This window comes from Phoenix dactylifera, chromosome 8, assembly GCF_051530095.1.
Source record: "Phoenix dactylifera cultivar Ajwa chromosome 8, Ajwa_hap1_PhDact_Kaust_v1.1, whole genome shotgun sequence".
Classification (NCBI taxonomy): domain Eukaryota; kingdom Viridiplantae; phylum Streptophyta; class Magnoliopsida; order Arecales; family Arecaceae; genus Phoenix; species Phoenix dactylifera.
In genome coordinates, this window is record NC_143197.1 from 18,882,501 (window position 1) to 18,941,989 (window position 59,489).

Sequence of the window (59,489 nt, forward strand, 5' to 3'; positions counted from 1 at the left end):
TTATAATAATAACAAAATATAAAAAATAATATGATCATCTTTTTTTTTGGGGTCAAAATATGATCATCTTTTAGGGTGATTGGTAAATAATGAAGAATATCATCATGGCAAATTGGGTAGTTTTCGAATTTAGTTGCAACATAAAGTTTCATTTTGTTCGCTCACTACAAAATGGTAATAAAGTTGTTTTTAAATCAATGTAAGGAATAAAATGAAGATATTCTTAGTTTTTTCCACTTTTTCTAGATTTTTTTCTTATGATTTTATGAACTTCATATACTTACCTATGATAAAATCGAGGGATCGAAATTTCTTAGTATTCAAAATTCTTAAGTAATTAGAAGAATCAGAGAGAGATATTCAAACCCTTGGTATGAATAACTCATATAACGGATTAGCAATCCGCCTAATCGACTTAGCCATCTCTCCACATCCCTATTTAAAAATAAATTCTTATATATAATGTGACATATGAAGTAAAGATTGATAACCTTCATTTTTCCTTTTTATTTATCTTTTAACCTAGTGATTCACACTTTTCTAAGATTTTTTACTTTCTATTACGAATTTGAGAAATTTTCTATTGATCTATTGAATAACATATAGTTACGAATAGACAAGGAACAAAAAAAGATAAAAAGAATTATATTGTATTTTGGAACCTATCAATGCATGCTCCACTTGGCTTAGGAGGATATAACTCAATTGGTAGAGCTCCACTCTTGCAATTGGGTTGTTGTGATTATGGGTTGGATGTCTAATTGTCCAAAAAGTAATAATAATATCTTGTACCTAAATTGGTGGCTCACTTTTTTCTGAGTAATGGGAAAGAGGATGGAAATATGCTACTGAAAAACGCTGCAAAGACAAAAAAGATGGTTAAGAATGTAGAGGAGGTAGGATAGATGGTTGGTTAGATCTAGTAAGGATCATACATGCTGTTTTCTCATCGGCAATGACCTTCTCATCACCCTAAATTACATATGCCTGAAACAAAACGTCTGGAATACACCACCACCATCCATCCACATGATAAGATGATGGGTCAATGTGCATGAAGACCTAGAACCAAGAAAACAAAGAGGTTTACCGGTGTTGAAACAAACTTTAGGGCCTAAACAACTTGAAGTGAACACGTTAGTGGGTTGTTATTAATTTTTATACATTTTTTGCATTGGCATATCGAATTCGGTCAATTTATGAAATGAGAATCATGACATGATTTTGTCTAAAAACTTCAACGGTCATATAGATCTAGGACCTATTCTTTAATAAGTGCTACAAAATCTCATGAGAAAGGTTAAGGCAAAATGGAAGATAGAAGATATATGAAGAAGACTAGAAATATTATACTTTAAACCTTTTTATGTATATAAAGTACACCTAGTCTAGCATATGAGAAAGATAAGACAAAGTGAAATAAAATGGTTAGAAGAAAATGATAGAAAGGAAAGAGTAGCTACTTCATGCAAGATCCTTCCGAACCGAGTAGAAGCGAATTGTGCAAAGGCTTCTAACTCTGCAAATTGTACTAGATTCAATTTTGATTTGCCAGCTATTTATTTCATAGCTTTAATTTGAGCTACGGATCCTACTCTAAAAATAAAAATATCCATATTAATAGTCGATCGGATTCCAGCATTGAATAGATAAGCAGATAAGAATATTTGTAATCATATTAGGAACATAAATGATCACCAATATTTCTCAATGTCAAAGTTACAAGCATAAAAGGGGCCGAAATACAATCACGCAAAACATTTATTTCACGAGCATCAATGTTTGAATTTGTTTCGTACTCATTTCTTCCTATGATCCATCAATTTTTAAACAATTAGGAGGAAGTAGATCTCCATCATTATCATAAAGTTGGAACTCCAAATTGTTAATTGCACAATAAAAGAAGACTACCTTAAATGATTATTGTAATAAAAAAAAATTGAATCAATTTTTTAGAAACAAATTCATTACTAGAACTCGAACATTGATATATCAAAGGAGATTTACACCTCTTCCAAAAAAAAGAAAAAAAAAAAGAAAAGAAAGAGGGAAAGGCTTTCCACATCTATTAAGTTGAGCTTTGTCTAAAAGCTCTAAATTAGACATTTAGAAACTTTTTATTTTTTAAAAAAATATATATAAATATTGAAAAATTATATAAAAAAGTTTTTAGCCGTCGAGGAATGTTTTTTTTGGGGCCTCTCCTAATAGGGTAAATTCAACACTCAATCCAGCTTTGGAACGTTGACCAGCAAAATCGACCTTCAACCCATCCATTCCTCCCTTGTAACGAGTCCATGCGACGTCAAACTTTGTAAGTTAATTAAACGATTAAAAATAAAATTATTCCTTCCCTTCCGTTTACAAAAAGCCAACCGTAAGCCCCTTCAATCACTTTGACATCCGTCCCAATCGCCGCTACCATCCCCGCTTATAAGATCCCGTTACCGCCCATGTCCGACCCCCCACACTTCCCCCAGCCATGTCCTCCTTACGCCCGTCACCGCCCCAGCCCAGCCACCACCACCTACGAACCTGGCGGGTCCGGGAAAGCCTGACGACCCGGACCGCCAAGCTCCTCTGCTCCTTCTTCCTCTTCCTCCTCCTTGCCGCGGGCGTCATCCTCTTCGTCCTCTGGCTCAGCGTCCATCCCCACCGCCCCCGCTTCCACGTCTCTTCCTTCTCCGCCCCCGGCCTCTCCCCCGCCGCCGGCACGGCGTTCTCCTTCAACGTCTCCGACCGGAACCCGAACCGAAACATCGGCATCTTCTACGACGCCGTCGCCGGTTCGGTCTTCTACCGGGGCAACCGGGTCGGATTCGAACCCGAGCTGGTGGGCCCGTTCTACCAGCCGCCGAAGAACACGACGGCGATCCTCGGGGAGGTGAGCGGGGCGTCGCTGTCGCCGGAGGAGCTGGCGGTGGACCTGCAATCCGGCCGGGTTGGCTTCCGGCTCGAGCTGCGCTCGACCATCCGGTTCAGGGTGTCGACCTGGGACACCCACCGGCACCGGTTGCACGTCGCTTGCGACGTGGAGGTGGGACCCGACGGCGCGCTTTTGGAGGTGTCCAGGAGCAGGAGATGCTCCATTTATTTCTTTTAGGGCAAACGGGGTATTTTAGCAGCAATTCTTTTTGGAAAAAATTGTTTGGAAAGGCTTGTAAATCTAGAGGCGTGATTCTTGATGTAATCCGTACGCCTAGGGTGGATGTTGAACAACAAAGAATAATGCAGAGATGAAGCCAACTTGAGGTCTGAGAAGGCGAAGAAAACTTTCAAGTTGGGTTAAGAGTAGCAGCATATCTCCTAAATCCAAGTTATACCGGCAAAGAATCTAGTTAACATCTCCTTTCCAGTTATATAACTTGGAAGCTGACGTACATTGGAAGCTAACCTAACATGTTCTTTGTTGAGGGTCCAAGGAACGTATTCTAGCTATGTAACTATAAAGATTGAAGGCTCAAGCTCAAGTGTGTGATTGTAGATGGTGAAGAAAAAGTTGAGATTCTGTTCATTTAAGAAAGAAATAATTCCCAGGCCCCACCTCCTGATTACCTTACTTGATGACATGGATACTTCTGATGATTCTATGAGATCTAATAAATTGCTCAAGCATGTTTATTATGGACATGATTACAATGTTTTGCTAAAAAAATCATCAAAAATAAGTTTCTAACAATATTTCTCAAGAACAGGTGATATTCTAGTACAAGCCTTTTCACATAATTAGTGATACAAATACACACATCATGTGTATTTGCATTAAATGGAAACCTCATACATGTTTACAATGTCTAAGAAAAATTCTTGCATTGTTTTATATCCTAGTTGTCTTCTTTTTTTTTTTTGGTACACCGATTCCTCACACCAAACGTAGATGAGTACAGCCAAGAAAATCAGAAAAAAAAGCTGACTAAGCGAGTAAGGAACATTCGCCTAGTTCATCAAAAAAAAATCTTCCAAGTGCTGTGCCGCGTAGGTGGCCACCCAGTCAGCAGTTGTGTTGGCCTTCCGAAACACATGCGTGGCCCTAAAGGAGCCACAGCCTCCTGCCATCCACCATATGTCACAAAACAAGGACTGCACATCCGACTTGAAGAGTCACTCGTAGATCCCGTTAATCACCGCAACCAAGTCACCCTCCATATGGATGTACTCCGCATCTAGAGTACGCCTCGCGAAGGAGAGCCCCTCCACGCCGCCCGCAGTTTCGCTCCAACAATAGAGATGTCGAAGATCCGTCGACCGCCAACCGCCACAAATCTGGAGTGGTGGTTTCTAATAAAAAAGCCCACCCCCCCCCTCCTCTTGCCTCGCTCAGCAGTATTGCCATCAAAATTCACCTTGAGAAAGTAAAGGGATGGGGGCTCCCATAAAATATAGACAAACCTGGTTGCTGACTCAGCTGGATGAGAGATCCAGATGTCTCTAGTCGTCTCAGAGGAATAGGATAGTCAATTGCTGATGAACTCCGACGCATGAAGCAAGGCTCTAGCCGCCACCACCCTTAGATGTAGCCACCTATCCTCGAAGATCCGGAAGTTTCTATCCAGCCAAGTATGGTAAGCTAAATAAGCGCACCGGACCCCCCACTCCACTGTGTTCGGCCTCCTCGCAGATGCCCACTGCCGCAAAAGAAAAACCTCCATTGGGGACCTGCCCCACCCGACGTCGAGGACAAGCCCCATGCACTACCAAACCTGGGCTGCATGCGGACAGCAGAAAAGGGCACGGCTAATGGTCTCCGCCGTGGTTGGGCAAGCTCCATAGGTGGGAGAAACCCTCAACCCTCTACTCACTAACACACCTGCGGCCGGTAGGCACCCCCAGGCCATATTCCAAATGAACAAGTCAACTTGAGGGTAGATACGCAGCCGCTAGATCGAAGCTCCCTCTATCTTCCGCGTCGGGGCCCTCGCCATTAGCCCACAGAGGTCCTGGGTGCTCACCCTTGGTCTATCGGAACTCCTCCAGACCCTCCTGTCTGCCCTTCCTCTGAGGTGATCGGCATAGCCAGAACTCACTTAGCCAGTGCCTCCCTAAAAAGCTCCCAAACAAGGTCTGCACTGCTGAGATACGCCCCGTTCAATGCGACGTTCGCAGCGGAATTTGAACGGGATGTCGTTCATCATATGAACGCGCCTCGGATTGTAGAATTCAAAAATTTTTCTGGATCCAAATCCAGAAAATCTTTGAACTCATTTGGAAGAAAAGATTAGAATCTAAGGAGGGCTGATTAAGATTCATAAAACTGAAACAAAAATCAGAAGTTAATAATTTAAAGATCTCATATTCAAAAATTCTGCAGGTGTAGAACATCGCAGCCTGATGATCTTCTAGGTTCCTGGTTAAGCCGCACATGTGTCCGGCCTCTAAAGGTATCCACACGAGGATCTAATCATCTAAGATAGGGTCTTACCAGAGTGCTAGCTCCTTACAAAGACCTCTCATGACTATCAAATAGATTGGAAGAAATCTGTAACATACCTCTTTGAAGAATAACCCTTTCTTCTTTGATTTTACTCGCAATGGAGGAAGAGGAAGGAGGAACCTTGCACGTGGATCTTCCTTGCCTTGCTATCGTGGAAGAAGAGGAGGATGAAGACTTCTTGCTGCCGTGGAGAAGGAGGAAGAAAGAAGAGGAGGCGTGGAGAGGAAGAGGAGAGAATTGATTCATAATGTCTCCCTTGCTACCCTTTTATAGCTTGGGTTTAGGGCCTCTTCTAATCTTATTAGGAGTATGGGACTATAACCCACCCTTGGATTAATGCCAAGTGTCCAATCCTTGTGCTCATAGATGTATGACATGTGTCCACTTAATCAATTGATTAATTTTCTAATCACATTAGGATTCCTAATCTCATTAGAAGAATTAATTGATTTGGGAGCATGCATCCTATGACGCCATGTAGACTTTAAAGTCCGCATAGTGTGAACATGACTTAAGTCATATTCATCCTACGACGACATGTGGTTTTTAGAATCCGCACAAACCTTGGTTTAATCAAATTGACCCAATCATGAACCCAAATCAATTTGGGTCGAACCCAATTTGATTTGGCTCATTAAATCAGCCTAATTGCAATCCAATTGCAATCAATTCCACTTAATTCTTCTTTCATTAACTTACTAACACTTAGTGGGTTAATTCAATCACCAATCATATTGATGATTGATTTCTATTGTGACTCCAAATCACAATTATGATAGTCTGACTAATTAAATCCTCTATGTGTGTGACCCCGTAGGTTCTATTATGACTGGTAGTGAGACATATTGAGATCTCTATCTCAATATCACTGAAACTCCTTTCAGTGGATTGAAACGATTTCAGTTCTACTCTCAGGATTCACTGATCACCAAGTGAATGCCTTCAAGTCTCACAATCCACTAGTGACACCTAGCAGTATATGGTGGCAACCCAGTAAAATGTAATGTCTGAACCTCTAGGTGCAGTTAGCGTATGATACAGTCCCTCTATCATAGATCCCGACATGACGGAGGTTATGGATATCTCGTCAAACTCCATCGTCCGTCATATGTCAAATTTATACGACTTACAGCTCGAGATATGGAAAACTCTTTTTCCAAAATATCTGGCCAGAAATTTATCGAACTCAGTCTCATAAATCACATAGGATCACTCCTAATCTATCAAGGTTGATAGATCCTATCTAGATGCAACCCTATTTTAAAATGAACCTACTGTAGCCAATCCGCACTAGAAGGATCCGAATGGCTAGGGCCCAAGTTCACATATTTGTCAAACTACAGCAACCTCATAGTGAATAGCTGAGGCATCGCAGGTCAAAGGACCAGTCATACAACTGCAGCATAAGTAATCACTGACGAGTGGATAGACATCCATGTGACTACTATCTTTGGTCATGCTCAGTACTTTGTTCTCTAACAAATACTTGCATAATTACTCCAGTGTCTCTACACCGTGGACTCGAGACTCGTCCATCTGACTAAGTGATCTGTGCACTAATCTCAGCGGATCGATCACCGTCCCTCGTGATGGATCCATCGATCAGGAGCATTTAGAAATTAATCTCTAATGATATATGCCTCAAATTCTCAACTCCTTGAGAATATGTGTCATCATCTATTAATTTCTTGGACGATTCATGGACACATACAAACATGAATGAAAAATAATTTGCCCAATCTTATTTATTAATAAGAGTCAAATTACAAATTTATACCCTAGATTACAAATATGCGTCAGCCACGTTGGCTTCTAGGGCATACTTCTAACAATCTTCCACTTGCACTAAAGCCAATCAGACATGTATTTAAGTCCCATTTTTTCAAGATGGACTTCTAATTTCTTCTGACTCAGCTGCTTAGTGAATGGATCCGCCACGTTATCAGTGGAGTCAACTCTCTGCACATCTACATATTTTTTTTCGAGGTAGTCGCGAATTAGATGAAATCGCCGCTCTATGTGCTTGGACTTCTGGTGAGACATCGGCTCCTTAGCCAGTGCTATGGCGCCGTTGTTATCGCAGAAAAGAGTTATGGCATCTGATGACATGACTCCTAGCTCTTCGACAAACTTCTTGTACCAGAATGCTTCCCGCAGCATGTGATGCAGCAATGTACTCTGCTTCCATGGTAGAATCTGCAATAATCGGTTGCTTGGAACTCTTCCAATTTACTGATCCTCCATTGCATAAGAATACATATCTTGATGTAGACTTTCTATCATCAGGATCAGTCATGAAGTCTGAATCAGTATATCTTTCTACCTTTAACTCTGTGCCTCCCCCAAAGACCAAAAATATATCCTTAGTCCTTCTCAAGTACTTAAGGATATTTTTCACAGCTATCTAGTGCTCCTCGTCTGGATTCGATTGATATCTGCTCGTGACACTCATAGCATGTGCTATATCAGGTCGAGTATATAGCATGGCATACATGAGGCTCCCTATTGCCGATGCATAAGGGATCCTACTCATGCGCTGAATCTCTTCAGATGTTTTGGGACACATCTTTTTGGAGATTTATCCCATGCCTTAGGGGTAACAATCCCCTTTTAGAGTTTTCCATGCTGAACCTCTTCAGCACTTTCTCTATGTATATTTTCTGTGATAGGCCAAGCATCCTCTTAGATCTATCTCTATAGACCTTAATTTCTAAAATATAAGATGCTTCACCTAGGTCTTTCATGGAAAACTTCTTAGACAGCCATAACTTGACTGATGTGAGCATGGAAATATCATTCCCAATTAGGAGTATATCATCCACGTACAATACGAGGAATACTATAGCCCTCCCACTGACCTTTTTGTACACACATGATTCCTCTTCGTTTTTGATGAAATCAAACGATTTGATCACATCATCGAAACAAGTGTTCCAACTCTGAGATGCTTGCTTTAGTCCATAAATGGATCTTTGCAGCTTGCAGACCTTGTGATCACTATCACTGGAAGTGAAACCCTAAGGCTGTTTCATATAGATATCTTTCTCAAGATATCCATTAAGGAATGCAGTTTTCACATCCATCTGCTATATCTCATAATCATGATAAGCTGCAATGGCAAGTAACGTTCGAATAGACTTCAGCATGGCTACCGGTGAAAAGGTATCCCGATAGCCAATGCCTTCGCGCTGACTATAATCTTTTGCCACCAAGCATGCCTTATAGATCTCTACCTTGCCATCCGAACCTATTTTTCTTTTGTAGATCCATTTACACCCAATAGGTACAATACCTTCAGGTGGATCTACTAAGGTCCATACTTGGTTGAAATGCATGGAGTCTATTTCTGACTTCATTGCATCCATCCATTTTTCGGAGTCGATGTCTAACATCGCTTCGTTGTAGGTCTTGAGATCATTACTATGATTTTTTTCTCCTATGAGGAACTCTTTCTTTATGTCCTCTGTAAGCATACCTAAGTATCTTTTAGGAGGATAGGAGATCCTACTGGATCTACAAAGTGGACGAGGCTCTTCATGCATTGGCTCAATGTGAATAGGTTCACTAGGCTCAATTGCTCGTTGCTCTTGAGAGACTTTCTCTTCGAGCTCAATTTTCCTTCCATTGCCTCTATCAAGAATAAACTGTTTTTCCAAGAAGATGGCATGTCGGCTCACAAATACTTTGTGGTCTTCTGGGATGTAAAAACTATATCCTAATGACTCTTTAGGATATCCAATGAAACGAGCACCAATTATCCTAGCCTCTAACTTGTCTGCCTGTTGTCGTTTGACTTGGGCCAGACATCCCCAAATCTTGAGATAACCAAGACTTGGTTTCTTACCATGCCATATCTCATAAGATGTGGTAGGAACGAACTTAGAGAAAACTCTATTCAATATGTAGATAGCTGTAAGTAGGGCATCTCCCCACAAGAATAAGGGTAAGTCAGTGAAGCTCATCATGGACCTGACCATATCCAATAGGGTCCGATTCCTTCTTTCTGACACTCCGTTGAGTTGAGGTGTTTCAGAAGGTGTCCATTGTGAAATTATACCATTTTGTTTGAGATAATCATGAAACTCTCTAGTAAGGTATTCTCCTCCTCGATCTGATCGAAAAACCTTAATGAGTTTTTCTGTCTGTTTTTCTACTTCAAATCTAAATTCTTTGAACCTTTCAAATGCTTCAGATTTATGTCTCATAAGATAGACATAACCATACCGTGAGAAATCATCGGTAGAAGTAATAAAGTAGAAAAATTGATCCCTAGCCTGCACATCGAATGGGCCACATACATCAGTGTGTACTAGTGCAAGTATTTCAGCAGACCTCTCCTTGTGCCCTACAAAGGGTAATTTGGTTATTTTTTCTTGAAGGCATGATTCACAAATCGGATATAACTCAGAAGTCAATGAACTCAAAAGCCCATATTTTTCCAATTCGTTAATTTTGTCTTCTCCTATATGACCAAGTCTGAGGTGCCACAAATACTTTTGATTTATCTCATCTCTAGATCTTTTAGATCCTATGGTACTCACTGTATGCTCAGATACGTTCACAGATACATCCATATGTAAGTGATAGAGACCGTCAATCATAAAACCACGTTCGAATAATTTATTTCGCAAATAAATGGAAACGTAGTCTTTATTGAAATTGAATTCATAATGTTTCTATGCTAACAATACAGAAATTAGATTTCTGCTAGCACTAGGTACAAAATAACAATCTCTAAGTATCAAACTAAATTCTGACGGTAAATGCAAAGGAAATGTGCCCACAGCAACAGCAGCAACTCTTGCTCTATTGCCAACTCGTAGGGTTACCGCACCTTCCGTAAGCCTTTTACTTTCCTTTAGATCCTGCATGGTAGTGCACAAGTGAACACTAGAACCAGAGTCTATAACCCAACTGGAAATAGAAGAAACTATTAGATTAGTTTCAATAATGAGCATATTAGACATACCTTCAGAAGGCGTGTCACCCTTCTTGCTCTTTATGTTTTCCATGTAGATAGGACAGTTCTTCTTCCAATGGCCGTCTTCATTGCAATGGAAACATTTTCCTTTGGGTTCGGCCTTCTTCTTAGAAACTTCCTTCTTCGGTTTTTTCTCGGTCTTCTGTTTCTTCGCAGGCTTCTTCTTCTTTCCAATAGACTTTCTCTTCGAAGTAGAAGCTAGCTCAACAGCGAGAACTGTACCCCTTGAACCTTTCAAGGCTCCCTCAGTTGTCACCAACATATTCAACAATTCAAGTTTGGTGTATTCAATTTTATTCATATGGTAGTTTACAATAAACTAGCCATATGAACATGGCAACGATTGTAGGATCAAATCCGTTTGCAAATCCTTATGCATGGTTATGCCAAGCTTCTCAAGCTCCTCAAGATTCTTGATCATGGTCAAACCATGTTCATGGACGGACTAGCCATCACGCATCTTGGCTTTGAAGAGCCGCTTGGACACTTCAAACCTCGCTGCGCGACTCTGTTCACCATACAACTCTTGTAGGTGATCAAGTATGTCCTTAGCAGTCTTCATGCGCTCATGCTGGCATTGCAATTCGTTGGATATGGATGCCAAAATGTAGCACCTAACCTTATTGTCGTCATCCAACCATTTTGCATGCATCTCATGATGAGAGCACAAAAGTGCGATCTAAGTACCAATTAACTTAGCTTAATGCTAGCAAAATAACGATAAATAATAGATGTTAACATTTGCATGATTAATATTTTATCCTTAACACTTATTATAATTTTTAACATTATTTTATATAAATTCATCTAAAAAAGGATGCATCCTTCCTACTGCAGAACAGAGTCCATGACTCTTCTTCCGCGCATCCCAAGCGACTTCCCACATTCCGCAATGCAACTCAAGCTTCCAGCCGTCCGTGAGCCAGGATCTGTGATCTTGTTCCGCGCACCCAATCCTAGCATCCTGATTCCATCCGCACCAATGATCTTCCACCTTCCTGTGATCATCCCGTGATCACCTCCCATGCATCCGCTTGCCTCCTCCACTGATTCCTCACATCCCAGCTCCTCCGCATCATTTCACTTCCCCGTTTCAAAGCCTCCACAGTCAACGTCTTCCATGATCCCAGCCTTCGTGATTCACCCGTCCATGCGTCCGTCTGCGATCACCGCCCAGCCAAGATCAGCTCCTCAACCTCTTGAATCAGTCGGGATTAGCTATGATTCTGGATCGAGTCAACCTTCTTCCCGATCGTGTCAGATGTTCATCTTTGTCGCATGGAGGACCCCTAATTTCGCACAGCATTCAATCTCCCAGCATCCCGCTCTTCTCCGACGCCTCTCACGCATTCGATCTCGCCTGCAGCCATCCGTGAGCCAGTGATCATCGCCATCCAGCCATTCACCTCCTCCACAGCGTTCGCCCAAGCCCGTGACCCAGCATCCCATGAAGCGTCGCACCGATCAGCGCCGGATCTGCCCGCGATCAACGTTCGAGATCCCCCTCCATCCGCCCATCTCCACCGCGTGCGCTCAAGGGGGATCAAACGCCATCTATATAGCTCTCATTCGGGAGGAAGAAATGAGGTCTCTGTGATTGAAATAAAAAAAGGGAGAAGAGAGGAGCCGGGGCGGCAGTGGTTTCAAACAAAAAAAAAGAGAAAGGGAAACAGGGGATGCCCTGTTTCCGAAAAGAAAAAGAAAAAAAAAAGAGTGAGAAAGGGAGTGATGTTGGTGTTTGTAATGGCTTGCTAAATCCTTTGGTTTAGGGTGATGGGAGGACCCTTGACTTGTTACTCTCTTGAAGTAAACTCTGAACCTTGGTTTTAATTGAGTTATATCTTTTCATATGTTCTGATTCTCTCTTATTTATTTATTAGATAGATTTATATTTATTGATGCATGGGTTACTCTGATATTTGATTTGTCGTAGACATAATTGACACGATGAATGCTTAAACATTGAGTTCATGTAGTCAAACGATATATTTCATGATTAGAACTATTTTATTTAATTGATCCTTGATCGAGAATCGTCGAGTTTATTTGTTGAGAGTAATATTATCAAGGGGGATTCCGGATCCCTAACCATCTTTATCTTATTGAACTTTGTTTAATTCACCTATTATTCGCTGCTTTTAATTCCAAAAAAAAAAATCAACTAAAAACTACATCTGAAGTTACACTAATAATACATATACCGTTCCCTAAGGATTCGACCTCAGACTCCCGAGTTTTACTGCTTGTGCGATTCTCCTGCACTTGGGAGAGCAGTTTTATTTTTGCATCAAGTTTTTGGCGCCGTTGCCGGGAAACGGCTGAGTTATTAGTATAATTTTAGATTTAATTTTTACCTTAGTAGTTAGTATTTTTCTTTTGAAAAAAAAATTAAATCTTTACTACTATTTTTAATTCTCTACACAGTTTGCATCAAACTCTGATATCATAGAAATTAGCCGTCTGATTTGACTCATATTTGGTCGGCTAGTGCAGACACATTGTTCAATAATCTGAACAGTCTGATTGACATTCTGAGACTTTTAAGACCATTAGATTAATACGAAACTTTGCTGCTTTCTGTTTTGAATTTTCTGCATTTATTTTTTTTAGAATCAGAATTTTGTTGTTATTATATCTCATTAACCCTTGTTGCTAATTAAAAATCAATAAATAGTAATAATAAAAAAAAACTTTAAGAGAAGAACAAGGGTGATTATTCAAAAAAAAAAAGAAAAGAGGAAAACCTAAAATTTTAAATTTCAAATTTCAAATTTTAGAATTCAAATTTCAAACTTTAAATTTTTTTTTTAAAAAAAAATAATTTACTTGATCACCTATTCAATGAAATTTAATGCCATGTCATAAAACATTTAAAAAAAAATCTCTTGATTGTTGCATATAGTATAAGGCATCAGCATAAAATATTCTAAGGGCTGAACCCATTTAAAAAGATAAGGTCGGGATTTCATCACTCGTCCTTAGCCCAAAAATCACCCCAATGCATAAATATCCTAAGCTTAACTAAAATCAACTAGACGTTGGCCCCTAAGGACATTCGAGCTCAATAGGATGAAGACCACCGAAAGTTGCACCAATTTCGCTCTGTGGCTTAGTTGATGTCTAAGCAAGCTTTGTCCCTATAAGGGAGACAGTTCATCTGTTCGAGGCAAGTGGGTTTTAAGTGGGACCTTTGCGAACGCATCGTGACCCCTTCACTTACCTGGGAGCTTACCTGGTCAACTCGGTTTACTAGACCGGATTGGAGGCTTAGGTGTCCTCTTCAAACCAGTTAGAAGCTGTCTAGAAATTTAAGAAAAACATTAGGAATTGAGGTATAATGTTTTGTTGCATGTTTGATTGTGAATAGATTTTTGTATTAGGATGTCGTTTTAGGGTATCTTTAGTTGGTACTTATATTTTTTAAAAAAAATTAAAAAAAAGAGAGGAAAATATTTTGCATGCTAAAGTGGAATAGGGACGACACCGGTCGATTAAATCGTACAACTTTAGATCATCCCTTAGGACACATCCCTGAAATTCCTTCGCAGTATCTCACACCTTATGAGATGGCTGATTTAAATGAAGATGCGGGGAGTCACCACAATCGAGAACGAGAACCCCATGTTATGACTCTAAGACAATACCTACAACCGGCTAGGACTAGTCAGCCTTCATGCATAATTTTTCCTGATAATGTAGGACATTTTGACATCAAACCAGGGGTAATCCAATTGCTGCCCAAGTTTCATGGGTTAGAGTCCGAAAGTCCGTGTCTTCATTTAAAGGATTTTGAAGAATTGAGCATTACATTTAGAGTGCCAAACGTCACCGAGGATGTCCTCAAGTTGACATTGTTTCCTTTCTTTCTAAAGGATAAGGCCAAAACATGGCTAAACTCTTTGCGACCTAGATCAATAAGAACTTGGCAAGATATGCAGAGAGAATTTTTAAAGAAGTTCTTCCCCACACAAAGGACCAACTTTTTGAAAAGACATATCAGCAATTTCCAACAAAAAGATAATGAAACATTTTATGAATGTTGGGAAGGATTTAAAGACCTTCTTCTCTCATGCCCTCATCACGGATTCGAAACTTGGAGAACCATTAGCTTCTTTTATGAAGGTTTATCTCCACAGTTGAAACAATTTGTAGAGACCATGTGCAATGGTAGATTTTTAGAAAAACACCCTGATGAAGCGTGGGAGTATTTGGATTCCCTTACTGAGACTGCCCAACTTTGGGATAACGAGGATAGAAACACCAAGTCTTTACCTAAGCCTACTAGCTCTGTACAGGGAGGCCTTTACAACCTCAAAACTGAGGATGATCTTCATGCTAAAATGGCAGCCCTCACTAGAAAAGTAGAAGAAATTGAGCTTAGGAAGGTTGAGCCTGTCAAGACTATAGAGCTTAGAAACGAGTGTTGTGGTATCTGCGATATGTCGGGTCATACCACTACAGATTGCCCCACCATACCGGCATTCAAAGAAGTCTTGCACGATCAAGCAAATACTATGAACTCCTACCAAAAGCCTTATAACGATCCATACTCGAATACCTATAACCCTGGTTGGAAGAATCATCCAAATTTTAGGTGGAGAAACGATCATCCTCAACAGTCACACCATTCAGCTCCTCCACCTGTACATCCTACTTTTGCACCACCCTCCCAAAAGCCGAATATCGAGGACACGTTGCAATCTATACAAACTTTTCTACAAGGTCAAGCTAATATCAATGCTCAAAATACTCGAAATTTTGAAGATATAAGGAACCAATTGTCAATGTTGACTACCGTCCTAAGTACCCAAGAGAAGGATAAGCTTCCAGCTCAACCCCAACCTAAACCACAAATGCACGGTAGTAATAATACGGCTCCTTCTAGTTCGCATACAGAACATGCAAAGAGCATCATGACTTTGCGTAATGGGAAAGTCATTGATCAGACCGCCCCATTGAGACCGCAGGTCACTTCTAATTCTGATGCTCCCAAAGTCGATGAAAGGGACAAAGAAGAAGTTGAGGTCCCAACTTCTACCGAGAAAGTTGAATGTCCTTTTCCTCCACCTTTTCCACAACGGTTAAATCCATTGCAAAAGCTCGAACCTAATTCTGAAATTCTTGAGCTTTTTAAGCAAGTAAAGATCAACATACCTCTTCTTGATGCAATTAAACAAGTACCCTCATATGCCAAATTTTTGAGAGACTTGTGTACTGTCAAGCGCCGATTAAATGTTAAGAAGAAGGCATTCTTAACTGAAAATGTGAGTGCTATTTTGCAGCACAATATTCTTCCTAAATTTAAGGATCCAGGTTGCCCAACCATCTTATGCATCATAGGCGACTTTAGGATAGAGCGAGCATTGTTAGATTTAGGGGCAAGTGTGAATTTGTTGTCATATTCTGTATATGAGCAACTTGGTTTAGGTGAGTTGAAGCCAACCTCCGTCACTTTGCAATTAGCTGACAGATCAGTTAAAATTCCAAGGGGGATTATCGAGGATGTATTAGTCCAAGTAGACAAGTTCTACTTTCCTGTCGATTTTATCGTATTGGACACACATCCGGCTTCGAATTCACAATCTCAAATTCCAGTCATTTTAGGACGTCCATTCCTTGCAACTTCTAATGCATTGATTAATTGTAGGAATGGCATCATGAAGCTTTCTTTTGGTAACATGACCTTAGAACTGAACATTTTTAATATGTGCAAACAACCTAATAATCCCGAAGAGAGTAAGGAGGTTGATTGGGTTGAAACCATTGCAAAAGAATATTTGTTAGCTAAAGCAATTAACGACCCATCTGATGATAGCTTAATTGATTGGTGTCCTAATGGAACCAATGATGGTGATTTGTCAGTCACACATATTGTGGATAATCTGGATATTAAGATGGTCACTGGGTGGAGACCAAAAGTAGGGGAATTTGAGAAGTTGCCACCTCGAGAAGCAAAGATAGTACCATCCCATGAGCAAGTGCCTAAGCTCGAGTTAAAACCTTTACCGAAGGAACTCAAGTATGCCTTTCTTGGACCCGAGGACACTTACCCTATAATCATCTCGTCTGATCTTAATCATGACCAAGAAAGAAAATTACTTGGTGTTCTAAAAAATCATAAAGGAGCCTTAGGGTGGTCTATTGCCGACTTGAAGGGAATTAGCCCCTTAATTTGCACGCACCGGATATATTTGGAGGACAATGCCAAAACCACAAGGCAAATGCAACGAAGGTTAAATCCTACGATGAGAGATGTGGTTAAGGCAGAAGTCCTCAAGTTGCTTGACGTGGGTATTATTTACCCAATTTTCGACAGCAAGTAGGTAAGCCCTACTCAAGTCGTTCCTAAGAAATCAGGTTTGACAGTAGTAGAAAATGAACAAGGTGAACTAGTTCCAACTCGTGTCCCAACAAGTTGGCGCATGTGTGTTGACTACCGAAAGCTGAATTTGGTCACGCGAAAGGATCACTTTCCTCTACCCTTCCTAGACCAAGTATTGGAGAGGGTTGCAGGGCATGATTTCTATTGTTTTCTCGATGGCTATTCGGGATATTATTAGATTGAAATTTCATCAGAAGATCAAGAGAAGACTACCTTCACTTATCCTTTTGGCACATTTGCTTTCCGACGAATGCCATTTGGGTTGTGTAATGCACCTGCAACATTCCAAAGATGCATGCTCAGCATCTTTGAAGACATGAACGAGAAATTTTTGGAAGTATTCATGGACGACTTCTCCGTTTTTGGCGACACATTTGATGATTGCCTGACACATTTACAAGCCGTCTTAACTCGATGTATGGAAAAGAATTTGATATTGAATTGGGAGAAATGCCACTTCATGGTGCCAAAGAAAATTGTCTTAGGACATATTGTTTCATCGAAGGGCATGGAAGTAGATAGAGCTAAGATTGATTTAATTGCTAAGCTACCTGCACCCAAGATGGTTAGAGATGTTAGATCATTTTTGGGTCACGCCGGATTTTATAGGAGGTTCATCAAGGACTTTAGTGTCATAGCTCGACCATTATGTAACCTCCTATCCCTTGATACACCGTTTAATTGGACTGAAACCTGTCAGGAGGCATTCGAAAAGTTGAAGTCTATGCTTAGCACTGCACCAATCGTGCGACCACCTGATTGGTCATTACCTTTTGAGATTATGTGCGACGCTAGCGACTATGCGATAGGAGCTGTCCTAGGACAACGCAAGGATAATAAACCATATGTCATTTACTACGCAAGCAAAACCTTAAACGATGCTCAAATGAATTACACTACCACCGAGAAGGAATTGCTTGCAGTAGTATTTGCCTTAGATAAATTTCACTCTTATATTCTTGGTGCTCCTATTGTTATCTTCACGGACCATGCGGCACTAAAATATTTGTTGGATAAGAAAGAGGTCAAACCACACTTAATACGATGGATACTTCTACTCCAAGAATTTGATATCACTATCAAAGATAAAAAGGGAGTAGAAAATGTGGTTGCTGACCATTTATCACGATTAGTTTTTAATGATTCGGTATCACAGTTCCCCATCAAGGATTCATTCCCCGAAGAGCAGTTGTTTGCACTTTCTACTATGTCATGGTATGCTGATATTGTAAACTTTCTTGTCACGAACCGGATTCCGGAGCATTGGGGGTCGACAGATAGAAAAATTTTCTTACGCGAAGTAAAGAATTATTACTATATCGAACCCTATTTATTTAAATATTGCAATGACCAAATTTTTAGACGATGCATACCGGATCATGATATACAAAGCGTACTTTCTTTCTGTCACACTGATGCTTGTGGTGGACACTTTGCTTCTAAGAAAACCGCCACAAAGGTCTTGCAATGTGGTTTCTATTGGCCTACTATGTTCAAAGATGCCCACGAGTTCTGCAGGACATGTGATCCATGTCAACGTATTGGAAGTCTAACTCATAGACAAATGATGCCTCTTCAACCCATTACTATTATCGAAATTTTCGATTGTTGGGGCATCGATTTTATGGGCCCATTCCCACCATCTTTTGGATATGAGTACATTTTAGTCGGTGTCGAGTATGTGTCCAAATGGGTAGAAGCTGTTGCTTGTAGGACCAATGATCACAAACCTGTCCTGAAGTTTTTAAAAGAAAATATTTTTTCACGATTTGGGATGCCTAAGGTTATAATTAGTGACGGTTGAAAACACTTTTGTAATAAGCCTTTCGAGACCTTATTGAAAAAGTATGGTGTCACCCACAGAGTTGCTACCCCATATCACCCGCAAACTAGTGGCCAAGTAGAATTAGCCAATAGGGAGATCAAGCGTATTTTAGAAAAAACGGTAAATCCATCAAGAAAAGATTGGTCCTTAAAACTATCAGATGCATTATGGGCCTATCGAACTGCATACAAAACCATTCTTGGCATGTCTTCCTACCGGCTAGTCTACGAAAAAGCGTGTCATCTGCCTGTAGAAATAGAACATAAATCGTATTGGGCAATTAGAAAATTAAATTTTGATTTACAAGATGCCGGTCTAACTAGAAAATTGCAATTGAACGAGCTTAATGAGATTCGCAGAGATGCTTATGACAATGCTAAAATTTGCAAAGAACGAATGAAGATCTTACATGATAAATCAATTTTAAAAAAATCTTTTGAACCTTTGCAAAAAGTTCTTTTATATGATTCCCGCTTACATCTGTTTCTTGGTAAGTTGCGATCGAGATGGACAAGTCCTTATATTATAAAAACTGTTTTTCCACATGGAGCGGTTGAGATTGAGAATCCACGAGATAGTAAAATTTTTAAGGTAAATGGACACAAGTTAAAACCTTTTCTTGAGAATTTTGCAGATGAAGAGGACTCCTTTTTCTTGGGGGAGCCTTCTTATGACTGAATATAAAGGCAAAGGTATGTGTATATTGGTTAGAATTATATTTTTTCTAGTTTTGTAGGTCTTATTTTCTGGATATCAACAGCTCTAGGTATTTCCCTTCTCTCCAATATTATTTTCTCTACTGTCTCTCATATAAATATTTCTTGTATCTATTACATTGAGGACAATGCAATATTTAAGTTGGGGGGAGGAAAGTATTTTGCAAAAAACAAAAATATATATTTTTGCATTTGATTTATTACCAATGCACATGTATTTTCATATTAAGTTTGTGCAACTATTAAGGCAAGGAACACATGCATATTATGACTGATCAGAGATCTATTATTAGATCCCCGCACATGTACTTAATGATTATAGGAAGGCCTCAGGATTTCACATTTGTTTAATGCATTTTTATTAAGCCATATCTGTAAAAGAAGTACGAGTATCCTTGTCCGTACTATAAGGTTCATGATTTGGTTTTCATATAAAGATAGAGGTTGAATACCCCGGCTAGATCATCTAAGTGTCTTATGTTCTATAGTCACGATACAGTCACATTATATGGTTCAGTTTACCTTCTCTATTTTGCAAAAAATAAAATAAAAAAAATAAAATAAAAAAATAATAAAAAAATTAAAAAAATGAGGAGATGACAAGTCTAACCTCGTGGCGTAGTCTGGTTCGAGTAATTAAGCCCGAGGGGTGTTTCACCTAATGCTTTGAGCCAACTGGATCAGGAGTCATTGGTCGAAAACTCGCTACATGGACCTTGCTAGAACCTAAGGGGGTTGGACTATTGTAATCATCATATGTGTTCAAAAATAAAAATAAGCATGAATAGGGTTGGTCGGGCTAAACCCAGTGACATGTGGTAATGGCTGGTTTGACTCCATTGTATTGAACCTTTGTGTACTTTGGATATTTAGTTGGGATTGATAGCTCCTTCTTTTTATGCGAACCATTTTTGACAATTTTAGACAACATGAGATATTCCGAAAATTTGATGGATCAGGCTCTAATAAACTGTAGTAAACACTTGTGAACTTGAGTAGTACACCTAAAATTCAAGCGGTACCATGTTGTGGTGGAGGTATTAGTACTCTGAGAAAGTCATACTATTTTATGCACACTACACTTTCATATTTCCCCTTGCTTTGATAGTTGCCATGCCTGAAAATATATATTAATTACATGGGTATTAGCTTAGAATTGAGGACCTCATGTCATATCATTCATAATGTTTGTGGGTAACATCTCTGAAAATCCTTACGAGACAACACTCGTCCACTAGGTAACCTAGGGGTTTAACGGCTTGTTGCACGTGCTAAGTGTAATCGTGATGCCCTACGAAAGTGGGTACATATCTTAGTTTTATATCTTTAGCTTTAATAAAAAGTCAAAGGATTGACCAACACTTTTTGTACTCTCATGTTATTATTTACTCTGAATTGCTAGAGATTGGGGGGTATGATGAGAGCACAAAAGTGCGATCTAAGTACCAATTAACTTAGCTTAATGCTAGCAAAATAACGATAAATAATAGATGTTAACATTTGCATGATTAATATTTTATCCTTAGCACTTATTATAATTTTTAACATTATTTTATATAAATTCATCTAAAAAAGGATGCATCCTCCCTACTGCAGAACAGAGTCCATGACTCTTCTTCCGCGCACCCCAAGCGACTTCCCACATTCCGCAATGCAACTCAAGCTTCCAGCCGTCCGTGAGCCAGGATCTGTGATCTTGTTCCGCGCACCCAATCCTAGCATCCTGATTCCATCCGCACCAATGATCTTCCACCTTCCCGTGATCATCCCGCGATCACCTCCCACGCATCCGCTTGCCTCCTCCACTGATTCCTTACATCCCAGCTCCTCCACATCATTTCATTTCCCCGTTTCAAAGCCTCCGCAGTCAACGTCTTCCATGATCCCAGCCTCCGTGATTCACCCATCCATGCGTTCGTCCGCGATCACCGCCCAGCCAAGATCAGCTCCTCAACCCCCTGAATCAGTCGGGATTGGCTATGATTCTGGATCGAGCCAACCTTCTTCCCGATCGCGTTCAGATGTTCATCTTCGTCGCATGGAGGACCCCTAATTTCGCACAGCATTCAATCTCCCAGCATCCCGCTCTTCTCCGACGCCTCTCACGCATTCGATCTCGCCTGCAGCCATCCGTGAGCCAGTGATCATCACCATCCAGCCATTCACCTCCTCCACAGCGTTCGCCCAAGCCCGTGACCCAGCATCCCATGAAGCGTCGCACCGATCAGCGCCGGATCTGCCCGCGATCAACGTTCGAGATCCCCCTCCATCCGCCCATCTCCACCGCGTGCGCTCAGGGGGGATCAAACGCCATCTATATAGCCCTCATTCGGGAGGAAGAAATGAGGTCTCTGCGATTGAAATAAAAAAAGGGAGAAGAGAGGAGCCGGGGCGGCAGTGGTTTCAAACAAAAAAAAAGGAGAAAGGGAAACAGGGGATGCCCTGTTTCCGAAAAGAAAAAGAAAAAAAAAAGAGTGAGAAAGGGAGAGATGTTGGTGTTTGTAATGGCTTGCTAAATCCTTTGGTTTAGGGTGATAGGAGGACCCTTGACTTGTTACTCTCTTGAAGTAAACTCTGAACCTTGGTTTTAATTGAGTTATATCTTTTCATATGTTCTGATTCTCTCTTATTTATTTATTAGATAGATTCATCATGTTTTATATTTATTGATGCATGGGTTGCTCTGATATTTGATTTGTCGTAGACATAATTGACACGATGAATGCTTAAACATTGAGTTCATGTAGTCAAACGATATATTTCATGATTAGAACTATTTTATTTAATTGATCCTTGATCGATAATCGCCGAGTTTATTTGTTGAGAGTAATATTATCAAGGGGGATTCTGGATCCCTAACCATCTCTATCTTATTGAACTTTGTTTAATTCACCTATTATTCGCTGCTTTTAATTTCAAAAAAAAAATCAACTAAAAACTACATCTGAAGTTACACTAATAATACATATACCGTTCCCTGAGGATTCGACCTCGGACTCCCGAGTTTTACTGCTTGTGCGATTCTTCTGCACTTGGGAGAGCAGTTTTATTTTCGCATCATCTCATGCTGCTCATTGGTTGCACGGGTTGGTAACACCGGGAGTTCATGGTCAAGAACATAAGCTATCTTTTCACAACTCAAGACAATCTTCAAGTTGCGGAGCCAATCTTTATAGTTTGGTCCGGTCAACCTATTATTATCTAGAATTCGAATTATCGGGTTGGAAGCTATTGATATCTGCAGAGAGTAAAGATTCTAATTAGAAATTTGTATTTGACATTAATTTATTTTAGGAACTTTTAAAACAAAATTGGATCAAATCCTTTCACTATTTCTCGGATCTCTCATACTCCCCTGATAAAGATATGGAAACCTGCGACTTAGGGTTTCGAGTGGGGTGCTTCGGTCCCACCAATCTAAATGTTACCTCACCTAATAGTTATCGGAGACACATAGACGATGAGTGTACAACTCTTGTACAATGTTTCATAAGCATATTGAGCTAACCTAGTCTCCAAGTCATAAGGACCTCACTTAATAGTTATTGGACCCGTTCCTTGGTTAAGTCAGACCCACCGTATATCCTGCGAAAATAAAGCTATGATTGGGTCCTCACCTAACAGTTATTGGAGCCCAAACCCACCTTTACCCCACAATATCTCATGTTAATAGAGAGGTCCAATCCCCCGATGCAACTAGCCCACTGTATCCAGCCGAGACTAATCAACGCCGGAAAGTTCTTAGCAACTCTACTACGGTGGAAGACCAATCGACTTAATATTGGTAATCAGATCTTAGTGATTCCAACTTTGAGCTTTTCATAGGAGGTAATCGATCAATTGGCCAGATAAGCAGATGGAAGACTTTCCTTACTCAGAGAGTAAGGTCCTAATTAAGTAACCACCTTTGAGCTTGCCTAGACACCAATTAGATCAATTAATCAAATATGGCTAGCTCAATGTATCGTTCACTCTCAATTGATTTAGGAAAGTTTTAGGTCTCTTGGGATTTACATCTAATGTAGCCATCTACCCCATACCATATGTCATTCGATTTACATCTTATGTAAATGTCACATTAGTTCAGGTTTACATCCTATGTAATTATGAAACCCTTTTCATATATTATGTGATTACATCTTATGTAAATGACATAATTGTTTCAGTTTACATCTTATGTAAATGTCCTATTGTTTAAAAATTTTATTTACATCTAATGCAAATAAATTTTGTTTAACTAATACATACATCTCATGCATACATTATTTTAAACATAACCTTAAACAAGTATGAACATTATGATTACCACATGCATCTCATGTATATTTTTTCAGATCTGAAACTTTTAATCTATTATGCTTTCTTTGAATTTCAGATCATGCATTACTTGATTTCAAACATTGTAATCTAATTGCAATTCTAAAATAATTTGCAAGATCAAAGCAAATAAAAATCTGCATGCTGAAAATTTCAGCAACCTGAAATTTCAGCATGCAGAAAATTCAGCAAGCATAATTTTTTAAAAATCAGATTAAAAACGTGGTAATCAATTCTTAAGTCCTAAGCATGCTTCCTAGAACCATGGCTCTGATACCACTGCTGAGATACGCCCCGTTCGATGCGACGTTCGCAGCGAAGTTCGAACGGGATGTCGTTCATCGTATGAACGTGCCTCGGATCGTAGAATTTAAAAAAATTTCTGGATCCAAATCCAGAAGATCTTTAAACTCATTTGGAAGGGAAGATTAGGATCTGAGGAGGTTGATTAAGATTCATAAAATTGAAACAAAAATCAAAAGTTAATAATTTGAATATCTCATCTTCAAAAATTCTGCAAGTATAGAACAACGCAGCCTGATGATCTTTCTAGGTGCCTGGTTAAGCCGCACATGTGTCCGGCCTCTAAAGGTATCCACACGAGGATCTAATCATCTCAGATAGAGTCTTACCGAAGTGCTAGCTTCTTGCAAAAACCTCTCATGACTATCAAATAGATTGGAAGAAATCTGCAAAATACCTCTTTGAAGAAGAACCCTTTCTTCTTTGATCTTACTCGCAATGGAGGAAGAGGAAGGAGGAACCTTGCACGTGGATCTTCCTTGCCTTGCTACCGTGGAAGAAGAGGAGGATGAAGACCCCTTGCTGCCGTGGAGAAGGAGGATGAAAGAAGAGGAGGCGTGGAGAGGAAGAGGAGAGAATTGATTCATAATGTCTTCCTTGCTACCCTTTTATAGATTGGATTTAGGGCCTCTTCTAATCTTATTAGGAGTATGGGACTATAACCCACCCTTGCATTAATGCCAAGTGTCCAATCCTTGTGCTCATAGATGTATAATATGTGTCTACTTAATCAATTGATTAATTTTATAATCACATTAGGATTTCTAATCTCATTAGAAGAATTAATTGATTTGGGAGCATGCATCCTACGACGTCATGTGGACTTTAAAGTCCGCATAGTGTGAACATGACTTAAGTCATATTCATCCTACGACGACATGTGGTCTTTAAAATCCGCACAAACCTTGCTTTAATCAAATTGACCCAATCATGAACCTAATTTGATTTGGCTCATTAAATCAGCCTAATTGCAATCCAATTGCAATCAATTCCACTTAATTTTTTTTTCATTAACTTACTAACACTTAGTGGGTTAATTCAATCACCAATCATATTGATGATTGATTTCTATTGTGATTCCAAATCATAATTATGATAGTCTGACTAATTAAATTCTCTATGTGTGTGACCCCGTAGGTTCTATTCTGACTAGTAGTGAGAGATATTGAGATCTCCATCTCAATATCACTGAAACTCCTTTCAGTGGACTGAAACGATTTCAGTTCTACTCTTAGGGTTCACTGATCACCAAGTGAATACCTTCGAGTCTCACAATCCACTAGTGACACCTAGCAGTATATGGTGGCAACCCAACAGAATGGAATGTCTAAATCTCTAGGTGCAGTTAGCGTATGATACAATCCCTCTACCATGGATCCCGATGTGATGGAGGTTATGGATATCTCGTCAAACCCCATCGTCTGTCATATGTCAAATTTATACAACTTCCAGTTCGAGATATGGAAAACTCTTTTTCCAAAATACCTGACCAGAAATTTATCGAACTGTCTCATAAATCATATAGGATCACTCCTAATCTATCAAGATCGATAGATCCTATCTAGATGCAACCCTATTCTAAAATGAACCTACTGTAGCCAATCCGTACTAGAAGAACCCGAATGGCTAGGGCCCAAGTTCACATGCTCGTCAAACTACAGCAACCTCATAGTGAATAGCTGAGGCATCGCAGGTCAAAGGACCAGTCATACAACTGCAGCATAAGTAGTCACTGACAAGTGGATAGACATCCATGTGACTACTATCTTTGGTCATGCTCAGTACTTGTATAATCACTCCAGTGTCTCTACACCGTGGACTCGAGACTCATCCATCTGACTAAGTAATCTGTGCACTAATCTCAGCGGATCGATCACCGTCCCTCGTGATGGATCCATCGATCAGGAGCATTTAGAAATTAATCCCTAATGACATATGCCTCAAATTCTCAACTTCTTGAGAATATGTGTCATCATCTATTAATTTCTTGGACGATTCGTGGACACATACAAACATAAATAAAAAATAAATTGCCCAATCTTATTTATTAATAAGAGTCAAATTAGAAATTTATGCCTCAGATTACAAATATGCATCAGCCACGTTGGCTTCTAGGGCATACTTCTAACATGCACCCCACCTTCGCTCCTCTAGAACAAGAAGATTACTGACTCTGCATCCCGCCAACCACACTAGATCAAGAAAGGTAGACCACCCACTCAGGAGCATCGCTATTAACCACCTATCCTCAAGGATATCAACTGCCTGCCCATCACCAACCTCCCACCTGATCGCCTCTAGAACCCCCGGGCCACGAGTGTGGCTCTCTCTCCAAATGAAGGAACTGCAGCGGCTCGCGTGGAAGACGGGAGTCCCTGTCGACTCCTCGTACTTGGCCCTCATTAAGGAGCCCCACAAAATGCCCAGCTCAAGGAGAAACCTGGCTGCATGTTTGGTAGCAAGTACCTTGCGCTGCTCAAGCAAGGAGTAGATCTCGAGACTACCATCACTCATCGGCTAATAGATCACATCCCAGGCAAGCAGGTGCACACCTCTCCCTCCCCCTCGCTGACTCTAATGGAAGCACTGAATAAGACGCTCCATCGTCCTTAGCGGAACCATGGGCACGATGGTATTGGAGAGGAGATATATTGGGATGGAGCTAAAAACAGACCGCACTAGAATAACCCTATCTATCATGGAAAGAGAGCTCGCGTGCCAACCCTCCAATCTGCCTCTAATACTCTGCTCCCAAGACACACACACTCCCTCCTACATAGTAGTCGCCCAGTGACCGACAACCCTAGGTACATCAGGGCACCCTCCTGCTCCCCAATACCCAAAATCTCCATAATGGAAGTCTTCACCCATGGCTTGATCTTCGGGCTGAAACGGACGGCTGACCTTGTCAGGTTGACCCACTGCCCCAAGGCCTCATAATCTCCCCTAGGACCCTTTGGATCACCTATGCTAAGTGCCTCGTCGCCCAGGCCAATAGTAGACAGTCGTCAGCAAAAAGTAAGTGGGAGATTCGAGTCGCACCTGGTGCAGGGCAGTATGCCTCCAACTTCTGGGTCTCTATGGCATGCCAAAAGCGCTCTCGATAAAGCATCCACACAGATGATAAGAAGTAGTGGCGACAATCGACACCTCTGTCGTGCCTCACTAAGGACTTGAAGAAGCGGGTGGGAGAGCTGTTCATGAGGATGGCAAAGGCCGGTGACTGGATGCAGCCCAAGATCCATCTGATCTATACCTGGTGGAAGCCGAAGGACTCAAGAGAGTGCGCCACAAAACTCTGCCTCATTTGGTCATACACTCCCTCCATGTCCAGCTTTACCCCCATCAGACTCCTCCCTTCGGGTGCTCGCTGGAGGTCTGCCATGAACTCATAAGCAATCAAAACGTTGTCGAAGATGGACCGACAACCAACAAAAGCTTTCTGCTCCATGCTGATAAGTCTAAGCAATATGCCTCTCAGTCTATGAACTACAATCTTGCCAACTACTTTATACAGAGTATTGCAAAGGCTAATTGGCCGAAAATGACCTGGCTCTTTGGAAGTAATGTGATGAAGGCCAACTGTTTTCCCAGTTTACAGGTCATACATGGAGACAACTCCGACATAGGGACACTACCTATGACACCACTACGAACTAAAGTACTCAAATGATCACAAGACAGATGACCAAGCGGATGATGTCATAGATCAACCAAAGAAAAAGAGGAAGACACACCCACGCAAGCAAATCTAGTAGCAGAAGAAGGCAGATGGAGACATAATGAAGGTGGAGAATAATGCAGAACCGCTGCCATCACATCCTCTCTAACAATGTGCCAGTACCTCCTAAAGAAAAGGAGAACCATCCGGCCCCAGGGCCTTGTCCTCTTCCAAGAACCATAAGGCCTCCCAAACCTCCATCATTGATACCGGGCTGATCAGTGATGCATTCTTCTCCCTGGAGGACAGTCACCCCAGGGGCTGGCCCAAACCCTCCTCCTGTCGTAACTCCCTGCTCCATCCACCTGAAGCAGAAGAATTGCTCCAACACCCTCCTGATGTCATTCAGCTCCTCAGTCATCTGGCCACCCTCATCCCCTATTCTGCTGATCTTGTATCTCTACCTCAGGATGATGGTCGACTGGTGAAAGAATCTCGTGTTCCGATCTCCGTCAGCAGTCCACTAGACCCTGAATTTCTGCCTCCACAAGACCTCTATCTAAGAAGAGAGTAGTGTTTGGCCAACTGCCTCCTAAGCTCCCCCTGCTCCTCCTCAATCAGCCCCCCTATTATTCCTCAAGGGTCTGCAGCTGTGCCATCACGGCCTCAGACTCCTCCACTCTCCTGAAGATATTACCCACCTCCTCCTGGTTCCACTTGCTCAGACTACGCCTTAGAAAGAAGAAAGATGAATGTTCCAACAAAGATATTTGTTGTCGCCCAAAACCAGACTTATCGAAGTTGGTGAATTGATGGATACCGGCTAGTCTATTCAAAGTTAAAGTCCAACCTATGAGCAAAGAAAGGATCAAAGGTTACCGGACCTAATCCAACATGGGATTCTCCAATACTTATCAAGCAGAGTTTTGATGGAATAGAATAGAGAAGGAGATTTCAAAGTACAAGCTATGAAGAGTAAGAGTAGATTAAAGATGAGATGTTTGCCAAGGTCCCTAGGCCCTATTTATATAGAGGCGAGACTGTGGTTTCATTACACTTTGGCTCTGAGATCAGTTGATGGGCTATAACCATCCGCTCTTAATTACACCCCTTAAGTACGTAGGTCTGTAACTACTTCTGCTAATCTACTTGGGCTTTGATTGTGCTTGCCACATGTTGCACCACTACTGGGTGATAGATCTTAGTGGTAACGGCTAATGGGCATCGAATTCAAGCCATATCACTTGCCTCCAGCTTTCGAGTCCGAGTTAATATCTTAGCTCAAGCGAAGGAAGTAGCCGAGTCATCCAAATGTTAGCTAATTGAGTTAGGTCACCTTAATTTGACTCAAAGTTTGCTTGGTCTAACCAAGAAGCTTCTAGATGAGGCATTAAATTTTGGGCGAAAAATTTCCAAATGGCGCATTGCAGAATTTTGCCTTCTTGAGACACCTCATGAATGACTGACGATCAATATTGGCACAACGCATAGCAGCTCGCTGGGCTATGAAGTGAATTGAGTGTGTAGATCTGAGCAATTCAAGATCCTATATAAGGTGTCTCATTTGGAGACTTCTAGAGTTTTTGCTAAGGTCATTCCATTGCTCGGTTGCTGTGTAGCTTGATGTCCCTGATTTGTTCAGTGCAGTCCCTTCCTCTCATACTTTTAGGTCAATAGATTCTTTTCTTTTCTCGTTCCCTTCTTCTTTCCTCTTTCTGTTGCCATTGCCTTAAGCGAGTCATGATTAGTGGCTTGTGGGTGAGCTAGTCTTCCAGCTCCAATTCATCATTGAGCTCGGGTTTTGCTAGCTTGAGGGCAACTTCATTGAAGTCAGAGGTTTTCTATGGTCCATGTGCCAAAAGAATGAATTTGGACCAGAGAAACTTAGATAAGTTTAAGAGTCATTACTTCGTTCTTGATAGTTTTAGCTTTAGATTGCTCGGGCTCGAGGAAAGGGCCACTAGCTGCCTTCCAGATCAGCTCTGCCTTTTTGAGGACACTCTAAAGGCAAGCCTGAGATTCCCCCTTCACTTTTCTATCATCCAACTACTAGATTGATTTCATTTGGTTTCCACCCAATTGGTCCCCAATTCTTGATAGATCATTGTTATCTTTCTTAGATCTACACAATGTTCAGCCCACCATGGAGCTTTTCTAAGCTCTCTTCATTCTGAAGGAGCATCCTTTTGAGCACGGATGGTGGTATTTTTCTACTTGAAAAAGCCATCAATTATTTAGGGTTCGTCCTTCTTCAATCCATGATTGGAAGGCCTTCTTTTTTGCATTGTCCAAGCAATCCTAGGGTTTCAACACATTCTGAGGGCCACCTAGGAAAGCTTTGACAAAGGCGCTCAGCCTTTCAAATGGGGAGCAAAAGACCTTGGAGGCGCTAGGTCACGTCGAGGTTCCTCCTTTAAAAAGTTTTAATTTGAGTCAATTCCACCTTTTCCATCCATCTCTATCAACCAGCTAGTAGCTTAAATCAACACATCCACTATCTTGCGCCCATATTGATAAGATTTTCTTCCAAAATTAACCTTTATTATAATGTTTCTTTGTTGCTTCTTCTCCTTCCCTAACTCCATGTCCCGTCACCACCCCAGCGACTACTCCTCCATCCATGACTTTATTAGGGAAGAGGAGCAAGATGAATGACGATCATCAACGGTGATGGCAGGAACAATGATGCCCTCCGACCATAGGGAGAGGAGGCGGAGCATGGTGGCGGCCTTGGAGGCTATGTACATGACAATGTTCATAAAGTTGAAGCACTTGATAGTATGGGCAGGATGTCCTGGACGATAAACTTGAAGGACACAACTAATGGTAGAGCCAACACAGATGAGAAATCCGAAGAGGTAGAAGACAAGCTCGCTATTGTTGGTGAGGATAATGCCAAGGATGGTAGGAAAGGACGGTGATGTAGATAACAGTGAAATAGCAGCAGGAGGTGAAAAGCAGGAAGAAGATGGTGGTGAAAAAGGGGATGATGGCACCTCTTCTCTTTATGCAAAGATATGAAGAGTACCAACAATATGAAGCTATGTTTCCTTCAATCCACATCTCACAAGCTAACACTCTCCTTGTCGGGATCTTGTCATTGCCTTTGCCTCATATCCGCTTTTCTTTTTTTCTTAACCTTTGCCTCCCTCCTCTTCCTCCTCTTATCCACCACCACCTCACCACCAAACCTCTGCACCTTTGCCTCCCATCCTCTTCCCCTCCTATCCCCCATTTTAACATGCTTCTCTTTGACGACACCTCATCCTCCATCCCCTAGTGCATGGCCGACCCTAACTTGCGCACCGCCACTATTATCCTCCTATGCTACACTCTTTGCTACCTCCTCATCTTTGGCCTTAGCCACGAGTCTTCCCTTTGGCTCGTCCTCAACCATGATGGTCGTACCATCTTTCTCAACTACAACAACCTTCATGCTTTCCTATTCAAGGATGAGCAACCGAGGCACTTGGGCCTCGAGGCCTACGCTACCACTTTCCCTATCTATGTTGCCAAACTCCACCCCCTCTCATTGCTACTCATGCTGAGAAGGAACACTATCTTGCTGTTTAAGACCTCCTCGACTCCAATGATCCCTTCGCACTCACAAACTTTTCTAGCCACCTCAGTTAACTAGCCTAAAGTATTACCCTCATTAGCAAGCCCCTAAGGCACCACCCAGACACATTAGGGAGGGCTGCTACCATCTTCTTGGTAGCAGTGTCGGTGAGGTCAATTGGTGGGAAGGAAATGATGGAAGTTCTAGTCCACAATCATAATAGGGAGGTGGAGACAGTGTTCAACCAAGAGTTCTATTTTTTGGACAATATGACGGACTCCACTTGGCAACTGGATTATTTCGCCATCATGGTAGGATGCAAATTATGGTAAAGACTTTTATTAGAACCACACTTCGACCTCCTAGGCAATCTTGAAGAGCTAGTGGAAGAAGGAGATGGACTAAAGGTGGACGACCAAATGGTGAAGGAGATGGATGCCGAACAACTATTTATTGAACAAGTGTTGCAGGACAATGACCTCACTAGAGAAGGATGCGAGAGTGGATGACGGATGGCATAGAGGAGGCAGGTGGGCTAAGGGAGTTAGGGATTTTGCCATCTCTATCGGTCCTCATAATCCGAAGAGAAATTTTGTCATTCTACATCCCCAATTAACAGCGTTAAGGATCAATAAATGAAAGGGCTACATTGATTAAAAAATTGAAAGGTAAAGTGCTTAATTAAAATTTTTCAAACGGGAGAAGGTGTATGTGAAAAATGGTGCAAGGAAGGGGCATAAGTGTAATTTTGTCTAAAAATAAAAAAAATAAAAATAAAAAAGCTTTCTTTAGTTTCCATCGTCAACCTTCCACTTTTCGTATCTTTCTTCGGCGGACATAGTCGACGTGGGCCTCTCCAGGCTGTCGTCAGAAGCCTCGCCGTGATTCTGGCCAGACGGTAGCGGTCCTTTTCTTGAATTTTTCAGTTTTTTGTTTTCCGGTTTAGTGCTGTCACGTTTTTTCTCCGATTTCTCCGACCGTTCCTGACGGTAATTCCTTCCCTGCCTGCGTTCACTCGTCTCCTCACCAGCACATCATCTCGCTTTTGTTTTTGCTCTATCTCAGCGCTGGTCAATCGAACGTTGCATTATCATTACCATCTTTTTACAATATGCATCATCACCGTTCGAAGAAATGCCTAACTCTATTTGTTATTACTAGCTTGTCCTAAAATAGTTACGAAGCTGTTCTCCCGACTTTTTTCAGATTCCATTATTATTCTAATGCTCCTCAGAAATTCTTTCACCTGCTTAAATAAAATCGGTGGAATCCATTGACCGACTTGGCTAGCATTGTAAAATAGGAGGACTGGTCTGTAACCTGTCAATTTTTCAAGAGCATAACGTTCATTCAACCTGTTCTACTGACTTTGTTCATATAAATATTTAGTTTTAGTGGTCAATGACTGGCATCACTATTTGTATATTTGCTACCTCATGTCCAGATTCACTACCAATTTGCTCCACTCTCATAGATTTTATGTCCTTGTTTAAAAAAAGGCATACTTATTCTCCTATTTTGAATTTCAACATCCAAGACGTTCAAACATTAGCATATCCTTGTGATTTAAAGTGTAGTTTAGTCTTAAAGCTAATCAGATTTTCTTACAATCAATCTTTGGGCATTTAAACAAAATGAACAAGACATTTATATGGTTAAACTCCTTGCTATTTTATAAAGAACTTTTCTTGTGCATAACTATGTTTAATGTTTCCTTAAGATTTTAGCTATCCATTTGTTATAGTACATTCAAACATAGCTGAACAGACATTTTGTGCTTACCTCTGAAGTTAGTTCCTTAAACCAGTTTTTTAGTAGTTTTTTCTCGTCGGGTGGTCTATTTTTCTTTGATTTGATTCATAGGTTTGATTTGGTTTAGCAGTTATGCAAGTTGCGGCAAGAAGAGCTTTGAAGGCCTTCCAATTGCTATCTGAAAGAGGCTGCACTTTAGGTCAGCTCGTGGTCTCTCGTTCTATTCATCGGCTCTTGGCCACAAGTTCTGGTATGTTTTGCCATGGGCCCCTTTGATAGCTTAGGGAGTTAATATTATGCTATGGCTATTGCTCCAGATAGCTAGAAGGGACATATTGATTTTGTTTAAAAAGAAATATTTTGCTTTTAGTTAACAGTTGGTGAAATTCTGCTTGTATTGAAGCAGTTCTGAGCTTGCCATCTTTTAAAGCTATAAATGTGATGGAGGTGTATCAACATGTTTGAGTGTTAAACATCAGCATTACTGTATTTATCAAGCCTATTACAGTTTTTTACAATCAAGAATCTTTAGGTCATATGTCTAATTCCAACTCAGTTGTGGAAGCATAAAATAATTTGTTTTCCACTAGATTGACACTCTGATTAGTTTTTATTATGCATTCAGAACCATATGCTGATATTTATTGAACATGAGTCACTACCATGCATATGACAGAAAATCATGTTGGTTAAGCAACTAATATCATATAATCAAGGTGATTTGTCTAATCGATGAGACAATGTATAAGTACAATTCAGATAAGACTGTGAATGGAGAGCCAAGAGCATAGACTTGTTAATGGTTGTTTATGGCCAATTGAACAAATGCACTTTAGTAGGCTTCACCAGTGATGATGAAATATAAGCTCTTGTTATACAAAGTTCAAACTTCAAACATTTTTTGGGCATCTAGAAAAAACACAGAAGTTATTTTCCATCCATCAGGTGTTTTATCTGCACAGAAAGAAGCTTTTTGTCATTGCGAGACAAAAATGTCACTCCAGGACAGGAATTACTCCTTTTTTTTGTGCATAGTTTCTCATGCTGCTGTTTAGTTTTAATGTTACTGCACCAGATGAAGGGACTTCTATTGATTCATTGGAGTTTGTGCAATGCCATAATGGAGGGGGACTTTTTCACAAGTCTGCATGCATTGATCCAACTGTACGTATAGAAACTGGTGCAATAGTACATCCAGATTCTGTCCTTGATGCAGATGTTCATGTTGGATCTGGAACCATTGTTGGACCTTCTGTGTCTATTGGGAAGTCTACAAAAGTAGGGTATGCTTTCTACTTTCAACTGCAAACATTATAGCCTTTTAAATTTTGTTTACTGTGTTTTATGTCATGGTTACTCTTTGAATTTTCTTGTGAATAAAAATCTTATGATAATTAACTGAATAATTTTCAATCTTATGATGCATGTTGCATGGTAAGGAAGGAAGAAAGTTTCTGTTGTTGCTTACATGTTTTTGGCTTCATGCCTGGATGGTCAATGACTACACGGAGTTTTTTACACAGTCTATTATGGAGAAAGAGATAGAGTTGGGTGGAAATATTGACAGACATGATTTTGTAATTTTTTTAAAAAAAATCTTATTGTGGACTACAAAAGAGAACTCATTTAGTGGATGATGAGCAAAGAACTGTGAAACATGCTCAGCCAGGCTTAATAACCATGTCAATTCCATTATGTAGGGTTGTAGATTTGCTGGGTTAAACAGAATTGACCGAGCTAGAGCCAACCACATTGGGCTGGAAAGCTTGTTATTGAGGGCGGAGAGGAGAAGGAAAATGGGAAGTGTTGGGGTCAGAAAAGAATGAAGATAGAGATGCACTTATTACTTTGAAAGATGGCAAAAAAGAGGTATTTAAGTTTATTGATGGTCCATTTCTACGTCGAGTAGGGAAAATGGAAGATGGCCACATCTATGTTATAAGTGAGGAAAGGGAGAGAAAGACTGCAAGAAGAAGTTGTGAACTAGGGTTTCTTCTTTAGATTATGTATTATATAGACTAGAAGTTTTGTTTCATTTCTGGATTAGTTTAGATGGGGGAATTATGCCAAATAGTTAAACACATGTTGTATAAAAAGGAGTACATTATAACATGGATAGAAGGACCAGTTGGAATTCTGGTTGGTTGTGGTGACTTAGACATGTTTTGGAAATATTAGAAGTGTGACGAACTGGATGTAGCTTACTCTTGATTGGTCAGGACGTATGAAAACAACACTTAGGTGGCTATATGATATTTAGACCACCTTATCCTATTCTACTGAACAGGAGCACAGGAGCACTGTAATATATGCAAACAACTCTTAGAGAAAGGTCTTTACGATGAACCTTAAGTGCTTAACTTGTTAGATGCACCTATTAATGATATTCAAGTGGAGCATCCTACTTCATATCATTCGTAGATGATATATTGGTAAATGTTAGAATTGATTTTTGGAAGTTTAGAGAACAAAGTTACAAAATTGTTAGAGAAGAATATAGCACATGTATTGCAATTTTGTTCGTTTAAGTCTTTCTATGTGCATGAGAGGAGTTGAGGAAAAAACCAAGGTATATGACATGGTTCAAACAAATGTTGTTTTGTTAGATGTGTTTATTGTACATAAAGATGGAGTGATAGTCTATGATGTTTAAGTAGTATAGCAGCATGATAGAATGAATTAAAATATGCCTATCTAGGCTTTGAATTGGAGGAGATATTATGTGTTTGCTATAGAATATTTACCATGTCATCTTTATCATGTAGTTGTAATTAGAACAATGAAAAGGACCGATAAGCATTAGAGGAGAACAACATAGACAAGAATATCAAGTGGTATAGTTAAGAAGGATGGGTTGAAAATTGAGTGTGTTGTGGGAGAGGAACCATCCCAAGTTATGGAGAAGGTTAGAAAAAACAACAACTGAGGATAAAATGGGCAAAATCTTTTGAGCTATCCGGATTTGATTAATGACAATTACTTATAATTAATTTGGTAAGGTTGTTTGTTTATGTTTACGTTCTTCTAAGGTTCATTATCTCTAAGGGTGCAAATGGGTCGGATCGGACTGGGTCATGAGTGACCCCAACCCAACCCGGTTTCTTGTTCGAGTCCTAATTTTGGATCCAGACCCAACTTAATAGAGGATCGGGTCGGGTCAAGTTGGGTCCACAGCTACAAGTTTTGACTCAATAGGTCATTCGGGTGAGGTCGGGTTTATGTATAACCCGATTCCAACCCAAAAAATTCGAGTCCAAGTCGGGTCCGGGTCGTGTCTGTTTGTTCGGATTCGATTCATCAAAGGACTATCAAAGTATAATGAATTTACCAAGCCAATTGATTTTACTAGCATCCTAGCATCACTCAATCCATTAAAGCTTTTTCAACTAAAGCCAGTCGTAACCTGACTGTAATCTCGGATAGCTACACGTCCCCGAAGCCAGTTTAGATTTTGAACTAATTCAAAAACTCAGAATATGAACCATGGTCTGCCGTACCGGGCCGGTACGTACCGATCCGGCCTGAGACCGGTACCGGATCAGCGTGGAATTCGGTACCGGTAGCTTATCATTGGAGAACCAGTATGGGACTGGTATGGACCGGTACGGAACCGGTATGGGACCAGTACGTAGCGGTCCGGGCTGCCACCGGTACGCCGATCGGTACCGGTACTACGGATCTTGATCTGAACTAACTCAAAATACGAGCAATATTATATAACATTAGGAACTTGGCACCATTGTTTGCTGCATTTCATACCACTTAATACTGACTAGGAAGAACTAGGCAACCGACTCCAAACAAATATCCATTCCCCACCTATATATTTTCATACACTATATGCAACATTTCATGTCTCATATATTATCTCTAAGATAAAGGCTAAAATGTTGCACGCTTCATACCAGCATGTGGTTCAATCCAAAGCTGTTGTTGAAGCATGGATCTAGAACCAACCTCGCCATGACTCCATTCCAAACTTGTGCTTTGAAACCTATGGGATTATGACTTCCCCCCTATGGCTGATGGTGAATAAACAAAGCATCACAGATGGGCCGGGCCTTAAGAGTTAAGACTTAACTCTTACGGGTCATAGATGGGCCGGGCCTTAAACACCCAACTAACCTGTTTGGCTTGCACCACTGTGGCCCGTGGACCCAAATAGTTTAGTAGATTCGCGTCGGGTCGGGTCGTAGGGTTAGAAATCTAAAATTATCCAAATTTCAAGCAGATCGGGTCGGGCCAGAATTCAGAAAATCCAGATCTTGTCCCAAAATGGAACGGGTCCAATTTTAGAATCCAACCCGGCCCCACGGGTCCTTTAAAATGGATCGGATCAGATTTAATCGGGTCGGATCGGGTTGGGTCACAAGTCAACCTGACCCATTTGCACCCCTAATTATCTCGGTACTAGGTACTATATCGGTTTGGTACAAGGTCGGTACAATTAGATTCAATACCATACCAACCAAGGTTTGCTATCTTAGTATCGGACCCCATACTAGTATATTTCTGTTACTGTGTCAGTACATCTGGTATAGGAGCCAGTTCAGTATACCGACACTCAGTACACCTCCTATAGCATACTGGTTTGGTACCGATACAATGCAGTACCGACCGATATGGCAAACCATGGGACCGACATGCACTACATGAAAGCTTACCAATATGGTACTGGTTCAATTTTTCATTTTTTTATTGTTATTGTTATTAAGTTCTAATAGTCTTGGAAGTGTGATATTAAGAATATTTTAATAATATTTTATTTCATATTGATCCTGAAGATCATATGATTGCCCGATGGATGACATTGTAATAAATAAAAATAGACAAGACATAGTTTTTAGCTTAAAAATGTATATCAAATAATTATACCAATATCTAGTCCCTCATAGAATGTCGATACCACTTGTAGACATCGAGATCTCATTCCTCGGCGGGATCTTGGACTTGACTCCAACCTAGATAATATACCCACCCCTGCATACATTAATCTAGGTTTTTTGGATAGCCATCTTCATACTGATCATTTGTATGATAATGAACTGGCCATCCAATCTAAGGGAAAATCGCGACAATAGAATCTGACCAATAATCTAGCTAAGGCCATGGAGGTAGTAGTCACTCGGATATGTCTCGGGTGAAGGATATGCATGCAGGACATATTTTGGCATTGCTGAATAGCATCCGGTGTACAATGAGGATCTAGATATGTTCAAGAACCTTACTCTGTGTGGTATATTATCAATTGCAACTGTGTGGGATCTTGAATACCTTAATAGGCTTGTCTCTTGTGTGCCATTGTATCCTCGCAGATTTTATATTACGCATTATGGTCTGCATCATGCACATGGTATGCTGAATCGGCCCGTACCAGTCGGTTCAATCTGTACCGGACCGATCCGGTCCCTGACCAGTCTGATTCAAGTATGGAAAACAGTTTTGGCCCCAAAAGGGCGGAAATTGAGCGATACAAGCCCGGTATCGATATGAATCGGACCGGTTCGCACCGATACAAGCTCGAGGCAGCGCTCCCGCGCGCGGTTCCCCACGCTGGGCAGCACTTTCGTGTGGGTGCGAGCTGGGAACCACGCCCGTGTGCAGTTCCTCGTGCTCAGAACCACGCCCGCGTTGGGCAGCGCACCCGCGTAGGCACGAGCTGGGAACAATGCCCCCGCACGGTTCCCTGCACTCGGAACCGCACCTGTGCGGGATAGCGCGGGGCATTTAATGCCACAAAGTGGCATTTAACGCGGCGCGCGCATCCCCGCCCGCTCGCATGCGCGCGTCCGGCCGCGCTTTCACAGGTCGCGGGTCTGTTGGCCAGTTCGGTTTCAGTTCAAACCGATCCGAACCGGAACCATACCAGTCCGGTAGACGACCGGTACTTCTACTGGTACTAGTACGGCGTACCTGGATCATGTATGATATGAGTGAAATGCAATACCAATGAATGGGCTCAGACCATATGGCTGCAAATTGTATGCACCCCCACCATATCCATAGTTATCTCCCTAGCCATCAAATGCATCATCACTCGGACTCATTACCATCACTTATATTGTGAGATGATTAAGCAATCGGTTGTCTGAGGGCTCAATGATCTCCGAATCTAAGTGAACAGAAATAGGTCTGCATCTTTCTTCCTTTTCTCTTTCTTGCTATATTGATGAAACGCTTTCCTTTCCGAATTGCTCTTCCCAACTGGCTCTAATGAATGTCTCAAATAGGCTCAACACCCTGACTGACCCTACCTTTCTAATTGGATCGAGTGCCATGATGACCTCTTCTCGACATGTTACATGCATACCCTCAAACATTCCATAATTTTTTAAAATTTTTGAATATTATTTTTTGTTATTTTTTAACCAAAAGATTATTCTTAATCTAAAAATTACAAGATCAATGAAAATCATGATTTCTTCTTAAATACATAGATCATCCTTAAACCTATGACATATCATGAAATCATTCTAAATACAAAATTTTGGCATAATTTCCCTCTATTTTACTATCTTTGGCCTATTTTAGGCATTAAAAAGAAGAGAAAAATGAAGAGGGGGAGGATTATACCAATCTTTGGATTAGGGATAAAAACCACAAAGAAATCATTTTCTCGTAATTTTCCTCATAGTCCTACCCTTAAAGACATAGAGATACCTTCTCCTTTTTATACTCATGGGAGAGTCCAAAATCGACTTGAACTGAGTTGTACCAAGTAGAAGTGAGCAATTCTAATCAGTTCGGACTAGTTCGGACTAGTCCTAAACCAAACCAACGAACCGACCAATAGAGCTGATCAAGGGCCGAGCTTGGGCATAGAAAAAATCAAATTTTAAATAAGCCTGGCTCAAAACCCAACTAAAAATGAATATAGTTTAGGCCCAAGGCCTGGCCCATTATCAGCTCTACCAACCAGATTCCTCACAGGTTGGGTTCAGTGCGCCCCTAACTGAGTGGTTCTGGTCAGTTTTGCCATCCTTGATTCTGACATAGTTTATCATTCATTTCTTTAAGAAGAAGCAGAAAAGATATTGTACCTCTAAAAAATAGGCATTTGATATATCATGAACTACTTTATCATCTTAGCATTATTCCTAATAAAGTAATATTACCATGTTAGCTAGTTGATCTTGCAAAATGATTGCCACAAATTCATTTAGTTATGCCACCCTGCATCTTCCTTAGCTTGGTATAAATGATACAAATTGTGTAGGCAACCCATTTGTTTTTAGGTCTTACAGATTTCATCATCTTTTTGATGCAAGGATGATCATGTCCTATTGTGTTCAACGAGTATATTGACATATGTATTAAGACCGTCAGCAGTTCATAATTTCATATTATATCTTCATTTGCTTCCTACCGCCCATGGTCTTTTTTCTCTTATGCTGCTATCTATTATTAAACATGGATGCCTCTTTCTGTTTCCTTTTTCTCAATTGGATGGCTTACTCTACTGTTTAGGCACCCTGGGAAGTTTGTACTTTCAGCTGGTTTCGCTGGGAATTTTTTCATAAATAAAAAAAATATCCTAGGGATGCATAGAGTTATAGGGGACAAGAAGGGAAAATATGGTCAGAGATTTAGTGTTTAAATAGTTTACTGATAGGAGTCAGCATGCAAGGATTTTGAGAGATACTAATCTCTAGCTCGATTGTAGAAACCAAAGTGTTGGAATGTTGGAGTTAGAAATGAATATATGAGATAAGCTTAGGTAACATCAACATCAAGGTCTGTCGTGCCGATACCAAAGCCCATATCAGTCGGCCGGTGGCACGGTTCGATATGCTCCCATGTCGGGCCTATATCGACACAGCAGAGAGGGCGAGGGAACGGAGAGAGAGAACGGGAGAGAAAAAGAGAGAGAAGAGGAGGGTCGGAGGGCCGTTGGAGGCCTTCAGAGGGCGCCAGAGGGCCGGAGTAGGGGCTCTGCCCTATGGACCCATGTTTCATTCGAAACAGCGGTACGTCGGGTCTTCTTTTTTATTTTGAAAATTTTAAGTGAAGTCGGCAAGGGGTTTGTGGACTTCGCTTAAAATTTGAGCTTTTTTTATTTTGAAAATTTTAAGGGAAGTCGGACAAAATAAAAGAGGCCCAAATTTTAAGTACATTATTTAAAATTTTCAAAATAAAAAAAGGGCCCTGACGGACTCCTGTTTCGAACGAAATAAGGGTCCAAAGGGTGGAGCCCCTGCTCCGTCCCTTCGGCATCCTCCGGAGGCCTCCCTCCCTCTCCCTTCCTCCCCCCTCTCTCTCTCTTTCCTTCTCTCTCTTCCCCCACCTATTGGTTTACTGTTTTGAAATGTCGGAACCATCTCGATCCGCCGCTGGCACAGCTCGGTATGCCCCGAACCGTGCAGTTCGGGACGGTTCTGCATTCCTTGATCAACATTAAAGGGATTGCTTCCTAGCAAAGGCTAAAGACAAGAAGTAGAGTTCTGGAAATTTGAAAATCATGTAGAAAGAGGATGGAAAGACTTGTTCAAGGAAGCATGCTGTATGGGAATCAGTTCTATGCAGGAGAAAATGGAGAAAGATGATTCATAATGCCAAGATGCACAACTTGATGTGCTAATAAATGCATGTAAACACACACACACACACACACACACACACACACATATATATATATGTATGTATATATATATTAAAATAAATCAGTTCAGCTTTCTTTATATGTGTCATATTAAATGGATAAATGTAAGATCTATAGCCAAAGGTTCAGTTGTTGAAGCAAGTTTTTCTAGTGAAGTGCTAATGCCAAGTGCAAAAGGTGTCTCTCGAAGTTTAGTACTTTAGTGTGTTTCTCACTATATCCAAATATAGATGCAAAACTTTCTTTCTTCCTCATCATTTCTTCTTCATGAACTTCTGTCTTCTGCTTTTCATTCTTTTTTGTGGTGGGCAAGTATGCAAATGTTGGGAAAGAATATGAACAGATCTCGTTGTTGATTTATCGATGGGTGCTGAGGAGTTGTGGACTGGCTTCTTTTTGCTTAAGTAGCTAAAATAGGAAAGGCTGACGTCCATTCCCTTCCTACTTAAAAATTAGAATTTTGAACATATCTTTTGTCAACTCTTTCCAGGAGAAAAATGTAGTTTTAGATTTTGCTAAAAAAAATGAGTTCAAATCAAATTCAAGGCAGTGGATCTATAGCGCTCCTTGTGTATATGTCAATGAATTTGTGCAAATTGTTGCATTCTTGGGAAGGTGGATTTTGGGATGCTGCAAGTAGTGGCACCTTGCCTTCCTGGAGATGTGAGGTTGGGGAATTCTTTAGTTTTTCATGAGGGGGTTACCTCTTATTATTGGGATAGCCTCCAGGGTTCAGTAGTTAACAATCCAGTATGAGAGCAGAAAAATCAAAAACCAGATGCCATTCATTAAGCAGGATTTACATAAAAACTGGAGTTGTTTCTGCTTGCAGATCAGGTTAAAGGGAAAGAAACATACTCTTGTGAGGCCTCTCTGTTTCTTGATGTCTATAGCATGTCTTGGTTTATAATTGAAGCATCTCATTCAGGTAGCTGCCTCTTTATTAGAGCAGATTGGTCTGGATTATGGTTTAGTCTCCCCCATATTGTTATCTTTTTACTTCTTTCTCTTTTGTTAACAATTTGGGTATTTTAAGTTATACTTCTTAACAATGTGCCATGCCTTAACCTTGATTTGAATTTAAAAATGCAATGTTTAGTGCTCTTCTAAAAGAAATTGTAGCAATTGTCATAAAGGGAGGAGGCATCTCCCAAGGGCAACAAAAATTATGTTCCAGAATGGACCAATATATATGGGTGTAATATCACCAAATAGCTCATGCTAACTCTGAATATGATACCGGCGTCAAGCATTCGTTGAATCTCCTTTTCCCTTTTTACATACAAGCTCGGCATAATTCGGGTTCATTTGTCTAGACCTTTGTTTCATAGGCTTGGTGTCTGACCTCCTGCATCTGATTTTTGCTTGCAAATAAAAGAAAAGAATGGGATATGCCTTTAGTAAGATTGTGGTATGTCCATGTGAGCACATCTTTGTACTCTTCTATTGGCTTGCTCAACTTCACATTACCGAATAAAGTATGTGATGAGGACAATAGGGAGCTGATCAGAGACATCTCTGATGAGGAAATTGTATGCTTAGAAAATCCAACCCAAAAAAAGCTCCTGGACCAAACAGGTTCCCAGCATCCTTCTACCAACAAATGTGACAAGATGTGCACTGTTCGCAGTGCTCTCTCGCCCATCACTGGAGAAGTAGATCCACAACCAAAACCTGAAGCAGGGATCCGGGAAGTCAACCCAAGCTAGAGAAGCAAGACTGAATTTTGGCTTTCCTTGATCAACAGGCCATCAATCCTTTCTTCATTTTTTGTTTGTCGCATTAAGATTTTGTTTTTTTCAGATGTGTTCATATTACCTATAATTGTAGTTCACAATTTTATCTTAGTCAAATAACATTGACCATTTCTTTTGGTGAGTTCAGTTAAAAGAAATTTATGCTGGATAAATATAATCATGTTACAACCTTCCATCTGCTCTTTAGTGTTTCGCTTATCAAAAATTTTATCTGTAGGTACAATGTTGTCTTAAGCAATTGTACTGTGGGCTTGTTCTGCGTAGTCCACAGTGGTGTCTGCATTGGTCAAGATGGTAAGATTCAGTTCATGTGAAGTTGTTCTATGTATCTTTGAAAGATCTCGTATGAAATAAACAAATGCATCTTATGTGCATTGTCCTCTTCTTTTTTCCCTGACTAAAACAGATTTCATATTCACAACCCTAGTTTCTCTTTTTTTAAATTTGATTATCAAATTGAGATTTCTTGGAACCAAGTTTCGCCATCTCGGTACCAGACCCCATACCGGTGCCACACTAGCACAGTGTCGGTACGGTATGGTACGGAGTTTTTTTGACATATCAAATTGAAAGTTTTTCATTTAAATCATCACTTCCTAAGACCATGACTTCTGGTAAATAGATTTTATTTTCATTTTTATATTATAGTTTATTTATGTAAACTGCTTAATAAGAGTAAATTACAAAGTCCATGGATTCAGATAAGGGAGTTTTTATTTGTATATCTTCTTACCAATAACCTTATGAAAATTTTTAGTCCTCATGAAATATTCATTTAAGTTTTCTAGACCATTTAGTTTCTTAATAATTGCCAAAATAAGTTCTGTTGCTTAATCTAGTAGAATCTATTCTTTTACTTTCAATAATTTCGTAACATTTTTCATTCTAGCTCCTTTTTAGATGATTATATAGGTTTAATTAAGAAAATAATTTTTATGTTAACTTTGACAATTGAGCTATCAAGATCCTAATAATGAAGAATTAAATTATTATTATAAGTGATCAAGCATTTCTATTCAAATCAACTAGCCATCTAATCATTATAGTAATTTATATCTTGAAGAAAAAAATTCTTAGAGGCCAACTAGTGGTGTTGGGCGATACTACTCTATAAGGTGTGGTTAGGGTTGCTGTAATCTCATGCACCACAATCCACCCCAACATGGGGGTATAGGCCAAGTTTGGAACACTCCAAGGCAAGGCCCGAAATCTTCATACCCAATACCATGCATGTACATTACCAGTTTGGTATGTTCTGGTCGGCACAATACGGTATACACCCCACACTGAGATAAGCTTTCAATCTCTTTTTCTCACTTTTATCATGGTTTTGCCTGAAACCGAGTAGTACTGGTCGGTACGGCATGATGCACACCTTAATTTTGGGCGTCATCGGGCAATATGATATGGTTTAGCTCGATATGGGCTAGTACGGGCCAGTTCAGGCTTGTACCAACTTGAATAGTATTTCTATGCCGGTTCCAATATTTATGAGTTGGTATGCCCCAAATCAGGTAATACGACAAACATTGCTCCAAAGTTTTACAATATGTACTATCCAATGTAGGACCAGTATGCTCGACTTTTCTAACCTTGGGCAAAGTACATGATGTCAGCTACGGGACCTCATCACTATGGAGGAAAATTCATTTTCTAATGGGATTGAAGATTGCATTCCTTGATGGCATGACTATAGTGGATTATCATTTTCGACACTTTATATGATTTTTTTTTGGTTAGCCGAAAACACATAACATCTCAATAGGATATGCTTCTTTCATTTGGTAACTTTTTTTTCTTTGGTCCATGTGGATATTGAAATCTTCACATGGAGCAATGCTTATTGGTAAGGTCCTAACGACACTTTTCAAGTAGTAATAGGGCATGTGAGTTCTTAATCAAGAATTCTTGACGTCCAAGCTCAAATGTGAGGTGCTGGAATTTAAGTGCCAGCAAAATGGGCAAGCCAGCAGCAAGGTATATGCCATTGATTGGCTGGCAAAGTACATGACATACCAACATGTGTCTTGTTGTCATGAAACCGAAAAAAAAAGGTCCTTGTCTCAAATCGTCCCAGCATGTATCAACTTGTGCTGAGCCATACTGGCCTATGTTAATGACATGCTTGATATGGGCTGGAAATGGTCACCACAGGTTGGCATGCCCGGCATTACCACGCCGTTGGCCCATGCCATGTACTGAAACAGATCAGCATGGACCAGCACCTCAATACTTGGTGTGATTTAGAGTCTTAAATTACTAGAGTGAAAGAAAAAATTTCAAATCTCTACTTAGTTAAATTTTCTTTGGGATGTGACTGTTTTATGTTGCTTTTCAGCTTTTTATTTGCTTTATTTCATAAATAAACCACTGCCTGACTTTTTCTGTTACTTTTGTAATAATTTATAGTTCGGTTTCCTAGACAGTTTGATAATCTCTTGCCATCAAAAATTTTCTATATATATTCAATCTCAAAAGGCTTGCATTTTCTCTATTGTCTATTGCAGTGGGAGTAATGCTTTGTGGTGCACTTCATTGTTTTGTTTAACAGGGTTTGGATTTCTTGTGGATGAACAAGGACATGTAGAGAAGAAGCCCCAAGTTAGTCTCCCCCCCTCTTTACTTGAATCTAACTCAAGGTTTCTAATATAATACTCATTTTCGTCAATTTAAAAATAGTGATTAACTGACTTTCAAAGAATTTATGAGAGGCATTCTTACTCTATCAAATTTCACCTTCCACCCTATAAATGGTGGTTCAAGCAAACAAATCCTAATTTATTCATTTTCTCGAGTAGTTAGATCTTAGGATTGGACCTATTATTTCATTAAACTTATACAAAATCCTTCTAGAAAGAAACTCTAAAATGATCGTATCTTAGGTTTTTGACTTTGGGATGATTAGATCATAATCTCCAATCTGGGAAGGATTTGCAGCTTAAAGTGTTGCAGACAGTGCTAGCAGTTTTTATGGCATTTCTTATTAAGCTGTTTAGAAAAATTGATAGAATGTTATTCATTAATTTTTCTCCAATATTTTTTGCCTTCCTGACATATAATGGGACAAGTAGCAACAATCATCCACAAATCTTCCACATTGTTTTGAAGGACAAACAATTCAGAGAAGAAATGTATTATGGCCCTTGTCAGGCATGAGATGTCTGCTTGATGGGTGAGTTATGAGAACACATGCCTAACTAAGTGGTTGTCGGTTGTCACATCATTGCTCTTTTGTAGATTATCTATTGCTGAATACAACTTAGCTCGTACTCCATCTTTGCCCGCATGTCATACTCAGTTTTCAAATGATGCCCTCAAAAAAAATGAACTTTCAACATGCAATCGCCCAATTTTTTTAATTCATCTTATTTTGCCTTTCAAATGGATAGCCATACTAAAGAGCTCTGCAATTTGGTTGCGATTTTCTCACTCACCCAATGTTCGTTTAAAACTAATAGCTGTAGAAATCTGAAACAAGTGAAAGACAGTGCCAAATGATATTTCATGAGGAGTTGCCATTAAGGTCCGGATCAACAAGGATTAAAAATATTGTGATTTTAAAATTGTTTTGACAACCTTTAAAATATTGAAATTCTAACATCATTTTGACAACCTTTATTCTAATGTTCTTTTCCTAGGTTAACAAAACATAGGTTTTAAAACTCTATAATTTTGTATATATTATTATACATATATTATGAATCATTCGCAAGTAACTCTTTAATTATTTCTCGCTTTTAAAATTGTTGTCTTGCTTTATTTCCATGTCTTTCATATTCTGGGCAAATTGTTTGAATTTGTTCTTATATTGTTGTTGCATATGAATTATTGCCCTTCACAAAGATATATTTAAGGCAATGATGCTGTAGTTTGTTATGTTTAACTATTTACAAGACTTCGTTAACAAAAACAACTTTTAGATATCTGTTAAACCTTACATTATGTAAATGGATTTTCTTTTAGGTGCTTCATGTAAGGATTGGGGACCATGTGGAGATAGGTGCCAATACATGCATAGATAGGGGCAGGTGAGCTAGTTTACTTTCAACTTCATATATGCATCATCTTGAGTGGTTTATGTATCTGCAGACGCTCTTTGCTTCCTCTGGGGTCGAATCTTTTTGTCAAATACATGAACTTAAATTATAGTAAATGGCACTATTTGGTTACTATATGTATAATTAAATAATCACTGATTAGTCAGTATTATTTTCATTTACACTGCAGTTGGAGAGACACAGTTATAGGTGATCATACCAAAATAGACAATCTTGTTCAGGTGGTTTATAATTCCTTTATGCAAAATAAATCTGTCAAGATGTAGGCTAGATCTTTTTCTTTTCCTCAAATGAACCTTGATGTAATTTGAGATGTTAGTTTCTGTCTAATGACTAATCCATGTTGCAGATAGGTCACAATGTAGTCATTGGGAAATGTTGCATGCTTTGTGGACAAGTTGGCATTGCTGGTTCTGTGACGTATGTAATATGTATAATTCCTTTGCCATCTGAAATATTTATGTATAATAATGCATGAAAGGAAAGAATTTGGTGAATGATTTTTTAAAGATTTATTACATTTCTTATTTTCTTGTCTATAGGATGGGAGATTATGTCACTTTGGGAGGGAGAGTAGCTGTACGAGATCATGTTTCCATTGCTTCGAAGGTATTCCACCAAACCCGGCAATGTGGTTTTAATGTACTAATACGTTTGCTGTCCCAATAAGAATAAGTTTGTTGTGATTGGTAGTTTCCTTCATACCTCCTTATTATCTAACTGGACTCTATTTATTCCTTTGATCTTTTATGATTGGTTGGGAGTCCACTTGTTTCGGTTGGGAGATTGTTTGCAATTTGACCACTCTGTCGCATGAGTTGTTGAGGAGAAAAAAGATTTGGCTTGACAGTTATGGTTATGGTCATGGTTTCAGTTACATCTGGTGACTCAAGTCAAAACTCCTTGGAAATGCTAATAACCTCTGTTATTAAGCAAATCTAAATCACCAAGTTAGATGGATGCTTAGATGGATAGGTATATTTTTTGATGCACTACTTGATCTTGAAGATATAACTCAAGGAAGATCTAATATAATGTTATTTGGTCTGGTTTTGTTCATGTTTGGCATGACTTGACCACATGCATCTTTATTCGCCCATGGAATTTTGGAACTTTGTATTTGTAACAACCCAGGATATCACCCAAAATGGCTTGCCAGAAGGTATTATTTGGATTCTTTGATTCTGTATAAGTACCCAAGATCTACCCAGCAAATAACCAATGTGGAACTAAACACACGTCTGCACGGGTCCTCACATACTCTCCCCGTTTAAGCTCTGACGTCCTCATCAGGCTAAGGGTTCAAATCCATTCAAATCTAATCACCAACACTACGATCAGCCTGTGGTCAGCCCCAATGGATCTGTGTTGCAGTGTCTCCTAGTCCATATAGGTTATGGGCCGTGTCCGCTCTGATACCATTTGTAACAACTCAGGATCTCACCCACAATGGCTAGCCAGAAGGTATTATTTAAGTTCTTTAATCCTGTATAAGTATCCAAGATCTACCCAGCAAATAACCGATATGGGACTAAATACATGCCCGCACGGGTTCTCACATACTACCCCCATTCAAGTCCTAACGTCCTCGTCAGGCTAAGGGTTCAAATACATTTAAATCTAATCACAAACACCACGATCAGCCTGTGGTCAGCCCCAATGGGTCCGTACTGCAGTATCTTCTAGTCTACATAGGTTATGGCCCGATCTGCTCTGATACCATTTGTCACAATCCAGGACCTCACCCAAAATGGCCAGCCGAAAGGTATTATTTAGGTTCTTTGATCGGGTATAAGTACCCAAGATTTATTCCGCAAATAACCAATGTGGGACTAAACACACGCCCGCATGGGTCCTCATAGTATTTACGAGATTTTGGATTTAATTCCTGGCAAAATAATGAGCACATGCCGCTTCGCTGGTCCTATCGCAAATTAGTTAAGTTTTAAAGTTAAGATCAGATTCTACCTCACACATTTAGTTAATTCTGTATCTGATTACTATCAAGTCTCCGCAGCTTCGCTATTAGCACCTTTGTAAATGTTTTCCATCTTCTGTAACAGTGGTCTGATTACCCACAGGGAGGGTGATGGGTTCTTAATTCACGGACATGATACATTAGGGGCCACTGCAAATTCCATAAAACACATCCAGTATACATTTCTAATCAGTGTGTTTTCATCTTAGTTTGGGGAATTTGTAAGCTTTATCATGTTGCCCTTGTTACAATTCTCTGACAGTTTTAAACAACTTATTCATGATCCCCTCACTTGGGTATCAGGTTCGACTGGCAGCAAATAGCTCTGTCACAAAGGATATCGTGGAATCGGGTGACTATGGTGGTTTTCCGGCAGTAAGAATCATTTTTCTCTCTTCTTCGCCTTCATTTTTGTTTGCCTTTAATCATAATGCTCATGAGTGTCTCTTGTGATCTATCTTGTAGGTCCCTATCCATGAATGGCGCAGACAATCTGCAAAACTGCGCAGATTTTGTAAGGGCGATGTGTCTTAGAGAATAGCATTCTTCGTTTATCTTGGATTTAGAACTCATGCCTTGACTTAATATGAACGTATTTGAAGTGTCAGTGCAAATTGGGCTGAGATCAGCTTCATCACTAAAGTTCGGATGAAGAAGAAAACAGGCAGTGCCGTTGCCATATATGCAAACATAGTGATTCATGATTTCCATTTTTCTCCAGCCACACATGATCAAATATCCCAGTTCTATTTTTGCAATGTAACTTGAACTCCTGTTAGTTGAGTTACAAATATAATCTGAAGTAGGAAGCTTGTACCCTAGTTGGTGGTTCAGGATCATTTTAATTCTGCTGCTCCAGCTATTTGCTGTTCCAAGCCAATTTATCTTATGGCTCTCCAAATTTCCTATGACATTTTGGGATCTTTTGCATCGCATGAAGTCAACTATCATGATAATAAATATGGTCCGCCGAACCAAGCCGAACCAGCCGGTGCATTCTGTACTGAAGTGAACCGGCGCAGAACCAGTATTTTTAGAAAATACCGTTAACTGCGGTTCGGAGAGGAACTAGGTAGTTCGAGCTGAACTAGTATGGAGCGGTTCGCATTGGTTTAAACTAGTTCAGACTCATACCAAATCAGTATCGTGCTGGAGCAGTTCGGACCAATTTAAACCAGTTCAATCTCTATACCAAACCAATACTGTACCAAATTGGTAGTCGATCGGCACAAGTCTCGATACCAATTCGGCTAATCTTAATAATAAGTTTACTATAAAATCCAATCTAGTCTTTTGAATCGGATCGAGTTAAGCCGTCATGATAAGTTTGCTCCTGTTATTATAAAATCCAATCTAGGTGGGAACACGCTAAGGATTGGCTAAGCAGGGACTGTAAGGGCACGTTTATGTGGCCTTGCGAAAAGATCAAAAGGAGCAAGTCTGGTAATTGTGGCAGCCTGAAACCCGACAAACTCATTCATGTGACATTTCCCCACGTGAATGGAAAGGTCTGAAAGGAGGCAGGAGAAATCCCAGTTGCCGGTGGAGCTCATAGGTTTTACAACCCAATAAGATTGGAAATGACTATGTTAGGTGGATTCTCGGGTCCCACGAGTGCAGGCAAGGAGAGAGACATCAGCTTCTTCAAGTCCCTCATACTTCACTGTTTCTTCCCCCTTATTGGTTTACAGAGTTGAACCTTTATCCTCGGTTCGAATTGAATGAAAGAAATCTGTAAGCTACTTTAGGAGTATCTCTAGGGAAAGTTAATCTACTTTATATATGAAATTCCGATTCAGACTATGCTGATGCTAGATTTTAGACTACCATTTTATTGGAGACCTCCAGATATGGCCGAAACTGAATGAAACTCTGGAACCGATGGTTGTTATATTACTGCAAACCTCAATCCTTCAAAAATTGGAAGTTTAAGCAATGCACAGCCAACTAGAGGAACTAAGGCTCTTGATTTCAGGCTCACTATTGGGAAATGCTAATACTAATACAACCTGGTCATCGACCATAAGAGTTCCACATGAGAAGTAAGAAGTCCCATTTTCAAGAAGCAAAGTTCCAGAACAGAAGTTAACCGAGCATCCGGCAACATTCAGGTTTGCATTACAGAACCTTGACTTCTCAGATTAGGAAAATGGGAAAATAAAAATCTACAAAGAGTACATGCTCTTCACATCACCTGGCTGCATCTCTTGCACTCAAAGAAGAATGATAACTGGTACTCCTCTGCTTGCGATATGAAGTATAGACATCATCATATTGGCTCACTTCATTAGGATTTGCAGAAGCCCCAAGTCCCAACCGGCCTGAGCTGCTTGATCCTGGTTTGTGATCCACACTCCCATCTGCATTTCCAGTCTCTGGGTCCACCTGCAAGTTAGGAGGTGGAGGAATGCAAGCCCCTCCCTTGCGAACAGGAGGCTCACATTCATATTCATCATCTTCATCATTTGACACAGATGGTCGCACTGGTCCTTCTGATGGGTTTACCTCGCCAATTTCCTTGAAGAATTTTGAGACTCTGTCAAGAATCTCTGGCTGGGGCACAGTGGATAGCGGAATCACAGTGGGTATGTCTAGCGGGCTCATGGGAGAGTACGGAACGCCACTGCCAATCTGCATCTTTCTAACCATGCCAGGAATGAGTCCAGGAGGAAAAAGTGGATATGGTGGAGGGGTTTGGTCAGTTATGGTGGCTGCAGAATTGGGTCGCAAGTGAGGCATTGGTGGTTGGACAACCATAAGGGCATTTGCTTGGATTGGTACAGACCCTGAAAAGGAATTCGGAGCAGCATGTGTGTAAATGCCAGCCGGTAACTGGTTTGTTAGGCACGGCTGAGTCAGAGGTGGTATAAATTGGGATGGTGGGAGGGCTAATGCAGAAGGCAGTTGTTTCTCCATCTCCAGTTGATCTAGGGAACCTGGTGAAGATTTCTGCTTATCCAGATGCCATTGTTGAGGTGTATGTTGTAATCCTGTAGCATTATGATAAAATAAAATGTTAAGCACCATAAAACTCCTCGGAGTCAACTTAAATACACTTACTACAAGAAAAAATCAAGAGCAAACATTACAGATATTTGTGCTTCAGCAGGTCTACAGGGCTCAAAACATTTCACAGGTCTACAGGACACATAAGTATGATAAAGTGTGCAAGGCTATGAGACAGTGTCATGATTGGCTAAAAATTAAAATCCTCTATAAACCATTATAATTATTTTGCATGTTATACGTAAGATCATCAAAAAGAAGTCAAGATTTGTATGACCACTGGATGATTACCCCTTGGCACATGCCAATAGGACTTTTGGTCTTCTGGCTGGCACCTCTCTCTTCAGCGCTTGTGCTGGGGATAGAATCTGAGCTAGAGAATGCATATTCCCAGATGATGATGATAACCAGGTTTACCACTTGGCACAAATTATGCCCTTGATATAAGTTAAAATACCTGTATAAAAGGGTACATCAACTCATTCATAAACAAAAAGTTCAAGCAAAGAGTAGGGAAGCCTGCAACTGTTTTAACTAATAGCTTTTCTGAACTTCGGTGAGAGTCCAAGTCATGCCTTAGAATCTGAGGCAAAGGAGAGTACTCCAGGTCCACGAAGGTCATTCGACAGAACTAACAAATGCAGCAGGGTGTTGAAGCTCGAAGCTACATATACACCACAAATGATATATGGAACTTGAAAAAATAAAATGCTTTTGCACTTTGCTTGTCATCAGGTCTATTTTGATTTTGCTTGGTATATGAAAACCTCACACAAGCCACCTCCCTTTAATTGTGTACTTCCCCTCATATGCCTCGCCTATACATGCTGCAAAAACATGATTTTGCATGAAAAATTTGAGGTTGAAAGACCATAGTCTTCTAAGTAATTATTGCTAATGGAGGAACTTGATGGGGAATCAATTCCGGAGGTCGTCCATCAAAAAGTTAGCAAATTAACAAGTGAAGAGCCTCACGAAAATGGTCATAAATGAAAGTTCCGGGAACCCACAAGAATGCTCAAGCTTTGTTTCATTCCAGGGTTGATTAAGTCAAAGAAACTTAAAATTTTCTGAAAAGCTCACAGATGTTTTGCATGCAGAAACATGTTGAGCATGCACAGGGGTGTGTTCTGTCTGTGCAAGTCAGAAAGAGAGAGAGAGAGAGAGAGAGAGAGAGTGGGACCTGAGGGATCTGAAGCTTCTCTCTGTGTTGTTGAACGCAAAGGTGCTCCTCCTGTCATCTCATTTTCAAGGCTAGAAATAGTTTCCTGGTCATAAACTTCCTTTGAAGCCCAGAATTGTAGAATTTTCTCCAAGCGTGACTGGTTAGAATCTCTGTCATGCGGATTATTGTAAATCCTTGCAAGCATAGATCCCAGGACAGGTTTAAATGCCAGAGCCTCATTATCAAGATCTTGAGGATTCACCCGCCGCTTCAAGCTTGAACAATATGGCTGATGTCAAAACAACTTCAGGCAAGAATAAAATTGGCATTGGGAGGCAAACAAAATGAAAAGGACACCTTTGATGCAGTTAATCGGGAGGTAAGACAGTTCGGGCACGTTAAACTGAGAAGCACATTATAAATTGAAAACTCTCCGTGCAAGGGAGGAAATGAACAGTAAAAAATTAATAAATCCCCATTGTGCAAAACTCCAGAGTAATATTATTTCAATTATCAAGAGTCAAAACATAAGATGGACAGAAAACTATGCATGTAAGAATTGCTAATATTGGAATTTGAACAATAAGTGGCCAATAAGGCTGATTGGAGAAAACTGTGGTTATCCCCGCAGATAACTATGTGAACATGTTGCAAGAAGTAGCCAATTACATCATGCAGAGTCTACAATTGCTGTTAGCTAGCTCAAAATTGTTCTATGAACAATAAGGCTGTGCTAATCACTAATTATAAGTAGAAATTTAGTAGAAACAGCACTGGGGATAACCATACCAGTACGCATATAGACTATCCAGCAAATTGCAACAGCCATTGCAAATCAGTCTAGGAGAAGCACCAGAAAGTACCTACCATAGTTAACATTATGAAACACCATATATAGCGCCTCTATTTCTTCACTTCTACACCTCTGCAAAAAATTCTTAAACATTTTTATATGTTCTCAGGCTGATTCCCATGCATGCAAATGGATCTAGTAGCCAACTGTAATAAGTGATGTCTTCTAGGACAGGGTCACTACCTGTCCTTGAGGGTTCGTACCGAACCAAACCGGTGCGAAACCGGCACAATCTGGCCAGTATTTTCGAAGAATGCTGTGAACTGCTCTAAACCAGGAGGTTCGGAGTGGAACAAAAGCAGTTCTCACCAGTTCAGCACCCCCCCCCCCCCCCCACACACACACACACACACTTTCTTTCCAAAAAGCTTGAATTTATAGTCTACCAAACCGGTATAAACCGCCCAATTCACTCACTACTGAACCAGTAGCTGACCGATATAGGTCCCGGTACTAGTTCGCTAACCTTGGTTCAAACCCTGGTAATAGCATCCCTAGAGTATCTCAAAAGAGAAAAGGAATACCTATTGAACCTAGAAAATTAGTTGAGAACCCTACAGACCTAACATAAAAGATTTGGAGCCAAGAACAAGTCATCTACTTTGAATTCTGAATGAGATTAATTAAAGAAAATCTGCAACAAATAATAGTTCATCCACCACCTTAAGAAGCAGCATATGTGGCCACATATATAGATGCCTATCTTCTAACTGCACTAGATTCCCTATGGGTAAGCAGCTAAGCTGTAAATGGGCCAAATAGGCAGCCCACTTAGCACCATGCAGGTATATATTTGGCCTTGCTTAGCATTATGCGGCCATATATGTGGCAACTCTTATGCAAGCCTATGCAAGCACTATGGGTTCAGTCGATTGCTGGCTAGATGCAGGTAACAGCAAATTAAAGCAAATGTCAAATATCATAATTTTGGACAATATAATGTTAATCTGTAAGAATTAAAGCTAATAGCAAATGGAAATCCAAGAAGACCTACATGTCAAGAAACATAAAATTCTACTTTACACATATCCAGCTACACAATAACAGCACAAAGAAAAGGAAAAAGAGAGAAAAGGACCTGTCAAAAAGAATATCATTGGCCAGGAAAATGATGTGCAGCTGCCTCTCTGAATCATCCAGAGCAAAAATTCTATCTCTAAGGGCATCAGCCAGAGCTGGTGCAAATGGTGATCTCTGCATAAACCACATCTTCGCTCCCTTGATTGATTCCTTGGTACCAGTAATATTACTCAGCACACTGTTAAGCTCAGCTGCAACATCAGATGCAAGTGGTCCTAATAGGCCCTTGAATGATCTTGTTAAGGGCTCATAATCAGCTCGAGCTTGGCCCATGAAAGGTTGGGAGTGTAGTGATGGTTGATGCTGATCATAATAGGGTGGATAAGGCTGGTGCAATTGAGGTGTTCCTATCACAGAACCTGGAGTACCACCAGCTCCCATGGGAGGAGGGTTTAGGGGAGATGGATTCAACATGGGATTATGAGATGAAGGCATCATAGGCATAGATGAGGAAGGAAAGGGAGGACTGAAGGCTGAACCAGGCAGCCGTGTGGATAGCCATTGTTTGTATCTATAGTAATTGTGACCCTCACCACCAAAGAGGAAACTGTAACCAGGGTTATCATGCTGCTTCTCACGGATCATTGCTTCAAATTCAGGGCCATTCTTGGCAGCATATTCCACTAATTTATCAATTCGTTTTTGGAGCTCAGGATCAGAAGGAGGTGCAACTGGGGGAGGGGCTGAATCAAATGGGGGCATGTGAGGGGACGGGGGCATGAGATGAGGGGATGGATGAGGTACAAAGGCCGGAGGTGGTTGTTGCTGTTGTTGAAGATGAAGAAGAGAATGGTGATGGTGAGGATATAGCGGCTGCTGCGGAGGCACATGGCAATGGTAGGGAGGAATTTGTTGAAGTGAGGGATGAGGAGGCAGGAAAGGCGGTGCATGTACTTGGTGAGGGAATTGTTGAGGTTGTGGGTGGAAACCAAACTGCTGTTGTTGTTGCTGAGCAAAGGCCATTGCTGCTGAATATTCATGAGTTTGCCGATCCATCAATGTGAATGGCTAGCCAACAGTATGGGGCGTATATGGCATTCAAAAGCTAATAATATCTGAACAATCGTATTGACTCATTCTATAAATTGCAGACCTGTTTTTAGAAACATAGTAATTGGAAAAAAGAAAGTAAGATTTACGTCAGAAAGTAAATCATAGAAGTACGAAAAAAGCATGAAGACAATTGATATTCAATTCCATTATATTAATATCTCACCTGTATAATAACAGTATAAAAAAGATCACCTTTTATTACCAACAAAATTCATGGGACCATATTTCCAGCATATAACATATCAAAGAATAACACCCACACGAAATTTAATCTTACAGGTAAAACTAAAGATGCATATGGGCAAGGGAATAAATTGTATTTCATATACCTTGTACAAGGTAAGCCCCTGTTAAAAATAAAGAGGAGATTTTCATTTTAGAGAGCCAAACAAAATGGGAGACGAGGGATAACAACCACAAGCATGAGAGAGCAAAGGAAGAGCATTCCAATGGCCATCATAATTATGCAGAAGCTATTGAGAGAATAATTAGCACTCTAAGTTACTTTAAGCCTTGATTCTGAACTTATCTGAAGCTTCTTTTTTTTCTGCTCCAGCCACAGCAACCAACAATATCATGCAGTGTTATTCATAATTCTTATCTGATCATAGGGCAGATACTTACACAAGAAAAGATCAAGAATTTATAACGCCAATCAAAAGGGCATTTTTTGTTCAAAAACAAAACCCTAACAAAAAGATGTTTTGCAAGTCACCATAAGTTCCTTTTCAAAAATAAGCAAAGTTGCTGATTAAGAACTCACTCTAGCAGCCATGCTATCTGATTTAAAAAAAGAAAAGAAAAGAAAAGCTCATGGTGAAATTTACTTCTGAAAAGCAATATCAAGAATAAAACAACATCAAATATAAGAAGCTTGATTAAAATGAAGCAATCGCTAAAACGAAAAAATTTGAACAGAAAACAGAAACCTTATTTAGGGATAAATCCCACTATGTAGACGACTAAATGAAGAAGGCTCATGATAAAACCCCAAGCGACTAACATAGGAATCGCACAGCGGCTAATTTCCAGCTGCTAGGGTTTAGAGGACTGGGGTTACGGATTTGACTTTACATTATATTGGGATCGAGAACAAGAAGAGCAGCGCAGAAGAGGGAATAGCCAAGGCAACAAAGTATTACCAGTGATCCAGCGAACAGAAAGGCGGTCCGTTCCAGAAGGCGGTGTGGCGGGGCTCACCGGCCGGCGCGCGGCGGTGAGACGAGACAGGGAGAGGAGATCAAGCGGGCGAGATGGTGAGTGAGGGACATGTGGAGGAAAAAGATTATGAACAAAAAAGGAGACCAAGGGGCCTGACTCGAATGAACTTGGTCAGGAGTCTGGACATGGCAACGCGGTTCCCGTCAGGTATGGGCAACCCGCTTGGGATCTTCCAGCCTGAGAAGCCAGAATACTTATACACCGAAAAAGAAAAAAGCCAGAATACTTGATCCAAATTAATCTTATGAGAATTTGATGTCATGAGAAGTACTGAGATGGATAAAAAAATAATTATTTAACCAGTTTCCATTTTATTAACCAATTGTAGTCCCATAAAAAAGTAAAAACTAAATTACCCAAAAATTTCTGTATTTAAATATTTTTTTTAATTTTAGCATATTGTTTCGGGTTCTGTAATTGGATATAGGTACTTTATTAAGTATTGCAATATTGGCCTACTGCCAGCCGATGTCCAAATATGCCGTTGAGGTGCCCCATCGAAATGACATGAAAATTTTGAAAATGACTTAGAAAATAACAACAAGGAGATAAAAATAATATGGAATAAACCAAATGGATCTATCATATATCTTGTTTACTAGTTATGGAAGTTTAAAATACATATATGGGATCTCCGATCACCAATGGTTTTATTTCTAAGAGATGGTGATCGAGAAACACCAGAAAATGATGCCGCATGGTAGAGAGGATGGTGACCAAAGAGGACAACACCATCTCCATCTTCTTCTCTCTCTATGCGTTCGGGTGGGTGGGTGCATGTATGTCTATATCTGTCTTCGTGAAGAGAGAGAAGAGGGTGTAGATAGAGTCAAAGAGAAGGGTGGGGCCGAGGGAGAAGGAGACGGCAAAGGATTTGGAGGAAAGGAAGAGGCAGAGTGGAGGAGAGGAGTTTATGTAGGAGAAAGATAACTGACAAAGACTTTTGATTTCCAATTTAACTTTGTTTGTTCTACATCATTTTCATCTTGTTGTTATTATTTTCCACATCATTTTTGAAATTTTCATGCCACTTCTACGGGCACACCTTAACAGCAAAATCAGTTATTGGTTAACAACTTGAGGTGACACTAAACTTAAATAGATAAATCTTAAATAGCAAATAATATAGCAAAATAAATTTTAAGAAAATATAAATGAACAAAAAATAATCATGCAAATATCTGTTTATCAACATAAAAAAAAAAGTCTGAATCCCAAATACCTTGTAAAATAGATGTGCTCTAGTCCCAAGAAATCGAGATAAAACTCAGCCAATTTTAACCCACTTCAATTTTTGACAAAAAAAATCATATTAAACTTATATATTACTTGCATTGTTATCATTGCATGCCTAATAATTTGGATGGTTGGCTATTTTACAATGATTTTGGTGGGACCTGGATAGGAGTGAAAATAGGTCGGGTTGAACCGTGATTCGATCCGATTAAACTTGATTCGATCTATTTTAATAGATTCACAGAGCTGGTTGGGTTCTAAAATTAGACCCGTTTTATTTTAGGGGCCGAGTTTGGATTTTTTAAATTTTAGTCTAAGCCTATCCGATCCGATCTATTTAAAATTTAGATAATTTTAAATCTCTATCCTTACGGCCAATCTGATTTGAACCTATAAAATTATTTGAACTTGCAAGCCGCAGGGGTGCAAGCCAAGTCTTAAGGCGTGGCTCATTTCTGATTTAACTCTTAACTCTTAACTTAAATCCTGGATCTGTGATGCACCGACTTAACATAAGTATTCCATCCCACATGATTTTGCCATCTTAAAATCCGGT

General features: G+C 40.2%; 3 protein-coding genes and 1 non-coding gene across 13 annotated transcripts; 2 read left to right on the forward strand and 2 right to left on the reverse strand.

Annotated features, from left to right (window-relative positions):
• The first annotated feature begins 2,424 nt into the window (after nucleotides 1–2,424).
• Nucleotides 2,425–3,599, forward strand: LOC103697666 (NDR1/HIN1-like protein 13). Its single transcript, XM_008779575.5, has one exon. The coding sequence runs from the start codon at nucleotides 2,483–2,485 to the stop codon at nucleotides 3,101–3,103; it is 621 nt and encodes a 206-aa protein (XP_008777797.3). The 5' UTR covers nucleotides 2,425–2,482; the 3' UTR covers nucleotides 3,104–3,599.
• Nucleotides 3,600–14,390: 10,791 nt separating this feature from the next.
• LOC120107941 (small nucleolar RNA R71) lies at nucleotides 14,391–14,499 on the reverse strand. Its single transcript, XR_005509525.2, has one exon. It is a non-coding gene; the product is annotated as a small nucleolar RNA R71 (small nucleolar RNA).
• A 17,454-nt stretch (nucleotides 14,500–31,953) lies between these two features.
• On the forward strand, nucleotides 31,954–50,140 carry LOC103715489 (putative UDP-3-O-acylglucosamine N-acyltransferase 2, mitochondrial). Of its 10 annotated transcripts, none has more exons than XR_003387240.4 (12): nucleotides 31,954–32,073; nucleotides 33,058–33,177; nucleotides 34,003–34,210; nucleotides 43,501–43,577; nucleotides 45,835–45,884; nucleotides 47,247–47,311; nucleotides 47,511–47,562; nucleotides 47,691–47,761; nucleotides 47,884–47,950; nucleotides 49,405–49,540; nucleotides 49,623–49,694; nucleotides 49,785–49,842. XR_003387240.4 is itself a non-coding variant. In XM_008803126.6 (12 exons), the coding sequence occupies exons 2-12, from the start codon at nucleotides 33,060–33,062 to the stop codon at nucleotides 49,969–49,971; spliced, it is 879 nt and encodes a 292-aa protein (XP_008801348.2). In that variant the 5' UTR covers nucleotides 31,954–32,073; nucleotides 33,058–33,059; the 3' UTR covers nucleotides 49,972–50,140. The 10 variants fall into 10 exon arrangements, 9 of the variants coding, with proteins under 9 accessions (XP_008801348.2, XP_008801351.2, XP_038972457.2 ...); XM_008803126.6 differs by lacking the exon at nucleotides 49,405–49,540 and adding an exon at nucleotides 49,922–50,140 and having other exon boundaries at nucleotides 49,785–49,833; XM_008803129.6 differs by lacking the exon at nucleotides 49,405–49,540 and adding an exon at nucleotides 49,922–50,140 and having other exon boundaries at nucleotides 34,054–34,210; nucleotides 49,785–49,833.
• Nucleotides 50,141–51,267: 1,127 nt separating this feature from the next.
• Nucleotides 51,268–57,921, reverse strand: LOC103715488 (SUPPRESSOR-OF-WHITE-APRICOT/SURP RNA-binding domain containing protein 1-like). Its single transcript, XM_008803125.6, has 4 exons — nucleotides 57,619–57,921; nucleotides 55,422–56,516; nucleotides 53,509–53,765; nucleotides 51,268–52,309 (listed from the first exon to the last, which is right to left on the reverse strand). Exons 2-4 carry the CDS (start codon nucleotides 56,417–56,419, stop codon nucleotides 51,510–51,512), a joined length of 2,055 nt encoding a protein of 684 aa, XP_008801347.3. The 5' UTR covers nucleotides 56,420–56,516; nucleotides 57,619–57,921; the 3' UTR covers nucleotides 51,268–51,509.
• Nucleotides 57,922–59,489: the final 1,568 nt, after the last annotated feature.

Excerpts from the sequence above, each read along its gene's own strand:
- LOC103715488 (XM_008803125.6), bottom strand. The coding sequence starts at position 56,419 with ATGGATCGGCAAACTCATGAATATTCAGCAGCAATGGCCTTTGCTCAG. Across the intron at positions 53,766-55,421 it reads AATGATATTCTTTTTGACAG|CTTGAAGCGGCGGGTGAATC; the intron begins GTCCTTTTCTCT and ends ATATTGTTCAAG. Across the intron at positions 52,310-53,508 it reads AGAAGCTTCAGATCCCTCAG|GATTACAACATACACCTCAA; the intron begins GTCCCACTCTCT and ends ATAATGCTACAG.
- LOC103697666 (XM_008779575.5), top strand. The coding sequence starts at position 2,483 with ATGTCCTCCTTACGCCCGTCACCGCCCCAGCCCAGCCACCACCACCTA.
- LOC103715489 (XM_008803126.6), top strand. The coding sequence starts at position 33,060 with ATGCAAGTTGCGGCAAGAAGAGCTTTGAAGGCCTTCCAATTGCTATCT. Across the intron at positions 33,178-34,002 it reads GCTCTTGGCCACAAGTTCTG|ATGAAGGGACTTCTATTGAT; the intron begins GTATGTTTTGCC and ends TTACTGCACCAG. Across the intron at positions 49,834-49,921 it reads TGCAAAACTGCGCAGATTTT|TGTCAGTGCAAATTGGGCTG; the intron begins GTAAGGGCGATG and ends ACGTATTTGAAG.